Source organism: Uloborus diversus, chromosome 6, assembly GCF_026930045.1.
Source record: "Uloborus diversus isolate 005 chromosome 6, Udiv.v.3.1, whole genome shotgun sequence".
Taxonomy (NCBI): Eukaryota; Metazoa; Arthropoda; class Arachnida; order Araneae; family Uloboridae; genus Uloborus; species Uloborus diversus.
Genome location: NC_072736.1, coordinates 73,103,744 through 73,175,832, shown reverse-complemented (window position 1 = coordinate 73,175,832; position 72,089 = coordinate 73,103,744). Strand labels below are relative to the sequence as shown.

The 72,089-nt window shown below is 32.4% G+C and overlaps 1 protein-coding gene across 1 annotated transcript; it reads right to left on the bottom strand.

The window, feature by feature from the left end:
• Positions 1-20,135: 20,135 nt before the first annotated feature.
• Positions 20,136-71,730, bottom strand: LOC129225250 (protein flightless-1-like). The gene is made up of 32 exons (XM_054859826.1): positions 71,668-71,730; positions 71,086-71,196; positions 69,193-69,345; positions 69,033-69,118; positions 66,125-66,201; positions 65,094-65,178; positions 64,882-64,985; positions 62,906-63,025; positions 61,466-61,524; positions 60,515-60,672; positions 58,441-58,682; positions 55,827-55,983; positions 46,437-46,519; positions 45,757-45,807; positions 45,533-45,645; positions 45,002-45,187; positions 43,009-43,068; positions 42,807-42,922; positions 41,838-42,058; positions 40,582-40,669; positions 39,231-39,344; positions 36,751-36,859; positions 36,582-36,665; positions 33,177-33,273; positions 32,756-32,933; positions 31,915-31,975; positions 31,676-31,822; positions 30,146-30,183; positions 29,467-29,593; positions 27,449-27,538; positions 22,245-22,451; positions 20,136-20,539 (listed from the first exon to the last, which is right to left on the bottom strand). The coding sequence occupies exons 1-32, from the start codon at positions 71,728-71,730 to the stop codon at positions 20,405-20,407; spliced, it is 3,720 nt and encodes a 1,239-aa protein (XP_054715801.1). The 3' UTR covers positions 20,136-20,404.
• Between the last annotated feature and the right edge of the window lie 359 nt (positions 71,731-72,089).

The window sequence follows — 72,089 nt, the reverse complement described above, 5'->3', positions numbered from 1 at the left end:
TTACATTTTTTTCAAAATAAATTAAATACCAAACGTATTTTTTTCTACGTCATATTGGTCTACAAAACGTCAATCCAGCTGTTAACTATATTTTCGCCGAATGCCACTGCATAAAGGCGCTCAAAAGACATTTGCACAACGGCGCTGATCAGGCTTGGCGCGGGCTTGAGTAGAGCTCTTTGATCTTGGTTATACGCAAATGATTAAGACAAAAGTTCAAGCAATGACAATTCTTGAAATATGTATATGAATCTTCGAACGAGAAGACTCACATTTTTTCCCATTATAAGATGCAGTAATTTACACAGATTCTTTAAACAAAATAACTTCTACATTCAAACGGTGTACTTCTATTAAAACAGCATTGAAAAATATATCACCTAAATAATTTCAAAAACTTGTCGAAGAACTCGAATACAGAAAAAAAAAAGTGTTTTCTTTTTAGAACGGATGTCGAGTCACATAGATACAAAACCAACACACAAAACGACAAAGAATGAATGGTTATCAGCAGGGATCCAGTTTATTGCCTGCCGAGAGGCAGAGGGGAAAAGCGGAGAAGCAGCCAAAGACCCTGGGGGAAAAGAGAAAGTGGTCCCTCAAAGTGGGGTGTGGGGGGAAATGGGTGTGGTCTGGTGGAAGGCGTGTTTTTCGCAGTTTTTCAGAATTTTTCGAAAATAAGGCTTTACTCCGTGGAGAATATCAATCGAACAAATTGTCTCAGAAACAAACTCAAAATATGTTTTTAAAGAGAAATGTTCAATCTCTTGCGCTCCTTTTTCCGTTTTTCCATATCATTTTTCAAACGTGTGAAAATAGTCGTTTAAAGTTTTAAAATGTTATTAAAAAAATTTCAAAATAACTACAGAAAAAATAATGAAGCGCATCTCTAGTTCTGTGCCATAGCCATCGTTTAAAACAAACCGCATGAAAATATTCCAGTAATTTCTCGTGTTATGCTTTGAATAGGTAGCAGATTTTCCCGTAGAGAAAGCATTAGCGTCGAAAACCAAGATGGACGGTATAGAAGAGCCTTAAGGCTCTTCTAAACCTCTCCGTAAAATCTGACACGGCGAAATCACGAAATCTGTGGCAACACAGAGGGTGTGTCTGGGAGGGTCTAACTCGATTTTTTTTGCACTGCTAATTGGTCAAATTTCATGATGGACAGCGTCAATCACTGAGTACGTGAATGGACAGCCATAAATCTAAGCTGTGCCCGAAGGTACTGTCTTTGCGATCGGACGAGGGCAGAGAGAGCTGCGAAAGATTCGAAGGATCCTGTTCCAAAACATGTTTCCCACCCGGCCTGTTTCCCCTCCGTAAGTCAGTAAACATGTGTTTTCGTTTCAAAGTGTTTCTAGAGCTGACGGCTTACGATTTCCGAGAATTTGGTATTCAGCGAAAGGAATAGCAGGGAAAGCTGTCTGAGTTGTCCACTCAAGTTCTCCCGCCAAAGGGTGACAGAAGAAAAGAAGAAAGAAGACCATGTGCCAGGAAATTAACTTATTCTGCAAACTAGAAAATTTGCAGAATGCGTAGAAAATAGAATTGAGAAATGAAGGCAGAAAAAAAAGAGAGAAAAGAAAAGTTATAACATAAATTCAAGTGCTTTATTAATCATCTAAATTTCAATATTGAACATGGTGCGCACAAATGATGAACAAAATTTTTAAAAATCGAATTTCCGAAACTACTGCACATATCACAATAAGTGATACTTGAGAATAAATAGGAACATTCTAAGTTTTTTTTTCCCTTTTCAGTTACAAACAGGGGCGGAGGGCAGGAACAGAAATTAATGTTGCGAGGGGGGAGGGGGATGTATAATAGTCATTGAGATAAAAGGCGCAATTTCAAGAACTATCACTAACAAAAACAAAAACATATTCCACTATAAATATGGATGTTATTCTCAGACATTAGTCATTCGCCCTGAATAAAATTTTATCAGTTCCACAATGCTACAAGTTAGAAATAAATTCCCGTTCCTTGAATCTATTTTTTCATATCAACTGATGTATTTGACTGCACTCGGGTTTTCAACGCAACATTTCAATCCGAAGAAAGGAGTGAGTAATAAAAACTACCTAATAACATAACATAAAATCAAGTTACATGATATAAAGTGGAAACAATAGATCGCTGTCCGACGGAAAAGGTATTTCTACTTCTTTCATTCGATTTAAAACTGCTCAGGGTTTGAATTTTTTAATGCAGTAATGAAAATAATTGAGATCAATATCATTAAGTACAATAATGACACCTTGAGAACAAAAATTAACATTACACAAAAACGGTGAACTGTGCACTGGAAAATTGTTAAAAGCCATTTTATAACTGCCGAGTAGCACTTTGGTCGAGTATCGAGTTCCAAGTTCCAATTATGTTTTAAGAAGAACCACCGACACACACGTGACGAATTTTGAACTCAGTGGTCAGTGGAAGAGTAGTATATACCTCCATGTTCACACACACACACACAAATAATAGTTTTAAAAACAAAATTCCAGCCGAAATTTAATTGCGCATTATTGAAAAGATTTGTTTCTGTCAATAATTTTGACAAATAAGTTATTTTTTAAATTAAAAATAAACAAATACATAAAAGGTAGTGTTAATCAAGTTGGAATTAAAACAAATTATATCAATCCATACTTCTAGTCCGCCAAACGTAAATAATGTTTAAAAGCAAGTGGAACAACGTTAAAAGCACAAATGTGCAGGAGCACTGCAGACACGTGTTTCTGCATCAGAAGGAACATCTTTTTCAGTGCATAAAATGTGAGCTAATGAATGTTTAATAATACGACTTTTGTCGGATGTCTTCAAATCCATAAGCTCACGTTTTGTGCATTGAAAAAAAGCATTTCCTGTAATGCCAGAACACGTGTCTGCAGTATTCCTGCACATTTGTGCTATTAACGTTGTTTTATTTTTTAAGAAAAGGTACTTTTATGCTGCAAAAATCCATTTAATAACATAAAAATTTCATATTTTCTGTACTTACCTTTTTTGCTCCATTTTTAATAAATAAGTTTCATTAACTTTGGGTATTAAAATATAAGATTTAGTCCATTGAAGCATAAAAAATTCATTATTCTCAAAATTTGAATTTGACTTTTAAATTTGAATTGTAAATGATTGCAGTATATTATATGCTTGCACTTTTTTATTAATTGCAAAATCTGCTTTGAACAATATTCAATTTTTTACAACTACGCGGTATTGGCCGAGTTCATGATCAAAATATGGCCGAGTACCGAGTACTCGATGCGTCTCTAGCATGCATGTTGCAACAGGGAAACTGACAAAAAAATTTTTTAAAGTTAATGACAATGTCTGAAAAATATCTACTTCACACTCTTGCAAAACTCTACCTCGCAATAATCTATTCTGTTGTGCTAGTAATTAAACTTTCCATAGCTGTAATTCTGTGATCAAAATATAAATATGCTACAATCCTACAAAGCTTTTTTAAAAAGGTTTCTTTTGGTATTTCTGATTTATTTTCGTTCACGTGGAATAGGAATGAGGCTCTTTTCCGTTACGATTAAAATTTGTAATTAACGTATGAATGCTTGGTGTTTTTTCAAGTTTTCTTGAAGATGTAAAATATGAGCACCTAACATATTTGATTAAAAATTTATTTTAAAATGAGGGAGAAGAAGAAGGAGAAAGCTATAAAGACATATTTTTTAAAGTTTAAAACATCTTCAGGGGTGCCAGTGCCAAATCTTTCTGCGATGCTCGAGTATACTGTTAAAACTACAGATTGCATTCGGCACCTTTCAGGTGTTGAACACGTGACCACTAGCGGCATCCAATACGGAGCCGAAATGGTACCTCTAACTAGAGTGAAAAACAGGCACTTTTTAAAAAATAGGCAGCTGGGTTGAAAAATAATCATTCTCAAAGAAAGAAAATGGCAAATTAAAAGTCCCGAAAAAATTAAACGCAACCCTCCATAAATACAATTAAAATCCCCCCCCCCCCAAAAAAAAAGAGAAGATAAATCGCCAAAATATAATTAAAAGAGGAATTTTTTACCTCAAAACAAAAACAAAATTTTATTTTGGCACAACCGAGAAAAAAATACCTAGCAACCAACTGAACGCTAATTTAAAATGAGATCGTGCAAACGATAGTTTTTTCCCGGTGATTTAACGGCCTTTTTTTTTTTTCAATTCGAAAGAAATGAATGAACTGTATGGGAGTTTTACGAGCGTTTTCGAATGGCGCCAAAATCGAACTGAACGGGTAGTTATTTCGGGTAGAAAGAGTCATTTAATGTCATTTTCGGACCCTAAAATTAAAATTCGAATGGTTCGGTTCTTTTTTGGCGTTTGAACCTCCCCCCCCCCCCCCCCTACGTTCCTTCTCTGGTGCCCAAGTACCTCCCTGCTAAATTTGGTCCAGATTCGAAGAAAACTGTGGATTGGTATAGGGAACATATACACACATATACATATATATATATATATATATATATATATATATACACACACATATATTTGTTTTATTTATATACGAGCTGCGTTGCCCTATTTTGCACGGACTACCTCGAAAATAAAAGTTAGGTCAAGTGACGCATGCTCAACAATCAGGATTTAATTACAGAAAATAAATACTACAAAATTTCCCGTCAAAATAATCATTCTCAAAGAAAGAAAACGGCAAACCAAAAGTTCCCGAAAAAATTAAACGCAACCCTCCATAAATACAACTAAAATCCTGAAAAAAAAAGAAAGATAAATCGCCAAATAATAATCAAAAGGGGAAATTTTTACCTCAAAACGAAAATGAAATTTCATTTAGTCACAACCGAGAAAAAAAAACTGGCAACCTTCTAAACGCTACTTTAAAATGAGATCGCGCAAACGATAATTTTCCGATTTAAAATTTCTGTTCCATTAGGCCCAGCAGTGATTTTTAATTTTTTCCTGGTGATTTTAAAGCCTTTTTACTTACAAAAAAGGAAGTATTGTATTCACGAAAAAAAATTATCTAAAAATTCGGACTTAATTTCCATTTTGCTCACCCTCGAATGAATATTGAGTTTTTTTTTCCAACCCGACCACACGCGGATAAGTGCCTAAGAACGTATAAACACCCGAAATATCCATTTTGACATTCCCCGAGTTAATTACAACGACTTTTCTCCTCACGTCCGTATATACGTATGTGCGTATGTATGTCGCATAACTCAAGAACGGTATGTCCTAGAAAGTTGAAATGTGGTACGTAGACTCCTAGTGGAGTCTAGTTGTGCACCTCCCATTTTGGTTTCATTCGGATGTTCCAAAGGGGGTCTTTTACACTTTTGGGGGGGGGGGGAATCAATGTTAATTCAATGCCAACTCAAGTAGTGTTATCATTTATGCAAACACTTGGCAATTTTTCGCCAAGCTTTTGGTCACCAAGTTTTGTCGCCAACTTTGCAACAAATTTGGCGTTTTTTGAGCTATTACGATTGCTAATTGGTTTCATTTGACCGTCCTTGATGTCTGGTTCCATTTTCAACCCCATCGCCCTCTGCAGGCGCGGCTCCAGCACGACTCCTCTGGTCCTGAGCACTGGCCCCAAGTAGCCGATGCTCGTGGTCAGTAGTGTCCATGTCCTAGACACAGGCACGCTCTCACACACACAGGAACAGGAAGTTTCTACAAACAAGTGAGTGGGGTAGTAACCAATGAGTAGCGTCCTGTCGCAACTCGTGATTGCGAAAAACATAATTTAAATTCAAAATTTCAAAATTCGAATTAATTTTGAAAAAAAATTTTTTTTTTTGTTTTGTTTTTTTAAATCTGGTTTCAATCTGGCCATTGTTGGTGATATTTAGAGAGTTAACTATTGAATCAAATTAAAATTGCCAATAATGGGGAATAACTTTAAATTGGTGTAAAAGGAAGTCATGTGATGTACACATCAGCTCGTTTCCTTTAGTGAAACTCGAAGGAAATGAATGAGCTCTATCGGTGTTTTTCGCGGGCTTTTGAATGGCACCAAAATCGAACTGATAGACTTAATTATTTCGGTTAGAGAGAGCCATTTAATGCCATTTTCAGGCTTTAAAATTAAAATTCGAAAGGTTTGGAACTTTTTGCATTCAAAAACCCTCCTACGTTCCTTCTCGGGTGCCCAAGTACCTCCCTGCCAAATTTGGTCGAGATCCGACGTAAACTGTGGATTTGTACAGGTAACATACTCACACACACACATATAAATATATTCTCTGTTTTATTTATATAGACTAGCTGCATTTCCAGGCTTTGCACGGTATACCTCGAAAATATAAGTTTTGTCAAATGACGCATGTTCAACAATCAGGCTTCAATTAGAGAAAAAAAAAAATACTACAAAATTTTCCATCAAAACAATCATTCTCAAAGATTGAAAAAAGAAAACGGGAAATCAACAGTTCCCGAAAAAATTAAACGCAACCCTCCAGAAATACAACTAAAATCCTAAAAAAAAGAAAGAAAAAAAAGAAGACTAATCGCCTAATAATAATCAAAAGGGGAAATTTTTACCTCAAAACAAAAACAGAAAACAAAATTTTATTCAGTCACAACCGAGAAAAAAAGAGGGGTAACCTTCTGAACGCTAATTTAAAATGAGATCGCGCAAACGATAATTTTCCGATTTAAAATTTATGTACCATATATCTTAGCAGTGCTTTTTAATGTTTTCCCGGGGATTTTACAGATTTTTTTTTTTTTTTTTTCAAAATTCGAAGGAAATGAAGGAACTCTTTGGGTGTTTTTCGCGGACTTTCGAATGGGACTTGAATTAAAGAAATCGGTTAACTATTTCGGGTAGAAAGAGCCATTTAATGCCATTTTCAGGTCCTAAAATTAAAATTGGAACGGTTTGGTTCTTTTTTTGGCGTTCCAAAGACCACCTACGTTCCTACTCGGGTGCCCAAGTACCTCCCTGCCGTGTGTGTGTGTGTAACGGAAACAAACTGTTGATTATATATAACTAGCGACGATTATTCATAATTTTCAATAGACTTGGTAAATATGATACATTATGTAATGTTTATCAAATTTACTAGTTTATTCACATAATTTCCTATTCTTCGTGGATAATGCTATTAATTAGGATTATTTGTGGAGTAATGAGATCTTAATTGCAAAAACTGAACATTTTCAAGCACACTGTTAAAAAAAAAACTGAAAATTCAGGTAGTTTTCTGACTGATTTTAACAGAATATTTCCGTAATGCTTCAAAATGTAATTTTTCCTTACAAAAACGTAAACATCCCGACGAAAACGGAATTTTTCCATTTCTAGGGTTGCCGCTGTGCTGTACTTTGCTCCGATTAGTCTTCAAGTCATGATAAACATCACTTATTGATAGTGCTTATTAATCGCACTGTTACATTTTGCTAATTAAAAGCATATTTAGAATAACAACTCAGATGCTGTAGACGAAATAGATAGCTTGCTATTTCATGTCTAGAGAGTAATATACTCGTATGTCGAAATTGTTTATACGCCTTTGAGCTTTGTAGGTTTGGAAAAATGTTCGCGCCATTTTTAGACTGGCAGATGTGTTTTGATCGCCCTGGTGATTTGATGTGGGTTTTACTGAGTCAGTATTAGAATATTTTTGTGGTTTTAATATTTTGCTCAATACGTTGAATAATTCTATTCGTTAGTCATATTGTGTGCTCTAGCAGTGAGAATAGTTTAAGGATCTCATGTCATCAATTTAAAATAAAGCCTACTGGATTAGCTGTATCCAGATGCATTTAGCACCGCTGGTCATATGTAAGTGTTGTTGAATATCTTTGTACATGTTAATATACAAATGTATTTTCCTTGTTAATATGCATTTGATAGAATTCCGATGATAGTTTATTTAGAATTTATATAACTATTATAGAGTTATTTTTTATTGCTCTTACGCATTCTTGAAAGTCATTAATACGCTAAATGCCATTTCGTATCTATACCGAAGATGATCGTGGTGTGCGAGCAAGATAGGAAAAATTACTCAGTTTTTTTTTTTTTTTTTTTGGGGGGGGGGGGGGTATTCGCTTCACAGTTTGAATACTGAAAGTAACTATTTTAAATCTCTAAATAAAGTTGTATTGTTGATCTATGATATATACAATGAAAGTTTTGGCAACAATAAGTACTTAATTTAATTTATTAAGATCTTATCCAACAACTTATTTGAGATTATTGCAAGTTTCTTGGGAAAACAGTTCGGGTAAAACGAACTGATTGATATTGATATATGCTTAAGTAATAATGATTACGTACTAAAAATCTATGTTGCGATTCCAATGAGTGAAAAATTTGGATATCATGGGGGGGGGGGGGGGGTAGCATCTGAACCAAAAATCTTTCACGTGCATGTCAATGATTCTGTTTTTAAACACAATAGATATGCGGTACTCTCTGTCAGGTATATTATTATATGATAACGTCAACCTGTTTTTAATAGCATTTTATTTGACATATTCTGCAAATAAAAATATCATATTTTTCATGTATGTTTTTCCATGCCACCCCAGACAATGTACGACGAAGGGAATATCGAACAGTATCAGCAGTTATAATTGGTGTCCTATTCAATTCCATCAATTTTTCTGCTAGTACTATTTGATTAATTTGACTCATCTGAAGTTGATATAAAAAGTTTAGGTCAGCAAATGGATGCTTGGTATGTTAGGTAAGTTCTCTCTCCAGATGTTAATTTAAAAAATCTTTGAGTAACAAAATGCAAATAAAAAAAAGGAATAATTTTAGAACAGTTAACTATATCTGTATTATATATCATTTTAAAGAACTAAATTTTTAATGAAACGAAAAGTCAATACTTGACATAACTTTTTAAATATTTTTTGAAAATAAAATCTTTTTACTTAAATACGGGAAAGTGAGAAATGGAAAAAATATCGCAATGAAAAAATAAGGAACGTAAATTCTGTTAAAACACAGAAAGATCGTAAATGAACGGAAAAATAAGAAATGGAATTTCCGTTCAGTCACGAGAAATTTATAAACGGAAACTTACAACTACGGAGAAATAAGAAATGGAACTTCTGTTAAATCACGGAAAGTCATTGAACGGAAACGTAATATTTACGGCAACTTTGCTGCCGGTACTTTCTCCGTTATTTTCAGGAAATTTTTTTAACAGTGCAACACAAGAAAACTCAATCGTCTAAAAAAAGAAAAATGTCTCGGTTGCAATTAAAATTTCTAATAATATTTCAATTAAAAAACTGAAATGTGCCTTTTTTTGTACATTGCTTTCATTTCTTGCCTTGGAAAATGTATATTAGATAATAGTATTAATTCTATAAAAAAAGTTTATATTATTAACTATTTAATGTTTACCTAAACAAAACGGAACTTCAAATTTAATTACATATTTAGAATTCTGTATAATGTCAAAGTCTTGAAAATTAAAGATCTGAAAGTAAATGCATAACACACAAAGCCTCCATATCAAAAAGCAAACCAAGGCAATATTCTAAAGAAAAACATTTTCTTGTAAGATAACCTATTCAGACTCATTCTGCTGTGACTTTCCGAATTATTACCAACTTTTTACTAAACTTCATTTTCAAAGGCATCGTTGTGTGTGATATATCTGATCCTTCCAGAAAGAGACGATTATTTTTAATTAATATTGCTAGTTCAGGAACATTGTCAAGCAAAATATTTTTTCTATACAAATTGACCTGATTTTTAGTAAAGCTATGGACTTTTATTGTATTCACCACTACGAGTCAAGAAATATATTTGATAAATATTAAATAGTAGTCGTACCCACACGGCTTTGCTTGTAGTAGAAAATTAAAAGGTCTTATGGTTCGCCTGTATAATTACAAAAAATGTATGGTGAATTTTTCGCCTATTGGCTTACCATATTACGTTCCACGTTATGATAACTTGGTAATTTACTCGTCCGTCGTATGATAATTTTGCTCGATAAAGTGTTCTTAAAATTGGAGTAGAAAAAGAACAAAATCGAATTTTCGAAAAATTGCTTCGAGGTGCACACCCCACGCTACAAACTAACTTTGTGCCAAATTTCCTGAAAATCGGCCGAACGGTCTAGGCACTATGCGCGTCACAGAGATCCAGACAACCAGACATCCTCCAGACATCCAGACAGACAGACTTTCAGCTTTATTATAACAAAGACTATTTCCCAACTTTAGTGGCAATGGGGTTGTTTCCAAAATTAAAAGTTTTTTTTTTTTTTTCTGAAAGAGCATGCTTAAAAACATTTGCAACTCCAATAAACTATAGGGGGCGCTGCAATCACTGTCTAATGGTGGATGAAAAAGGTAGAACAAACAGATGCCGTAACTTATAACCTGCTTTGACGGTGAATGACAGTAATTTTTGATCTATGCTCTGGTTTCCCTTCAAACCTCGTGCTAATCTTTCGCTTTTTACTAAAGTAATTTTTGATCGTGTTTGTGGGAAGCTTTCTTTTCTATTCTTCTGAAATTACATTACACAACAAACTGTCTGAAGCCTGTAATTTGTCCCAAAGAAAACACGTGGAATGGAATGTTTTACCTTTTTCTTTAGTATTGTTAATCACCGCAAGGTAGCGTATTCGAGCTCTGGAGTTGCAAATAGAATCTGACCGTTCTTTAAATAATTTGACTAAGTTTAATAATTTTAAAAATTTATTTTAATCGGTACGCTTTTATTATATACGCTTCTGCCGATGACATCACAAATGATGAAATACCATTCACTGTTGCCATTCGTAGAGCGTAATATTTAATTCGCATCTTTACTCAAGTGTAATGGCAACGATATGGTTGATAGCAAGCGTAGAGCGCAATATTTAATTCGCTTCTTGATTACAATAACGTGAAAACGCAATACACAGATGCGCCTAAGTACATCATTTGTGACGTCATAAAGACCACGTCTTATTTTCAAATCGGACATGTTAAAAAATAAGCATCTGGAAATGAAAGTTTTTTTCTCGCTTCATGTTTTTTTTTTTTTTTTTTTTGCTTATTCTATCAATTTCAACGACTAAAAATAGTACTTTTCACTGAAGGGAACAACCCCATTTTGAATAATCTCTGCGGAATATGTATAATCGCCAGATTAATCTCATTCTACTGCACATACACTCAGGAGTGGGAAATTTCATGATTTACTCGCCACTTTTCCCCCTAATGTGGCTAGTGTATTTTAAGTGAATTCGTTTATATTTTTGCAAATTTCACATCGAGATATAAATCGCAATCACTGTACTTGGCTATATATTTTTTAAATTAATAATTTAATAAAGAAATACATAAATAAAAATGGCATTTCGAATTTTTTTTTCCCATTATAAGATGCGGTAATTTTCACTGATTTTTCAAGCAAAATAAGTTCTACATTTAAACGGGGTACTTATATTAAAACAGCATTGAAAAATATATCACCTAAATAATTTCAAAAACTTATCGAATAGAACTCGAAAGAAGAAAAAAACTGTTCTTTTTAGAACGAGTTTCGTCGATGTCACAGAAATACAAGACCAACACACAAAACGACAAAGAATGAATGGTCATTAGTAGGGATTCAGTAATTTATTGCCTGCCATTGAGGCAAAGCGGAGGAGCGGAGAAGCAGAAGACAAGACCCTGAAGACCCTGGGGGAGAAGAGAAAGTGGTCCCTCAAAGTGGGAGGAAATGGGTGTGGTCTGGTGAAAGGCGTGTTTTTCGCAGTTTTTCACAATTTTTCGAAAACAAGGCTTTACTCCGTGGAGAATATCAATAGAACAAATTGTCTCAGAAACAAACTCAAAATATGTTTTTAAAGAGAAATGTTCAATCTTTTGCGCTCCTTTTTCAGTTTTTCCATATCATTTTTCAAACGTGTTAAAATAGTCGTTTAAAGTTTTAAAATGCTATTAAAAAAATTTCAAAATAACTACAGAAAAAATAAAAAAGCGCATATCTAGTTCTGTGTCATAGCCATCGTTTAAAACAAACCGCATGAAAATATTCCAGTAATTTCTCGTGTTATGCTTTGCATAGGTAGCAGATTTTCCCGTAGAGAAAGCATTAGAGTCGAAAACCAAGATGGACGGTATAGAAGAGCCTTAAGGCTAGTTGCTCTCTCTCTCTCTCCCCCACCCCCCATCTCCGTGGAAATTCTTTTTCTTAACTTTTTGGCTACCGGAAGGAAGAGTGCTTTTTCACGAAATGGCTGTCCATGAGCTAATTGTTGTTCGTGATTATCAAAACATTTGCTTTTTATTTTCTTAGGACTAAATAAATCTATATACATTAATGGCTACTTCTGTATGTAAGGATGTCCGGGGTAATCTTAGAAACTACTAGACCGATTTTAACCATTTTTTCACCATAGATAGCTACACTATCGGGAAACAACATAGGCTATAATTTATTTCTAAAAAATTTAATTAAAAAAAGTTATGATGGAAAACAGTAAATTTCATCTATTTTTTCCATTAAATGATTAAATATAAAACCCATTGTTGCAAAAATTCGTTGTCTTACAACCAGGGGCGGGTGCAGGATTTCATTTTAGGGGGGGGGGGGTCATGCTCAAGAACATAGTCTTGAACGTAGTACAAAAATTTTCTTCTACGAATAACAACCCCCCCCCCCCCCCCCCCCTCCCCCCCCCACCGTCAAAACTCTTCAAATATACTAACAAAAATCATTGAAATCATAAAAGCTCTTCAAATATGCTTACAAAAATCATCGAAATCATTTAAAAAGTTTTCTTTAAAATATTTTTTCAGTTTTAGAATGTGAGCCGAAAATTTTCGAAAACGACAACTCAAAGTGTTTGGAAGCTTCGAATCACAAAACCCCTGGTTGATTCAATATTTGCATAATACTTGACACATATCCATCTTAGATTATAAATTTGCGTGAGACTCGACACATCCATCTTGTATGCAGAAAAATAACATCGCTTAAAATAATAGTAAAAAATGCGTCGAAAATCTAATTAACAATTAAATATTCCATAAATATTATGCATATTTGATAAATTACTCACCGACTGATTAATTCTAATTGTAGAAAATTGGTGGTTGACAAAGACGTCACAGTCTCTGAGTCTGATACAGGAACTCCAGATATGTTTCCATCGGTTTTGGGTTCATCAGTTTTTTCAACAGTTCAAAAAAAGAGACCACCTTGCTTTGTCACCCGAACGCTTCACTGTCTTTGTTGTAGGTCAGGGGTTCCCAAAGTGGGTGCCGCTGAACCCTGGGTTGCCACAAGGAAGGGCGAGGAGTGCCGCGAGCTGTCCATATTTTCAATATGCGTGTATAATTGAAATAGATTAGGGTGACGTGAAAAAATTGTAATTCGTCAAAGGGTGCCGTTAGTTGGAAAAAATTGGGAGCCCCTGTTATATGTAGTTTTTTTTTCCTAACGCGCTTTTTTGAACAGGGTTTCCGTCTGATACGGTGGGCGAGAACCTTTGTATATAAGATTTTGCGCTAACACGACACTCAAATTTTACATTTGTTGCACAATACAAAATCCAAAACACTGATTTAAAGTAATAAAATATTTACAGCACATTGTACATTTAAAAATAAACTCAGCACGACTAAAAACGAATCTATCTAAAAATTACACAGAAAGAATTATAATCTACACAACCTTTGCATTAAAAAAAACATTTACACACTCAAATGTTTTATCGATTGAAGCGATACTTGTAGCTTTGGATATGGTTTTATAATAGCTATCGTTGATTAAATTTCTTGCATAGAATGCGATCGGGCGTCAGACACTTTGTTACTTTACTGGCTCCTGAACCCAGCGCCGCAGACTAACTGTCTCAAGAAAAGCTATTTCACTGTCTGCATAGACATATGTTATAAATAGAAAAGGGACGGTTAATAACACCCCTCCCCCCCCCCCCCAAAAAAAATTGAGAACTATTTACTATTTCTTATTATGGTTTCGGTCCAGGTTTTCTTCCTTTTAAGCAGTTATAAGCCTTTCCCAAGCAGTTATTTTCACTACTCAAATGCAATGAACCTTAAACAGATTACAAAGTATTGTCACAGATTTTGATGGGGGAGTGGTGTCAGGACCCCATGATCCCCCCCCCCCCCCTTATATCCACTTCCGACGGTTTCTATCAAGTTTTTTTAATTTTTTCGAGCAAGCATTCAAATACTGTTGCAGGTTTTGAGGCCCCCCCCCCCTTGTATCCGCCACTGCTTACAACAGCAATATTAATAGTAATCATAATGAAAATTTTGTATCAAGGCTTCTCTTTAGCAAGCATGAAATTTATTGCTTTCTTAGGATTTTTATCCTCATCTATGCCAATAATCAATACAGGGACTAAGGGAAAAAAACAATTGATTTTGGCAACAGTTATAAAATAGAAAGTGTTTATTGTTTAAAATTACACAGACCTGCAAAATTCGGGTCATGAAAAAATGATTCTACGGTAATGGGTGACTTTTATTCCATTGGGTGTGCTGATTTCAAATATGACCTCCATTTTTCTAAATCACATAAGAGATTTTCACCAACTGGGCTTTAACATATGGGCAGAAAAGCCTATTTTTTCCTATTCTGGGAAAAAGAGTTTTCAAAATTTCTGTAAGTTTATTACTTACAAACGAGTTTTTGCATCAAACATACAATTGGAAATAAGTTACTAAATATATATATATATATATATATATATATATATATTAATTTCATAGAAATAAGAACATAGTAATAATTAATTATAACGATTCAATTACAAAGTAAGGCAATTTTTTCAACTGGCGCTGTTTTTTGCAGTCAAAGATACGTAACAATATTTCTCGGTTTCACCATGTAACCAAAATATCACCATTAAAAGAATCTTTAAAACATTTGTTAAATTGTAAAAAATTCCACTAACTAAATTAGTGAAATCAAATCGGGGACACTTCGATAATTGGGAATCTGGAGTTCTTTCTTCATTGCCGTCAATTTTTGGCTCCAGAGCCTGTGAGAGAGATGTTTTTCTTTGCAAATCATTAAAACAAAGAGTTTTGAAACATTTATTTACATAGGGTTACTATAAATCAGCAGGGGGAAGGGATTACTATAAATCCAAAATAAAATTATTTACGTAAAAAATGAGATGACCGTGCCAGATTCCTAATTATCGAAATATCCCTGGCAAATCTATTAACAGCACAAAAACTTCCACTAATATGTCTTTGTGCACAATTTCAAACACTCGCCAAGTTTTACTATTTATTTCTGAAACATTTTGGATAATATTTAGCATCATTTTATGGTCAGCGAAAATATCTCAGTATTTGGCGGCAATATCTCATTAACTAAAATTAGTAACAGATAGTTTTACAAAGTAGGGAGGGGGAGCATTATCCAAGGTGTAACAAAACGATTACCCCACAAATTTGGTAACATTTTAATTCGCACCAAGAACCCACAATAATAGAAATTTCAAAATAACTGAGGCATGTACAGGGGGATTATGGGTCGCTAGATTTTTTAAAACCGTTTGTATTTCAAAAGCCATATAGAAAAAGTTTTAGAACTATGTTTAAAAAAAAAAGTGATAAATCTTTTCAAACAAGTGAAATTTCATATTTTGGAAATTCTTCAAATTTTTATATGCTTAAAAGCTTTCGTTTCTAACTAAATACTATTTCGTTTTTTATACCTATTGCTGTTTTACTTTTATGGGTAAGGAAGAAGCTCGATTTTGAATCACATCAAAGCGGAGTGTTTTGAGTTCTTTATGATAAAACGAATGAAAGTAGCATGGCCCAGGCAACGTCGGGTGTTTTTGCTAGTAAAGAAATAAATAAAAGAAATTCTCGAAACAAGTAAAAGGGGCGGTAATAAGCAATTATTTTTAAAATTTGCTCTTTTTATGCATTTATCTAACGTCAAACGAGCAAAAATATGTAACTGCATATGCAAACATGCATTTGCATATAATCAGGGCTCTATTATTATTATTTTTAATTTCTATGAATTATTATTTTCCCGATTGAAGGCCGAAAAACGAAATCGTAGGTCACTTTTAAAGACATTATTGGAAAGGATAGGGCTATGTACTCTCCTTAGAAATTCCAAAGATGCAATTTTGTGCCATCTTCGATGATGTTAGGGTTGAGGGTTCAGGGATTCTCCCTCTGCAGTTTTTCCAAATTGAAGTCCAACATACGCAAATGTAGTCACCTTTGATGACATTAGGGGAGGGGATGAGGTTTGAGATTCTCTTTACGAAATTCTTTGAAATAAAAATAAAAATAATTTTATGGAACCATTGGTGAAGTAAAACGAGAGGATTCGCTTGAAGAACTCATTCCATTCTCTCCTTCTCTATTTTCTTTTATAAAATAAAATGCAGTGGAAAACCAGGGTTTGCACCCCCCCCCCCCTCCCCACACACAAATGTGAAAACTACCTCTCAAAACAACCCTTCCTAAAAATTTCAATGGCACAGTCTGCGCCATGACCCCCCCCCCCCCCCCCGTGGGCACTCCTGGGAAAACCCTCCCTCAGCTTTTCTTTTCCAAAACCATCTCACAGCTTTGGGCAGTCAAAATTTCGATTTATGAAATAATATATTAGTTTGTTTGAAATTTAAATGTCAGTGCTGCCGTGCTAAGCGCAAAAGTGGTATATGCAGCCGAGTTCAAAACGAGATATTGCTATTGAAAGTTTTGTGCTTCCATGTATTTGATGCTGAGGCAACTTTTAAAGAATTTTTAAAAAATTATTTCTCATTGAGAAAAAACTATAAAACGTTGTAGTTAGAATAAATATGTGGGGAAAAAAACCACCCGGTGACCGACTTTTGTGCTTAGCACGGCAGGGTAGCCCAGTTAAAAACTTTCATTGTTTTGCACTGACTTGATTTTTTTTTTGCAATGCACCTTACCTTACCTTAATCACTTCATTTCATTTTAAAACGTCTTTTGACTGTCCATTTGTTTTTTATCCCAATATTGTGCTTTTCGTGATTCTTTGAAATTAAAGTAAAAATAATTTTATGATATCAATGGTAAAGTAAAACGAAAGGATTCGTTTCGAGAACTCTTTCTCTTCCCTCCTTCCATATTTTCCTTCATTTATGTCAAATAAAATGCTATGGAAAACCTTTCCTCAGCTTTTTTTCTCCAAAACTGTCACAGCTTTGGGCAGTCAACAATCTTAAACTGTATTTAAATTCATTATGTATCAGTAAATGTTACATTATTTCACAATTGCTTTGGGAGTTCAGCAAATTTCCAACTGATTTTTCCCCTAATTTCTACATTTGTGTTGTGCAAAAGTTCATTTCCTATTCTGTCCTGTTCCTACAAGCCTTTATTCCAGTCAAAATTCCTTCGAAAAAAAAAATTAATATTAATTTGAATTTTTGGAATCTTGAATTCAAATTATGTTTTTCGCAATCACGAGCGTGTGTGTGTGTATGAATGCCCGTGTGTGTTTGTGTAGGTGCATGCGTGTGGGTGCGTGTGTGTGTGTATGTACGCATGTGTGTGCATGTTGTGTATGTAGTGCTGTGTGTGTACGTGTGTGTGTGTATGTAGGCATATGTGTTTGTGTCTGTGTGCAGGCACAACTGTGTGTATGTGTGTGTGTCTGTGCACAGGCATGAGTGTGTGTATGCGTGTGTGTAGGATATTGATGCAAATTTGGAGACAGTTTTCGCAAGAGGAGCAGCATCGCGACGCCGGTCGATGTGACAGTGGTGCTGGCGGGAAAATAAAATGATAGGAATTCAAAACAGTCAAATGAGAATAAAAAGCAATCGTGATTGCTCAAAAAATCACTTAGTAACTTTTAGCAAGCATAGCAAGATAATAAGTTCTTCAGGACTAGTCTAGCATGATCCTCAGGTCCCTAGTATACACCAGTGAGTGACCGCCATAGCTCTCACTCTCATATATACACACACAGATAAACCTTTTCGAAAAATGGACACCCTTTTAAATTTTTTAATCTATCAAAATTTTTAATAATTTCATGGATGCAAAACTTTCTTCAGTGGTGAAACGCACCTTGGTTTCAAAACGATGGGGAGGGGGAGGGGGAATACACCTATGCTTAGTAATAAAAAGTGCTTGTATCAAATTTAATCTTCAAGAATTTGAACGCCCATTAATAAAATATGGCAAATAATTCAAAAGCTTTACTTACCAAAATTTGGAATTTCGTCAATAGAAAAAAATCTCTTAATTTGGAGATTCATTAGTTAAAAAATGCATCTAAAAAAGTTTTAATCATTTCTTTTAGATATTTTGGATAGAAAGGAAAGAAAAGTAAAGATGGGAGGGGCTTTAGGATTGTATGAATTGAATTTTGATGTTGCATGTTTTAAGACGATGTGGCCAATCAAGGAAAAAAATACATCTTCAAAGCCATTGGAAAAGGTTTGCAATGAAAATTTTTGTGATCTATTCGAAATTTTTAGACTTTTGCAGGATTTCACGACCTGTGGGCACAATTTCTGTCTAAACAGAAGCACATCTACAGCATTCAACTGTGAAGGGGCCCTAAATATTGAATTATGATACTCTTTTAAATAATGTTTCATTAGATTAAGGAGTTAATTTGATTGCATATAAAAAATAATAATATTAATAATACAATAATAATGATAGTTAATAGTATTATTTGTTTCATTTTTGTTCTATAATTGATCAGGCCAGAGTTCAAATTTTTTAAATCAGCTGTCTCAGACTCAAACCAGTAATTGGAACTAGCATGCTACAAGTAGGGACTCTACTGTAGTAGCTGCTTTTTCAGTAGTTTGTAATGCAATGCGCTCCTTAAAAAAAAAAAAAAAAAAAAAAAAGTAGCATAGTGAGTAGTGTCTTATAAAAAAGTGGTAGCTTGTTACAATTCCTTACAGATACTTTTAACATCAATTTTGTTTTTTAAAAAAGAAAAAGGTTCAAACATAAATAAATTTTCAAAGGCAGGATTAGGCATGTTTTGACAGTAAATGTTTAATAATTTGTCAAAAGCACATGGGGTAAAGTGCATCGTAAAAAGTGAAACAGTTCATTTTATTTTCTTATTCATTCACTTATTAAATTGCTTAGGTATTTATTCATCAATTCATTTATATTGTTTCATTGATTAATTTATTCATCCCTAAATGAAAAATATTTTTGATGATTAAATAGAAAATATTTCATTAAAAAAAATTTCCTTTTTCTAATTGGAAATTTACAGCCAAAAATGAAAAATAATGTATTGATGTAAGTTTTATTTTGAAATGCATTTCTTTCTTTGTGTATGTACTGTAATTTTAAAAACAAATTTCTAACTTGTTTATTTTGAAAAAGGTAAAATATCAAGTTTTAATTTAAACTCAAGCACTTTAGCCCACATAGCCCTACTTTATTTCATAGAGAAAACTTAAAAACTTTAAACACTTCACAAAATAACGAAAAGGTTCAAGCATTTCTTGAATTGAAAATTCTCTGTTGAGAAAAGCATAAAAAGGTGGAGGTTGAAAGAAAAAGTTCCTTATTAATGGTTTAGAATAATAAATTGGCTCATATAAACATCGATATATATTTTTTAATAAATTCTTCATGCTTAATTAAGTCAATTTATAATTCTAAAACATTTTTAATGACATTTTTCTTTTTCAATCACTCTTTTTTTTTTTTTTGAATTTTGAAAAATGAGTAAACTTGGCCATCATTAATCAAAATTTGTCACCTAAAAGTATTTAAGTAGTAACTACATTAAGTTTGCAATCGTTGCATCATAAGAAATGTAGTACAGTCGAACCAGCCTAATGGAATAGCTAATTAGCCCCAAAAAATTATTTTAATAGGCGGGATACCCCATTATCCGTGATCAATATAACAAATCACATTGGTTTGGTACAATGAAAATTTATTACATTAAGCAGGATATTCTTTTAACCGATATTCCAATAAGTGGGCTCAACTGTAGTAATTCACTACATTTGAAATACACGAGTAGTTGTTGCAGTTAACTACAAAAAAAAAAGAGTAACTTTTCTAACCACCAATTCAAACACATGAAAAAAATGGAAATAAAGCAGCACGATGTATAATAAATAGTTTATTTATTTTTTTTTTAATTATATGTACATTTAAATGATTCAATATACAAAATTAATCATCATTGGCAAAAACCAGATGCATCTGAAAAATATTTATCCTTATTTCATATTGAAAATATAATTTGCAAAAATATTAATATTTATGGAGCTATTTTCAAAAAAAATTTCTTAATCAGCTATAAAAAGAATTTTTTAAGATAACAATCAGGAAAAATATCAGCTTCATTAAAAAAGTCTAAAAATCTTGAACATAAAACTAAGTAATAAATAACAACAAAACTTGAACAAATACAAAAATTAATAAGTTAAAATAAAATTAAAACCATAAAAAAATTATTCAACAACAGTTTTATGTTTTCCCCAACCATGAAAGCATTTTGTGAATCGTTTTGATTCCTTTCCTTTTAAAGTGAGCATTAATTTCCTAGGCTGTTCATTTTGCTTTGCTCTTAAACTTTGTACATATACCTGGGGGAAAGAAGAGTATTATAAAGAATTAGTTCGGATGATAAACATGACACAAAATGTAATTATTTCAACTGAGGGTTTTAAAAGATTTAAACTCTGAATTAGACAAATAAGTACAATTATTAATAGCTACAAAATCAATTCCCTCGATTGAAGACACATAAGGAAAGAATAAAAGTGTTGCTCTTTCCATTAAGGCCTCTTTCACAGGCCGCAACTTAGCTGAATCAATTTTCCAACAGGCCTTTATCAGGATGAGCAACCAGGTGTCGCTAGCAATCCCATCCTGATAAGTTAAAAAGGTTCCGAGTTTCAGGGTTAAAAGTTTCAACTTTTTAGTTGATTCAACTAAACACTGCCAAGCATTCCCTCTGAAAACAAGTCAACTAGTTGAGTCAATTGGGTTCAGTTTTAACACTATTGTGGAGCAGCTGCTCGAATGAATTTGGCACATTGGAAGAAATTTTGGTTCAACTAAGTTGCATTGTGTGAAGACAATAAAAAACACCAGCCAACTATAGTTGGGGAAAACCTAACCTGGCAGCATTGCTAAGGCAGATCCTAAGTACAGCATTATGATGATGTTAGGTTAGATCTGCCACAAGTATAGTTGACAGGCTATTTTTTTGAAAAGTTGATTCAATTAACTACTTCGTGACAAGGAGGCCGAAGATTTCTGGGCATAAATTCTGATTTAAAGTTACAATATTATACAAAAATGGCACAAGAGAAAAAAGTTACCCTATTTTATATATCTACTTAAAACATTTTTCCACAAATGTACAGCATATTACTGTTTTCAACTTTCGTTTTTACAGGAACCTTAGCTTCATTCAATGAGAGGACATCTGCTTCCTGTTTCGTTATAACTATTCTAGATTACTGAGCCCGTAAGAAGGACAAAACTGCAGTCTCTGGATGTTGTAACCAGGCTGTCCGTATATGCCTATATGTCTGTTTTAGCTTTGGTTTGAGGGCGGTAACTAATAACTTATTATACTGTGTTACTTGCAAAACATTTTTGTTTGATTTTTTGATTTTTACAACACAATACAAAGTTCAAAGTAGGATACTGTACAACAATATACATGTACTACTTTTCTTTAAAATATGCTAACAAGTATATTGTATTAGAGAAATATTGTATTAGACCAGGCCCAGATCTATAAATTTTGAGCCCCCTTGCAAAAAAACTTCAAGGTCCCTAACCAGTCACTGGATAACCCCCCCCCCCTTCTTCCCCCATAACTATTTTTTTAAAAGAGCAATTGTTGTTTATTTTTAACTGCTTTAATATTTGTACCTTAATTATGAGTTCATTTGTTTAAGCGTTTTTATACTATTATTATTTTCTGATTTTGAGCAGTTATGTGGGACTTTTAATCCTGATTTTGATAGTAACGTTGAAAATATTTTCAACTTTTGAAGTTTGAGTATAATTTTTTTTTGTTTATTTTTAAAAAGATTCTTTGGTTCCTTGGACCATTTGGGCCCTCAGCTGCGTGGGCCACCTTGCATTGTAGGGTCTGCGGGTACGTAGATCCGGGACTGTATTAGAGGAATAAAAAATATGCGCTAAAAATGATAAGTAAATCAACAAAATACATCCTATGTTTTCCTCGGACAAGAAAAAACTCGAAATTTTACAGTTATGTGTGGAATCAAGATCAAGCATCATTCTGCGTTGGCAAAGTACAACACTTACCTGAGCACTTTTGTATGCAAGTTTGATTTCAACTTCACTGCATTTTGCTCCGACCCAAATGAAAACCTGAGTTCCATTGTCTAATATCATAATGTCATCATCAGCCAGGTCATCTTGACAAAAGTCAGAACACTTCTCCGATATTGAAAAGTAACCTTTCTCATTCGAGCAACGAAATAGTCGTGTATGATTCATAAACTCGGCATCCTGATCAAAGTAGAATACATTCCTTAATGTCTTTAAATCAGTTGTTAAAAGATGGTGTAAAAATGTAATGCAAATAAAAGGAAATTAAAAATAAACGAACATATGTGGCAGTAAGAAGCAAAGGGATGTAAGTGGACTTTTTTAAGTGTTGAGAAAAACACATTTGAAGTTCAGATTCTAGGTAGGCTTGTATTGAATTTTTTTCTAAGTCATGCTGTAGAGCAGAACCTACCAAGGCTACTAGTACTATCTCTTGCACCAGCGCAGAGGAGAGGTTCTCCTACCATTAGCAGAGGTTATCTCAAAATCTTGAATTTTGCCACTTACATCTCTTTGCTTTTCACTGTCTCATATATATTTACATATACGTACATATATAATACAGTTAGAGACCAGAATTGGAGAATGCTGATTTTCAGTGGTAATGGACCAGAAGTACAGTCAAACCCCATTATAGCCAACCTTCAGCCTACTCGCTTAAGAGATTGCTATGACCGAGGATTCACTACATCAGATTTTTCCAAAATAAGTCCACGCTAAGATACTTCTATAATGAATGTCTTTACTACACGATATTTTTATAAGTAAAAAGGGTGACATTAAGGAAAATATTAGTATTGACTTTTCATTTATCTATAATATGGGTAGGAAAATGTTATTTTTGGTTACAAGTTACAAGCTTTTATGTACGTTTTGTTCATTTTTCTGTCAACTATTGTAAACAAATCTAAAACTCATTAATCTAGTTTCTGTAGTAAAATTTTTTCTCAGAGCACTGATAGCTTCCTTAGAATTATAATTCTGCCAGATAGTACAGCCAACAGCAAATTCAGAAAGGAAAAATTCTTTGCAAATTGAGAATAGATCTTCGCTGTTTTCCAATTTCAGAATAAATTCAACTTAATCCCTTTCATATTTTTTTTTTTGCTTCCCTAATTTAGCTATGGACATGAAGTTCCCATCACAATATTATCAAAGGAACTATAGCTGAGGAGTGTGGTTTGGATCATGGTATTCTGATGAAAAAAAGAGGCAACTATAGCAGAAGATAGTTCCCTTATAAAAAAAAAATTGGTAAGGAACGTAATTGGGCCCAATCAGAGAAAACGTTTATTCAGGAATTAAAAAATATATACAATGTAGAAAGGCACATGTACATATTAATTTTCTACATAGTCACCATGCTTATCGAAGCATTTGTTCCATCGGTACACAAACCATCGAAACCGGCATGGAAGAAATCAGCATCAAGGTTGTGCAACCACATCAAGATGGCTTGCTGAACCTCAGCATCAGTTCTGAAATGCAGACCTCCCAAGTGTTTCTTTAACAGTCTGAAGCGAAGGAATTCACTTGGTGCAAGGTCGGGACTGTAAGAAGGGTGGTCCAAGATCTGCCACCAAAAACGCTCTAACAAATTGCACGTAGTTGTGGACGTATGCGGTCGGACAACAACAGGACGTCTGGCGTGAGCAGTCCCGGTCGTTTATGGCGAATTGAGTCTTGCAATCGACCCAGCGTGGTACAGTAACTGGCAGCATTTACGGTTGACCCATGAGTGAGGAAATCAAGCAGCAGCACTCCTTGGTGGTCCCAAAAAACTGTGGCCATAACTTTCTTTGCAGATGGCGTTGTTTTGAATTTTTTACGAGGGGGTGATGAGGGATGTTTCCACATCATTGAGGCTTGCTTCGACGTTGGTGTCACGTGATGCATGCATGTTTCATCACCGGTAACGATACGGTGTATGAATCAGGGTGGCGACAGGAACTGTGGAAAAAAGTTCCCTGACTTTTCCCTGATTTTCCTGATTACGTTCATCAAATTTCCCTGATTTACGTTGCCAATGATAATGGTTTTCTTTCTCTGCTCTACTTGAAATCCATTGTATGTTTGTATAAAATGTAGTATTTTTAATGTTTTAAGTTGTGTAAAGTTGTTGAACTACAGATATATTTTAAAAAGATGCTACTTTTTTAATAAAATAGTTTTAAAAAAATACATAAAAAGTAAATTTTTTTTGGGGGGGGGGAACTACAAAACAGTATATTAAATTTTTCTACAATGGAAAGATTATAGAAAATTTAAAAAAAAAATACTTTACTTCCAGAAACCATTTAGCATAAGAATTTTAAGAAACTATTAAAATTACTCTTAAAAACATATGTGTATTTATGATAGAACTAAAAAGTAATTGAAATTATTTTGAACTAAGTTTTCAAACAGTATAATAATTGTTGCACGAATAACAAGTAATAGTGAAAGAATAGAAGTAATGTAGTTATTCTTATGTAACTAATTGACATATTTATGCAAAACAGATGAAATTATTTGATATCCATTCATAGGGAGCTTTTCTCTAATCAAGAACATAGGTTTTAATGAATGAATACAGCATTTTAACAATAAAAAAATAAAGATATTTACTTAAGTACACAAGTTAACTCTATTTCAAATGATTTCAGTATGCAACGAAAAAAATCTTAGATTGCTTTTGTAACAAACAACTTTGAAATGCAAGGGAAAAAAAGCAATTAGTTAATTTCAAAATATATAAAAGAAGAATACAACTTGGTTATAACATTAAAGAATCACTTAAGTCTGAAGAAAAGAAAACCTTTATAATCTGCAACAAATAGTATAGCGGCATTATATCAACAAATAGTATAACGGCAAAAAACAAAGTTTTTTTTATTGAAAGTTCAACTATAGCAATTAAATTAAAAACGCGAAGAAGTAATAACATTTAAGCTTTTATAGTATTAATTCAAAAACCAAAGATTTCTTCCTGAAATCGTGATTACAGTACGCTAATTACTTCGAGACAATGGAATAAAGGCAAAGGAGCTAAGGCATTAATGAAGGCTTCCTCTTTGCCTGAATGATTGTTTATTTTACATAGCATTGAAAGCGTAAAAGGAAATTTCAAGCAAGGTAAAATGAACAACCTAACAGACACAGAAGCAATCTTAGGAAGTTCATCCTGTGGTTAATAAGTAAGATTCAATACTTTGACGTTGAGGAAAAAAGTCGCACAAATATGCGGCAGTGTACAATCGCACTTCATTAATTTCACTTTTTTTTTGAACAGATAATTGGCGGAAAATGCATAGGGAATTAGACTACTTATTTTTGTAAAGTAAAAAAAAATTTTTTCTTCATAAAATCAATTTTCCCTGATTTTTTGTTATTTTTTCAAAGTTCCCTGATATTTCCCTGACTTTTCCCTGATTAATAAAGTTCCCTGACTTTTCCCTGATCTCCCTGATTTCCCTGATCTGTCGCCACCCTGATGAATGTCATGCCCTCCCGATGAAAATGCATTAAGTGCTAGAGACACAATCCCATTCGAGTGATCATCTGTGAGTTGTCTCGGTACTCAATGAGCGCATGTCTTCCTGAAAAACAAATGTTCATGCACAATATTCTGTGCACTGCCAAAGGAGATATTGAGTTCTTTTGCAATTTTATGCAGATGAATGCACCGATCACCTTGAATCAAAGCTTCAGCAAGGCAAACATTGTCTCCTGAGGTGGACGTGCTTGGTCGACCTGATCTTTCCTCATCTCGCACATCTGTTCTGCCTTTGTCAAATTCTGTGCACCAAAACCACACCTGTTTTTGTGACATAACACTGGTACTGTACATTTCCACCAATTGGCGATGAATTTCAGCTGGAGAATTTTTCTTTAAACGCAAAAACGGTATCACACTTCTTATTTCAATTGCGGACCATGCTTCCGTCAATGCAGCCATCTTCTAACTCAAATTTCGTCATGTTACCGGCCTACCAGCTCCATCTACCAACACCGTTCGAATGCTGTGATTGTTTCCGTTACCTTCAGAGGAATTTTTATTCATACAGATAATTTGCACACCCGTCAGAGCTCTTGTTACCTTACTTTTTGATACCCCTACGTATATACCAGGGGCGTATTTAAGGGGAGAACTGAAGGAGCCCGGGCCTCTTCCAAAATGAGTTTTATTCCACTTATTGTGAATAACGATTTGAATATTTTCAAATTCCAATTTGGAAATTTTCCACAATATTTGACTTGGTCTCTCCCAAAATACATTCCTAATTTCGCTCCTGATATATACTCAGTATAACCAGTGGTGTAGTCAAGGGGGAGGTGGGAGGAAAACTTCCACCAGCTTTTATATTGACACAAGTCTTGCCCTACTTTTTAAATCAAAGTTTTTAAAATTTCAATAAACCTTACATTAGAATCTGTAAGCATCCCTCTATACTTTTTCCAGAGCCCCATAGCTAACTGTAAGCATTAATTGTTACCTTTATGGAAAGATTTTTAAGAAGCATGTTCATGTCAAAGCGACTTGGAAACAATGGGGTGTTTTAGTGGTAAATTTGAATGGAGCTTGGGCATTGATTCTTGGAACAAACTTTTGTTATTTTTTTTAATATTTTACTTATTCTTGTGATGGTTCCTCAATACCCATGCATTTTATTAGCTGAACTTAATGCATTTCCTAATACTTCACCTGAAATATATTTATAATAAACAATTTATTGGCAGTTATTCCATTTATTTTTATTTTGAAATTAACTTTTACATTTAAGTGTTGGAGTTCAAATACCCTTCTTTTCAATGAAACTTGCACCACTAACAATAAATCCAGTCACATTTACAGTTCATTGATTTATTTGATTTAATTATACATACGATATTTTCACAACAGAATCAACTGTCCAGAATGTTCAAGACCATCACTATCCCAGATATCTAAATTTCCCAGTTTTCTAGGTTGCTGAAAAAACTTTTTGGCAATTTGGGGAATACAAGGAACCACTTTTTAAATGCAAAAGACTTGAGTTTACAGATGAAAAGATATCCAACAAAAACAAGCTCAATTCTTTTGCATTGAAAAAGTAGTACTTGTAACCACCAAATACATGCATGCAGTTCTCAGCAAATTTACAATTGAAAGCTAAAGTATTTTGTTTTACTTCAAAATATACATGTTTAAAACTTACCTTATCATATGGTTTTCTTCCACCAAGAGCAACCCAAAAGAAATTTTCAGGTTCTTCACCTTCATTTAACACTTGAATACTATGTGTTTCCTTAAAAATATAAATAAAAGTCTTGAGATAAGGGGAAAAGTCAAATTTTTGAATAATAAAGTAAATTCTTGCTTTGACACAGTTCACTTATATTCTGACAGTTCATATTTTTTCTCCTCAGTCCTCAATGGTAATAGTAACTCCTCATTATGTACTGTCAAATGTATGCACTTTGAGCCCTGTTATGTTGCTCATTTGGATATATCGCGATTGTTTTAAATGTTGCTTGGGTTTATCAATAGATCTATTTCAAACAAATCTAAGAAAGTTCTTCTGCCTTTATATAGGAGTTTAGTAAGACCTCATTTGGAGTATGCTATTCAGTTTTGGTCGCCTTATCTGAAGAAAGATATTTTTGTATTGGAAAGGGTTCAAAGAAGGGTAACTAAATTAGTAAGGGGACTCTCAGAGTTAGATTATGATACCAGACTTAATAGGCTTAACATGTATAGCCTGGAGCAAAGGAGAGTCAGAGGGGACATGATTCAGTTATTTAAATTTATCAAAATGAAAGATGTAAATGGGTTAAATTTTTGCGGGGAAAGCAGGACAAGGGGTCATTGTTTTAAGCTATTTAAATCTCAGGCTAACTTGGAAATCAGGAGAAACTACTACTTTAGCAGGGTCGTGGGCACTTGGAATAGCTTACCGGAAGAGGCGGTAATGAGCAAGGGAGTGGATAGCTTTAAGAGGGCCATTGATTTTTATTGGGGACTAATTAATTGACTAGGACCAGCCTAGCAGGGCCCAGAGCCTGTTGCTGGTCGTCACATTTGTATTTGTATTTGTTGCTTTACATTTGACATCACAGAAATTATTTTTATATTTCTCAGAAAAAGTATTTTCTTTGATAAACAAAATTGGCATATTTTCCATACACTTAATTTGTTGCAGCTTAAGCTGCAACTTTAGATTTGTATTCCATCATTAAATAATAAAAATATTTTGAATTACAATATTTTTTTTTAGTTTAAAAAAAATGGTACACTATTTTTTTTATATAAAAGAAATTGCCTTGATATGATGCTAAACTAATATTATTTTAGAAGCTAGTGTCATTAATTTTTATGTTAATTAAATCTTTATTTTTTATGACCTTGGTTATATGCATTTTTGGACACTTCATGCTTTTTTAATGGTCTCTTGACAAGCGTGATATACAGAAATAACATTAATGAATCAATTACAGTAGTTTGTATGGTTCCAAACAGTAGCGTAACTAGGGGTTGGCAGGAGTGGCTCTCGCCAGGGGCGCAGCAGCCGGGGGGGGGGGGGGGGGGTGCAGCATTTTGACTCATTAAACAAAAAAAATTTTTAAGAGTTTTTTTTTTTTTTGGATCATAGAATTTGAATAATGCTTTAAAAATTGTAAAGAAAAAAACTCTTAAGAAAAAGAGCTAGAGGGGGTATATATATTTATACACATACATAACATCTACTGAGAAGGAACATTGAGCATCATTGAAAACAATTCTAAAAAAGAAAATAAGAAAAAAAATTACAATGCTACGTCCAATTTGTTGAATCAATTAATCAAAATGTTACACAAAAAAAAAAATTTTGGAGGTCACAATGAGTTTCCATGTGGACGACCCTAGAGTAGGGGAGGGCGCAATTTCTTTAGTTTGCCAAGGGGGCTTTGATCCCATAGTTAGGCTACTGGTTCCAAAAAAAAAAAAAAAATTCCAGAAATGTCTAATTTATTACTAAAATAATTTGCAGGAACGAGAATTCTTATTTCCTATTTTAGTGATTTTGATGAATTTGCACTAAATTAAACTGAACACCAAAGATACAAATCATCTATTTCAAAAAAAAAAAGTTGTTCTTTTTAACTTTAGCACTTAGAATTTTAAAATACTAATAATTACACATGATTTAAAGCAATTAACTAATACTTAGGTACTCAGAAATCAAGTAAAACTTACTGTATCATATAAACTATTTGCAATATCCTCAGCAAGTTTTGCTTCATCTTCATCACTCTTAGAACCAATCCAGACATAAACAATTCCTGAGTTGTTTTGTTTGTCAAAAGGAACTTTCAAAATGTAGCTGAGAAAGGAAAAAAAAATTATCAAGAAAAAATTATCAAGAAAAAAGATATTTGAGGGGGTGTCCCCCCTCAAATATGTTTTTTGAACAAACACACTATTTTGTAACCCAGTGATACATGAATGCAATGTATTTTACTCATTTTGTATCACAATATTATTTTAGCACAACATTACTTGAGTCACATACATTAATTCACAGTACATAGAAAAGAACAAACATATTTAACAATTCTGTACCAGGACTTTGCTTTCTTTCTGCACAAACAAAACCTAATGCAATAAAATAGTTCAAAAATGACTAATAGCCCATGATAAAAAAATAAAAAAATATATTTTTTTCAAAAAAAGCATGAGAAGACATCATTGGCATCAAGTACATGGAAAATGTTTGTCGTCATTTTTAAGAACCTGTCTGTACCAAAATCAAAAACAGATTTTAATTGAATTTTTCCCAGAAAAATGATAAATTCTCAGAATTGGATGATTGAATTAAAATAATTATGAATAACAGTTCATACATTTTATAAATAGGAGGGACAAAAATGCTTACCAAAAGGCAGAGTTAAGTATACCGGCATCAGGTGTCACCTAAACAAAATATTGAATTTGTCTTTCAAAAATATCTGAATAAGTTTAATTTTTTTTAGCAATAAGTCATTATTATTATTGTTATTTCACTAAACACACTCAAATCATCAATATCTAAACTAAATGTACATAAAAGTATTCTCTATTTTTCATATGAAAATATTAATTCAAAGCTTATCCCCTTAATTTTCTAAAGCTAAAAATATTAATTTTAAGATTTAGGAAAACTAAAATTGAGATGTTTGAGGTAAACAAGATCTGATAAGAAAGTAACCTAAAGAAATTAAAAAGTCAACATCTAGATATTGCTTTTTTATTTTAATGTACCATTTTTCAATCGGTCTGAATTATTATAGAAAAAAAATCAGGTTTTAAAATTTTCTACAAAGGATTATCTATGAATTTTTCATTTGGCCTGAATTGTTTGAAAGTTCTTATTAATAATATTATACATGGTTTCATGTTTGCAAAGTTAATCTTTGAATTCAGACCGAAGAAAAAAATTAGACTTGAAAGTGAATTTTCAGAATATTAAACTTTGACTTAATAACAGAAAATTTAAATGCCTATAATATCTCTGGAATTTATTGCTTTCACCTGATGGCTTATCAAAATCAAAACAATATTTCTTTAAAGCAAGTCATACAATTTAAAACTATTTTCCGGTTATATATTTTTCAATGTACACCCACTACAATTGGGATGCCACCCTGACATAGCCATAACTTGAGTTCACGTAAAGAAACATAGAAGTAAGTTTTCATGAATAGATGTAATTTTAGCACATAAACCAGGATCAAACTACACTTATTCATGAAAACTTGCTATCTTCTTCGACAATTCTATAATTTTCAGAAGAACATTCTTCATGTTCCATATAGAACCTTACATTTGTAATAAATTTAAATTTCTCCATGTAATTTCTCAAACACACTAATCCATTTCTGCAGTAAGTTACCGCACTAAGCCAGGGCTAAGGCAGAAATACATAAAATACACCGCCAGCTCAGTCATTCCATCCGAGGACTGCTGTTTCGTGCTTTTTAGCACTCATCAGCCCAGAATAGGAAGTAATTGAGCTGATGGCGGAAAACCTCTTAAAGGATCCAAGAGAGCCATACAAACTCGTAACTTGCCTTCAACCTTTGAGTTGACCTGCACCATTGCTGCGGTCACTCGTCTGGTGTGCTAATTCTACATTAGTTACCAGTTTGTTTGGCTCTCTTGGCTCCTTTAAGAGGTTTTCCGCCTCCAGCTCAATTACTTCCTAGTTCTGGCTGATGAGTGCTAAAAAGGATGAAACTGCAGTCCTTGGATGGAATGACTGAACTGGCTGTGTATGTTACGTACACTAATCCTTTGTTGTCACATCTCGTTATCATAAAACACTGTTTCAGGGTTCTTACTTCAGAGACGAGAAAAAAGCTAATAATTATTATTATTAGTAGTAGTAGTTTTTTTTTTTTAAATTCAGGGGAGATATATCACTTACCTGAATACTCCTTGTGCATATAGGACTACCATTAGATCGAATGTGAAACATTTCAACTGCTGTACTATTCTTTGAATCTTTCCTTCTCCCATGATGAATAACAAAGTGTCTTTTAAAATGGGACAAAAATTTCAAGTTTTCTTGTTGCTGATAAATAAATAATCAATAAATAAACAACACATTTAACACAATACAAAAACCAATATTCAATAAACATGCAAAACATGATCATTTCTTACTTGATATGTTCTTACTACTTCCAATTTGTCACCAAATAAGGATTCAAATTTCTTTTGCAAGCTGGAATCACAAAAGTTTAATAAAAATAACTATAAAAATATCCATAAAATTAAAATCTTTGCAGAAGAAATGTTTACTACAAATCATTCACCAGTTTTAATAATTTTGTCAAAGATTCAGTAAAAAAATTTAGCTAGTTAATACTTATGGGCAGGGGCGTGCACAGAGGGGGGGGGAGAGAGAGAAGAGACACCTGTTGGCCCGGGTCCAAGCCTGAAGGGACCCGATATTTTTAAAACTAGGAGTGAAATATAGAAGTAAACAATATGGAGGGGTAATGGAAAAGTGATTTGTGATGGGCCCCAAAATTTCTGAGCACGCCTCTGCTTATCGGCCACTCCACGAAAAAATAAACAATTTGTTCCACGCCTGACAGTTTATAAAAAAAAATAATTTAAATGAAAAATGAACAACGTTTAGTTGCACAAGAAATTCCAAATGTCCAAACGTATGTATGATTTCTTACGCAAAATATTTTGCTCATTAAATTTAAAATGTTTACTTTTTAATGAAATGTATGAGCTGTCAAGTGCTAAACAAAATGGCTGCTTTTCTCAGGAATGGACCTGATATTTCATAGCTTTTTTTTTTCTTTCTCAAGTTATGGCAACTATTAAACAACCAAGATCATTGGTAAATGCTATTTGGAGAAGTAGAAACAAAGTTTTGAGAAGCACAGATAGTGAAATGAACTGAATTTAACAACATTTTATGATGACTTTCAAAAGTTAGCAAATGAAAATGATAATTTGAATTCCTGATTAAAACAATTAAAAGTACCTGAAGGTAAAAGTGAGCCATCCCATATTACTTGCTTCCCGTCCTTGCCAGAAGTATACAACACACTGGTAGCCATCTTCTTGAACTTCTTCCTCTGCACCTTCTTCATTTTCTGGAACTTCCAATGGAACCCAATATCGACACAGGAACACATAACAGTCTTCACTATAAAAGTGACCTGAAAAAAGAGAAAAAGCACACAGTAAGAAAACGTAGAATAAGACAAAGCACACAAATGGGAAACTGCAAATCTATTCAGTTATGAAGTTCAAAAAATTTGATATGAAGCTACATGAACAAATGATTAGGTCACAAAAAGGCTATTTTAATTAAGGTGACCTGAAAGAACTGTAACTAAAACTTTTACCAGTTTAACTAAAGCACAAATAATTAACTAATGATTTTTTAAAACGAAAGTTACCAATTTCTTCTTCTGGAAGTCTAACAAATTTTTTTCCTTCAAGTACAAATGATTCCATTGCTTCAAGATCTTCATTCCATTCTTCCATCAATGTTTTCTATTCAGTTTTAGAAATCAAAACAAATAAAATTAACAACAAAAACGAAACTAAAACATGCATTTTAATTGTGAAATTACTTTTTTGCTTGTATCAAAAATGATTTAAAAAAAAAGCATTGTAATTGTAGCATATGCAATTTTTATAGTAAAATTGTGATCATAGTTATTACTAGAGAACTTACACTGCATTAGCATTATAATAAAACTAATATAGATATTGTAAGCAGAGCGTATGAAGATAGGCTAAATATAATTTTTTTTGACTAAAATAGTTTTGGAACTAAACTGATTTTTTTTTTTTTTTTTTTTGTATCATGCAAAGGCAGGGAAATGATTTTATTTAGAGGGAAGCAGACACGTTGCACTTATGTGGAAACTTTCGATCTCAGAAGGATTTTTTTTATAAACGGAATATTCTTTTATATATTACCAGATTAAGCACAATCAAAAGTATTCTCTTATGATGGTTTTTCTTTTCTTTTTTTTCTTTTTGTAGAGAAATGAAATTTTGAATTGAATCCATAAGCACTATTTTCAACCACTCAAATGAGGCCTAAAGCAGGGGCCGCATTTCAGCATTTCGTTTGGGGGGTCGAGTTTCTTGAACATAAATTTCCTCAGAACGGTATAAAATACATATTGTTTAACAAGAACTGATAAGTAAATGGTTTTAATGTTAAGAATAATTAGGTTTGTAAAGAACAATTAAAAATTTTTCGACCGAAGCTTTAAATTTATTTTGTTATAAGTTATCTCACAAAATATCTCGGTACTAGTTTTATTTTTTAGTAAAGTTTTAATCTGCAATTTTTGGAGTCAGGAAGAACAGAAAATTTTGTAATCAAAGTTAATCAATATCCAATGACTTAATTTATTGCCAGTATAGCTAAAGAGGAAGGTCTTGCTTTGCCTCATTGCGCTTCGAAGGCAATTCTCTAACCTCCTGAGACACGAAAGTCAAAATTGGTTGACGTTCAGTTCTTCTACAACTTTCTGGTTGTGTGCGTAGTTTTTTACACTGATGAAGAGGCTCCATTATTGTAGCCTTGAAATAGCTATATGCTGTATTTTCGTGTAAATTTGTGCTTTATTTACATCGGTTTTTCAATTTAATCATGGAAGTCATCTTTCAAATGACTGACCTGATTGAAACAGTCAAAAAACAATGGAAGCAAGAAAGTTATGTCAAAAAAGCACATTTCCTTTAGATTTCTCTCTTTAAAATAACCAAGAAAGCTTTTTAAATAGGCTAGTATTTATTTTGTGTCATTAAAAAGTATAATCACAATTCACAAAACAATTCCTCTTCCCTCATGCTATTACTTATTTTATATTTTCTTTTTCGCTTTCTATAACCAACCTACATAATATTGAAGTTAAGACCAATAATAAATATATCTCATTAAATCCTGTCTCAATTTCTTGAGAAACTGAATTGATCAGTTTATTCAAAATATTGATTTAATATTTTGACTAAAACTTCATCTGGGGTTTTGTCACCTCTTCCACATTGGCATACGTTAAAAACTGTTACGAAAAGTTCTGTCACAAAGTTCCACACCTGGTTCAAGTATGCATTAATGTGAAAATTACTAAGAGTTTCAATTGTCAATCCAAGAATTAAGATTAGCGAATTAAAATTTTTATGATAGAGTGTAGCATTTATCAAAAAAAAAAAAAAAAAACGCTCCACAGTATAAATAAAGTAAACAAAAAATTCAGACAAAGGCATACATATTAAAATGACATCAAATTTTTTATCAATGAAAAGGTCGCTTTCCAGTAATTCTTCCAGGAAGCTTTTATAACTCTTGAAGACCATCTTGTGTCACTCAGAGATTGTCAAGTAAAGAGCCTCAAGATACATTTGTTGATGTGAAAGTATTTTTTGATGTGAGATGTTTTTCAAAAATAGCATATCTTTACAAAAAGTTCCCATGAAAGCATATGATACACCGAGTTGCTAAAATGTGTTTCTAGTACATGGCGTCAATGAACACTTACTAGCTGAACATTAAGTTATAATATGAGCATAAAAATTTATGTAAAATGACATGGAATTTATGCGTAAAAATTGCAGACTCTACACTGTATGGGTATCTCATACAAGATGCTCCGTCATAACATAGATTACTCAATTTTGAAATATTTAACCCATATGAAGAGATTACTTCTTTAGTTAAGGCAAACACTTATCCTCCATCAGTTTTTTCTGTTCTGAAAATTCAGGCAAATGATTTTCTAAGTTATCTAAATTGAATTTTACCATTTTATATTATTCTTAGTGAAACATTTGGGGGTGCAACCGCCCCCTCTCGCACCCCCTATTTGCCGCCCCTGGCCTAAAGTATATTCGTTGTTGAAAACGCATTCACACAAGTATTCTACATAAAGAGCTCTGATATATTTAGTATGAATCAAAGCCACACATCTGGGGGAGGGGGGGGGCTCTGCTGCATGCTCGCGAACAGCCTCTTGCCACCTACGGTGGTTCAGCATTGCCTGCAGCAGGCGAGAATTGATGATTTTAGTGGGGTTTTTTCCCGGATGTCCTGTGGACTTTTTATTAATTCATATCTCCAGCCCTTTAAGGTTTAGAGGGGTGAGACATAATGCAATGGTTTTCTCTGGAAGTCTTGTATTCAATGGTACAACATTGACCTGGTAGACTAGGGGAGATTGAGTTACAGAGCAACAGGAGTTTTGATAATATAGACTAAATGTACCTCACAGAGCTTAATGCTAATTTTTTTAGTTGTTCAACATTGAACAACCTTTTGCAAAAAATTGAAATTAAAATGAAGAATTGGTGTGTCCTAATGATATTTTGTTTAAAAGTTTTTCAGAACTGTCTCTCTTAGAAGGAACAGGAATGTATTTTTCTTGTTTAAAAAGACAACTTACAAAACTTCTATTTTTCAACCTGAAAGTAACTACTTAAATCTACTTAAAAGTGTATTAATATTTTCCACGACATTTAACTCATTTTCATGTTCCCGTTTTAATATTGTCTTATTATTGCTTTTTCGATATTTTCTCTCTCTCTCTCTCTCTCTCTTTTTTTTTTTTTTTTTTTGCCTTCACATTTTTTGCCCCACCATGATGAGAAAATAGGCTCAAAGGTATTGTGACACTTAAAATGACCCTATTTAATTTTTGCAAAAATAGCAATATAAAGGCTCCTTTATAAATTACTGATAAAAAATGGATATTTCTTATGTATTTTTCACAGTAAAATTAGGAAAGATAGCGCTGAAATCGATGATTCAAACACTTAGTAATGAAACAAAATGAAACAAAACTAACAGCTTCTTCTTTGCTCATTGCAGGTTGTCTCTTCATAAACAAAGCAGAGAGATCAGCTTTCATTTCTTGCTTACTCATCCATTTCTAAAAAAAAAACAGAAATAAGTTGTAATTAAAAAGTTTGTATTCCAACATGAAAATCCACTTGCAAAATAAAACACAAAATTACTTTTAAATCTGCCCCTGTTCTAGCCACAGATTGTGCTGTTCTGGTAAAATCAACAGCTATTACATCATCCCATCCATAAAACTTTGACTTGAATATTTGAGGTTCCGTTCTGAAATGCAATGGGAATCCAAACAATGTTAAAAGAAAAAATATCAATACAGAAAAAAAAAAACATAGCACATATTGATCAAGGGACGCAGGAGCATCTTGTTTGCCAAGGATATTTAAAACGGTAAGAAGTTAATTTATTCAGCATAGATTTCAAATAGAAATTAATAGTCATGAGATTTCATAGGATGACATGTTTTGACCTTTCACACCTTCAAATTAATAAAAATGGGCAAGCAATGAAAAAATACTTGAAGGGGCTAGAGTATTGAAATTAAGTACTCAGGCAAAGGAGAAAAAAGGTTAATTCACCAAAGCCTAATATTTAATGGTATATATTTTTATCTAACCTCTTCTAATGTAGAGCTTCTCATGCCATTTCTGTAATGAACCATTATGTATATTTTTATTTTTCAACCTTGTTTAATTTGTAGTGCATAAGGAATTACATGGATAAAATTTCTGAAAATGAGAGCAAAATATTCATTACTTGTCAAACAAAACATTAGGTAGTCAAGTCGAAGGATTACTAACAATTTGAAGTATCCATCATATCAATTGAAAATACTAAACAATGGCAGAACATAGTGCTCAAGTAACTGTCTTACCTAAAGTACAATCGCTCAAAGAACTAGAGACAATTTTAAGTTGAGCCCCAACGATCAAGTTTTCCTTACATGCTCAAGACAATGACATAATGTTTATCTGACTGCCAGATGCAACACATATGCTAGGCTAAAGTCATTGGCATAAATACAGTCGGACCTCCATATATCAAAGTAGCAAATTGTCGGGAAAAAATTCGATATATAGAAATTTTGATATATAGAAACAACCTTTGTTTATCATAAAAAATCTCTTAAAACAATAAAATTAAAGCTGATTTTTGCCAATTGCAATACAGTTTCATGTTTTTGAGTGAGTTTTCTGTAAGTTTCAGTACTTTGATTACGGTTTTCCAATTTCTCATAATGGCAGGAACTCTGCTAGTGGAAATACTAAATTTACCAGAAATAACATTTTTGCGCCTTCATACAACTTAAATCTTCGGCAATTCAACTTGATCCGTAACATTAGGGGATTTTTGTTTCAACAATGTAATCAAGAGAAAAGTAAAAAATCAATCTACTTAACTACTTGAATGATATTTCACTGAAGCTAAAAAGACTAGGAATGATCATCAACAGACAATAGCAATAACTTGAAACTGATTTTACTGTATTACTGGAACAGTGACCTATCTACACACCCCTCAAGCCCAGAATCTTAGTGAGTTTCATAGCAACCTTTAGTGAACATAATTTTCTCCCCTAACCTTCATTTTTCATGAGACAGTATAAAATTTTAAAAAAATCTATAAATGTCTCGAATTTTTTTTCGATATATAGAAACAATTTTTCTTTATAATGGACATGGAAATTTGCAGGGACTTCGATATATAGAAAATTTTGATATGTGGAAGTTTGATATATGGAGGTTCGATTGTAACTATCTCCTTTAATAATCAGCAACGGTTATCCTGCACAGAAAATATTTTATACCCTATTATTTAGACCTTCTTTTTATAATATTTCAAAACGTACTTTATTAAAATAATTGCAAGTTTCTAGATCTACTATTTCTACTGTTTATTTTCATATTTCTCACACACTTCACAAGTTAGCTGAGCAGGGGCGTGCACAGGGGGGAGGGGGAGAAGGGACACCTGTTGGCCCGCGTCCAAGCCTGATGGAGGCTCAAGATTTTTAAAATGAGGGTGAAATATATGTAAGAACGTAGAGGTAACCAATATGGAGGGCGACCTGTAAAAGTCAATTGTGACGGGCCCCAAAATTTCTGTACATGCCCCTGCAGCTGAGTGCCCCTATCAAAAAGGATGCATATCTGTTTGCAAGAGATGTTATTCTTTTCCCAGCTATCAACTAAATAACACAAAAATAAGAGATCATGGTAAAAATTCTTGAAAAAATTATTCATGAATTACACAAATCCCTAAAAATAAAAGTAGTTTAAAAAAAAAAAATTTTTTTTTTGACTTACGCTTACATGAATCATGTTTGTTCAAAACATTTTTGATTTGATAAAGCAGCTGATTTAATAAAGCGTCAAGTTCAATCAAGTTGGATTTTGTTTTGTTTTTTGCAATTTGATTCAATAAAGCAGTTGATTCAATTACCCAGCGTCCCAAGGACTAAAAATAGGGAACAGTATATTCAATCCTAGCACTTTTCTGCTTGTAACATACGGCAAAGTCCACATTTTAGAATCCAATCATTCACACATCTGTACTACTTGAAAGCTTTGTATTAATCAATTATTCCATTAAAAAATGCATGATGTGAGAACAAAAGAAATAAAGAAAACAGATTTACCCTTCTAAGACTCTGTGCACAATGGCATGTTTTGGCCTTTTAATCATGCTGCAAAGTTCTTGGGACAGTTTCAGAGCAGCAGCCCTAACTAGACGAGTGGACTTTTGACCAAGCCTAAATAAAGGAAAGAGAATAGGAGAAACACAATATAATTATCCATTGCTGTTTTCAAAATTGAGTTACAATTTATAATTTTCATGTTTAATATTTTTTAAAAGAAATGAAGCTGTCACCAAACATTGCAGTTGTCAAAGGTCATACATGATATACTTTTATTATGTCTTTTCTCACTTAAAGAAATTTGCTTTTGCAACTAGGAATATATACATGTGAATTTATTGTCCAACAAGTATGATTAAACTCATCAAATCGCTACATTTATGACCAAAAAATGTTTACAATAGAAAATAATAAATAATAACGCAAGATAAGAAAAAAAAATGTAACTATCACTTAAAGGAGTCATCTCACTTAAAATTCTACTACGGGACATCATGAACTGTTTCACAGAACTTTCAGAAGAGAAATGCTTGAGAACCACAAAAAATTTCTCAAAAAACTTTTTGGAGCACAAAAAAAGAAAAGAAAAAATCATTTAAATTTTGTCGTCTTGAACTCAAATTATGTTTTTTACAATCATGGATTGTGATACGACCCTATTCTTTAAGTTTCTTGTTTCTACAAGTGGATTGGAATGGGAATGGAGAAGGAATTTGCACCTGTCACATTATGACTGGTCATTTGATAGATTAAGTAATACGAGACATATCCATAAAAAAAGAACTGTTTATTAGAATGCGGTGATAAAGATCTGGTTATTATATCAATATTAAATGATAGGGATTAGTAATTTGGAAATTTTGTATCTAGATGAAGTTTTGCTTTTTAAGTTCATCTATGTTAATGTTTTTCTTCAGGGGTGCCCCCCCCCCAAGTTCAATGGCACAAATTCTCCCCTCCTTTTTCTCAACCCTCTTTTTCTTTTTTATATTTTACCTCTCTTTTTTCTTTTATTGATTTCTTTTCAACTTTTTTATTTAATTTATCTTTTAAAAACTTTTATTTAACTTATATTTTTTAAATATTTTAAATTATTTATTTATTTATTTTTAATTATTATTATTTTATTTGAAAAGTTGTGTGCTATGCCAATGACATACACACACATACACAAACTAAATAAATAAATGAAAAACATATAAATGGAATAAAATAAATAATTTAAAATAAAAATAAACCAATAAAGAAATTTAAATAAATAAAATTTTAGAAAATCCCCCCTGGTTAAAAAAATTTGATGGTGCCAACTTGCACCCTAATGTAGTTGATGCAAATAGGAAATGTAACTTACCAGACAAAAACATCAGTTGAACAATCCAAAATGTACACATTCTTTGTATCCAATAGACTTTTCTCAAGCTTTTTTTGCTTAATTTCAACTAGTTGGAATATAAGAGAAAAAGGATTATATAGTGCAATCTGCAAAAGCATCCTATGCAATTTAATGACAATATTGAATCAGTTTTCTTTACAAGGGATTTTAACATAGACTTAAAAAAAAAAGTTCTCAAACAGTAAAAGAAGTAAAGCTCAGAATTCAAATTTATTTAGTAAAACAATCAGAATGAAACATTTCAGTAGTAAAAAACAAACTAATGTATTACTTATTACACACATGAAATAGAGTTTTCTCTTAACTTGCCAATGTTTAAGAGTCATTCACCAGAGATGATTGTCTTTTCCTTTTTGCTTGCTCTCTCCACTTACTGGATAATTTTTATCCATGTTTCAGCAAAGAAGGTGTATAACAGGGTGCAGCATATCAATCTCATGTATTCCGAGAGTGCATTGTGTTTGTTGTGGTGGGGATACAGAGCTGGAAGTGACGTCTACAGGTATAAATATGTGCAAAGTAGTAACCAAGGCATAGCCCAGTGAACATTGTAATGTGCTGTGGTGGAGTAATGGTGGTTTTTGACAACTGCTCAGCAAGAACTTTGAGTTTGGTTCCAATTTGGCTGACATTATCTTGTTCCATAGAAAAAATTTCATGTTTGGGTATCAAACTTAAGAACCACCACAGGTAGGAGTGCCCACCCCCTCTAAGGGTAAGGGAGGAACACTCTCCCCACAATATCACAAAAACCCCTCAAAAGCAAGAGTCCCCTAAAAATGACAAAAATATCCCTCAAAACACCCCCCCCCCTAAAAACTTCAATACCACAGTCTGCGCCCTAACTCCCCCTCCCCTTACCTAGGTGGGCACCCCTGCCACAGGTAATAAACCACTACACCTGCCACAGGAAAGCAAAAGCAGCAGGTGGACCTTAGACTGTTACAACGTTCAAAAATGTAGTGCATGTAAGAGCATCTATGCGAGAATCTAACAAGCGCCAACTTTGCCCAATTTCTCTGGGCAAGTTCAACATGGTTTGCCCAAAATTGTAACAAAAATTGCAATTTAAATATGTATTGCTATGGACATACATACATGCAATTTTTCTGCAGTTATCAAGGCAAATTTGGTAAAAATATGTTATGATTTGAAAAGGGAATTTTGTAGGTGTTGAGATAGTTATTTCATTAGATTCATTGTTCAAAACATACCTTGGGGTAGTTCCAAATATCCCATACCAAGTCCAACTTGATACAAGATAGGACGTACTAAAACAAATGTATCAATGGAATCTTCAGACGGTGGTTCAATAGCTGATGTATCATCAATGCCAAGCAGTTTTAGGTAATCAGACTGTTCTTGTCCCTGGATCATAGTAATTATTTCAGAGAGATTTTTCCGTTCATTTTTATTCATCTTTTCTGCAAGTAATCTAAAAATAAAACAGCCATTATAGGTTGTTAATGTTGTTAATGGCTTTATTTGCTTTTTCCATCTAACGCTTCAACTTGACTTACTTTTTGTCTTAGTAAAATATAAAATATCAGGCAAATTCACTGCCGAAGGTGTCTCCATTTTAAATTTTGATATACAGGACTCGATTTAATAGAATACAGCTAAGGATTGAAGAATAAATCCAAAAAGACTTTTTATCTTTTATGGCTTTTTCATTAAGAAATTTTTCTTCAGTAGCTTAACATACATTTGACATTAAGGTTGCTAAATAATATTAAGCAAGTCTCTTAGCTCACTATGATGTTTCTTAAAAATATATCATTTAATTGACATTATATACTGTATTTTACTTGAAGAAGTAAGGAAAAATTCCTCTTTTGTATGGGGGCATTTTTTGCATGCAGTCCCCCCCCCCCCCAAGGGGGGCGGAGACAGGTATTTAAAGAAGGAACAGAAAGTTGCTGCTCTAATGATTGATACTTATTTTTGATTTGTTCTTGAATTCCTAATAGTTTTATCAACAATGACATATAGCATGAAATTTGCAAATAAAAAGTTGAGAATAATAGTAAAATAAAAAAAGGCAAACAGAACAGCAATTAATACTTCTGAAATAATGCTTTTCGTCAAACAAGAAAAAAGAAGCATCTATTAATTATTCAATATATCTAAAATAAACTATTGATTATACTTAAATTAAAATACCGAAGAAAAAAAAATTTTACCTTGCTTTTGATTGGACAGTATTTTTTGATTTTTTTCCATTCCAAATAAATATTTTCTTTCCAGCATCTAAAACAAAAACATATCTTGGGTCCAAAGAATTGTACTCCACAGGAAACTAAAAAACATAGAATTGCATGAGTAAATCACCCTTACAAGCAAACATACAAAACACTTTTCCAACTAAAAAATTATAATTCTTACCGATTCAATATGTAAAATTCTGTTATTTGTTTCTAATCTGTATAGTCTTGATACATATTCCTGAAAGAAAAATAAACTCAACGGGTGAAAAAATGAAGACTAATTGAAAAAATATTTTTAAATATTTCATTATTTATTCAATACAGATTTTTATTACAAGTAACAATATTAGCACTAAAACAAAAGCTGATTTTTAAGTTTTCAATTTACTTTGACGTTACATTATCTCAGTAATATAATTATACATTTGGGATATAAAAAACACAGCGGAATAACCTACTCATATAAAAATATTTTTTGATCTGAGTTAAAGGGCAAAACTAAAAAAAATCTGTAGCCCTCGGTGGCCAGTGGTCACAAGTTGATTAGTAACCACTTTTTTGAAATAGTATTCACTTTTTTCTAATTCTAAGTGCAAAAGAAGATCCTAAATATATTAATTAATGTAAGTAATATATTTTTAATAAATTTTCATACAGACTGCATCTTGATCACGGTGGATAAGATTTTGTTAATTACTTAATGCCTTAGTACACTGTAAGGTCCTTAATTTTTGAGGTAGCAATTGGGTGACAACTGACCTATGAAGACAATTTTACAACATTTGCAGCAGCATGGTATGCTAGCTTGACAACTATTGCTTCGGATAACTTTGACGCTGCATCAAAGACAGAAGCGTCATCAAGGGCAAAGTGGTAAACAGGAATGGCGTGATGTCATGTCTTCAGATGAATCCAGGCTCTGTATACGACATGGCGATGGTTTCTTCCGTGTTTGGTCCCATAGTCGAGAGCCAAAGGTAGTCGAAGCCACAGCTCTCAAGCTGATACACCATGATGCTGCAAATGTTGCAAAAATGTTTGTACAGACTCTTGCTATCTTGCAAATGACCCCAACACTCACAACGCTTCTGTACAATCCATTAAGGTCCCACGGACAAGATGTTTTTCATCTCCTTTATTAGTAACAGCGGACCTCTGAAAGTACAGAACAGCATTTCTTATGATCCACCTGAACCCGGTGATTCAGTCACAGGATCAGCATGCAGTCATAAGATCTCGACTGACCACAGCAACAATACCGCAATAAAATAAACTGCAATTGCAGTGGACTATGATTCAACCTCTATCAAAGTCAAACAAATATTAGTAAGCAGAAGTATTTCATACATAAGGTATTGCAACAACATTTCCCCAAAAAGACATTGCTCAAACAGTTTGTGCGTGAGAAACCAGCTATAAATTTCTTAAATTAAACGCATTGTAGCTGGTGCCACTGATGTCTATTTCAAGTGACTGCACCGAAAATCTAATCATTTGCATATCAGAGCATCTTCTTTCTGTCGAGTAAATTTCAAACTTGCAGCACGTCGCCTTCTTGGTGTAAAAAGTTTAATGGCCAGTAGTGTAGTTAGGTTTCAAAATTGTTGATTTCATATACATGAAGGATACAAATGTACAAATGCAAAAGAAAAAAAGATTTTAAATTAAAAACATATTTTTTTAATTTCCATGACAAACTATATATTGAGGTAAAAATATTGATTTAAAGCTGAAATATGAGAATGATGAAAATAATCTGCAAACATCAGCAAACGTACAGATTACAAAAAGAATGAATATATATATACACATATGCTATGCAATATAGAACATCAAAATCTGAATGCATAGCTACAAAATTTTAATAAGTTTTCCATTATATTCAGTAAACAATAAGAGTTAGTTTTTGTTAAATTTTGTTTAAAAATGAAATTAGATAATGTAGTCCTATGTAATATATTGTATGTTGTCTACATACATAAAATCTTTATTCTGTTAAACGGCTTACTATTTTCCCGAAACATATTTTCTTGGTTATTTTCGAAAATCCAAACTAAATATGGCCCTAATTAGTACAGATTTTTAATGTTCTCCTGTACATATATGTGAGTGCATGTTTGTGTATATCTTTAAAACACTTAAATGACCAAAATCAACTATTAAAAACTTACAACTTCTTCAATGGTGAAAAATCCACTAGAGGTACGCCCACCTTCAATATAAACAATTTCTGTCTCAAATAGATCCAGGAACTCATCACTTTCATCACCCTGCTCTTCCCTAATAGTTCGGCATTGTGCTCCCAAGAAATTTCTTAAATTTACAGCATGAATAGCAGCACAAGCCTTTTTATCCAACTAAAAAGAACAAACAAATACATCTGTATATAAACACACACACACACACACACACACACATAATATATAAATATATATCAAAATAAAATGCTAGTTAAATCATAAATTCAACCTTGTGATTTTGGGAAAGCAAGATACAATAAGGATAGAATTTTAAAAATATATATATTCTCAGAGGGATTGAAATAGCTGCACTTAGTTAAAAAGCAAATTCATCTCTTTAATATCTTGCATTATACAATAAATAAATAAATAAATAAACTGATTAATATTTAAAAAACAAAAAGTAGAAGGAATCCATACAAATATTTTAGTATGGTTAATCTAACAAAAAATGTAACTTACAGTAGTTTGAGAACCGATCCAATAAAATATTTGCCAATCTAAGCTTTGATTTTCATCTAAGGAAGTTTTAAGAATAATATAGCAGTCACCTTCATAAAACTTTCCAATTAGAGCTGTAAAAATGAAGTAAAATAAATTTTTATTAAAGACATTTATCCAAGCACAATGGTTAATTTTAAATTTAATAACAGAAATGTAAAGACTAAAAGAACCATTGTTTATACCTTCATCAACTTGATTTGGTAAGAAATTTTCAATTTCCCAACAAGATAAACCTGAAAAAAAACACACACATTAGAAAATAATATGTATTTCAGCATAAACTGCAAAGCACTGAAACTATTGAAAGTTATTTCAATCGGAACACTTTGTAGAACTTATCACTATACTTATAATAAGTAATATTTAAATCAAAATTAATAAACTTCAAAATATACATTTTATGCACAAAATAAAGACTAAATTACAGAAAAACAAGCTGCCATATTATAACACTAATTTATTTTATAATGAGACAAAATTCCTTCCCACACATAAACAACGTCTTTTATTCAAATCCGAAAGCTTTTTCAGTAATTTACAAACAAAAAAGGGAAAGCTTTTAATTTATGACATGACAAAAAAAGATAAGAAAAAACTTAAGATATCAATACTGGGTGTCACTGGAAAGACATGGCTGTTCTTGGAAGGGGGGGGGGACGCTTAAATGGAATGCCATAGCAATGATATTTTGCTGATTCTTACTTACTAACATTGATATTCTTTTTTTTTTATGTGTGTAGCCAAAAATTATATTTTGGTGACAGCTACTCTTACACTAATTCAATCCTTAGGGAGGTCCACCCGACACATTGGAAATCTCTCATTTACGAATTTTATTGAAAGGGACAGTTTTAAAAATTACCTGGTATTTGTCCCACTTCATCATCAAAAAAGTCACTATAATCCAATGGCGGCTTCTCTAGAGCTTCATCCCACCTTTTAGGTCTGTAAAAGAAAATATGTAACTTAGCTTGAGTGCACTTTACTCATTACTGCACAGTGTCATATTTTTAGGAGTTTTACTACACCTTTGGAAGAAAACTAAATGCTTTCCAATATTAGTAACTTGCACATTCTGTCAAGAGTATTTTTTCTATATTTCTACTCCATAACTGGAATGGAATATTCATTCACAGTTAGCTTAGCTTCCAGTTGTCTTTGTGTAATTTAAAACAATTTTAAAAACATTTTGCTTTAAACTAAATTGGGTATTGTGGATTAATGCAGTAGCTCATGAATTGCTTAGAGAAATAATACATTTTTATACATTTGAAAACATAATCTTGCAAGAAGATATGTATTTGAGGGGAAGAAAGTAAAGTTTTTCAGTTTCAAACATGTGTAGCAATTAATTTTTAAGCCAGTGGTTTCAAACCTTTCTTACTCAAGCTTTGCACTTCAAAGTAAGATGCACTTTGTGGGCTAAAATGCTTTAATATATTTAAACACTTTCCAGATAACATAAATAAACACAGACAAGAAAAGAAAATTACAAAGCAATAATTGTTAATTTTACTATTACTACATGCTTATTATATACTAATTTATATACTAATATGAAGTTTCTATCTGCTTTTTAGAAACCAATATCTGACTATCTGGCAGGGGCGGCAAATAGGGGGGTCAAGAGGGGGCGGTCACACCCCAAATTTTATAAGCATAATGATAGAAAATGGGTGAATTCAATTTATGCAAATCGGAAATCAATGTTCATTTTAAAAAATCTCGCTAGTTCCCAGTAACTATTTGATGAAACTCGATGCATTCTCAGACTAGAAAAAGTGTTTTTCGTTATTTGGATGATGACTTAAATTCATGAAGAATTTTCCGGCCTTTTCAGAACATAGAAAAGTGATAGAGAACCATGGTTGATTTTAAATAAAGAAGACATTTCCTCATTTTGGCTAAATATTTCATACTTGTGTGCCCAGTGTAACGATGGTATGTCCAATATGAGAGGCTCGTGCAAAGTGGTGTGGCTGCATGTTCTTCACAAGAAAAATCCTTGATATCATACAATAAATTTTACGCTCATTTTTAAGTGTATATTTATTTGATGAGTGTTTATCGCTTTCTTCTGCTAGAAACACGTTTCAGCTGCTCAATGCATTATATGCTTTCATAGAAACTTCTTAAAAATGTATATGATTATTGAATTAAAAAGAAACATATCAACAAATACTTTTTATGGCGCTCTATAATTATGCAATCTCGGCGTGACAGAAGATGGTCTTCACGAGTTAAAACCATAAAATTAATTCCCTATAACTTCAAAGCAGTGATTTGACAACTGAAAGAATTATTACAAAACGATTCTTTCAATGGTGAAAAAGCTCATGCCCTTTACCATGTATGACTTTGTTTGAATTTTTATTCAATTTGGTTGTACTGAGGAAAGTTTTTGAAAAATGCTTTACTCTATCAAAACATCTTCAATCCGCTACCCTTAATTTTCAGACTATTCAAACCACAGTTCAATCTACGATTGCTCTGTGCAGCATACTACCATAGTTCAATCTACAATTGAAACTGAAACTAGATTTTATATAGATGCATATTTCAATCAATCGTGAAACCTTTCAAAAAATTCTTCCTCCGAGCCAATTTTAAAAAGGTGCAAAAAAAAAAAAAAAAAAGTGACGAAAACCCACACACACGATGTGAAGTCAAACATTGTTTTCTTAATATTTTGTATGAAGTAATCGATTCAGTTTCGAATGAAATTAATACAAGATTTGATGATAATTATTTTTCTGTATAGTTGGCTCTATATTATATGGATTGGATGTTGAAAACAAAAAATAAAATGTTTTAATTTTGAGTAAAATTTTTAGCATGAGGCAAGAAAAATTACAAGCAATATACCGACAAACCGGTTATCACATCCAGAGACTGCAGTTTCATCCTTGGAATCCCTCTCATCAGTCTGGAATAGTGAATAACAGAGCTGGATGCAGATGATATCTCATTGAAGCTGAGAGTGCCTACGAGACTAGATCAGACCCCGAAGTGGTTTTTTGAGGGGAAAAAGTAGGAAATAAGGAATTAAAAATTAAAAAAGTAGGAAAAGTAGGAAAAAAATCACTTAAAAAAGTAGGAAAAAATAGGAAGAGATAGGACTACACATACGTTAAGATGACTGACAATCATTAGGATGAAAAAAAAACTGGTGGAAACAAAGATATTAATTACAAAAATATGAAAATAAAATCTAAACAAAGAAACACCTTTCACCAATAGAGTAATTTGAATTTTGACTCCTTGAATTCAAATTATACTTTTCGCAATCACGAGTGTGTTTGTGTGTGGGGGTATGTGTGTTTGTGTGTGGGGGTATGTGTGCTTGTGTGTAGGGGGTATGTGTATGTGTGTAGGCATGTGTGTTTGTGTGTAGGGGTATGTGTATGTGTGTGTAGGCATATGTTTGTGTCTGTGTGCAGGCATGAATGTGTGGGTAGTTGTGTGTATGTGTATGTGTGTGTATGTGTTTGTGTGTGTATGTGTGTGTATGTGTTTGTGTGTGTATGTGTTTGTGTGTGTATGTGTGTGTAGTTGTGTATGTATGCGCGTGTGTGTAGGACATGGATGCAACCTGGAGACGGTTTTCGCTGAGGTAAAAAAATAGGCTTTGTCGCAACTAATTTAGGGAAAGCTGAATTTTTGCAGGATGTTAGCAAATAAAGTATACACTAAAAAAGTACAAAGTCCCGACCCCCACCCCTCTTGCTTTCTCCCCCTACCCCCTCCGAAACATTGCAAGAGCAGTACTATGATTATACGTTTTTCGTGTCGCAACTAATTAGGGGAAAGCTGAATTCTGGCAGGATGTTAGTACATAAAGAATACACTAAAAAGTCACAAAGTCCCGACCCCCACCCCTCTTGCTTTCCTCCCACCCCCTCCGAAACACTGAAACATTGCAATAGCAGTACTATGATTATACGCTTTTTGTGTCGCAACTAATTAGGGGAAAGCTGAATTTTGGCAGGACGTTAGTAAATAAAGAAAACACTAAAAAACCGCAAAGTCCCGACCCCTACTCCTCCTGTCCCCCCCCCTCTCTGAAACACTTAGACCATCAAGAGCAGTACTATGATTATTCGCTTTTCTTTTCGCAGCTAATTAAGAGAAAGCTGGATTTTTGTACGATGTTAGTACATAAAGTGTACACTAAAACCTAGACAGTCTCGATCCCAACCCCTCTTGCTGCTCCCCCCCCTCCTTCCGAAACATTGCTCACTCATCAGTTCAGTACTATGATTATACGCGTACAGCTTGAAAATTTATGATGTTACCAAGGTATTCCTTTTTTTATTTCACTCCTAACAATATTATAAACCAGTGGTGCCAAACCTAAGGCCCAGGTGCCGTATCCGGCCCGCGAAGCTGATCCGTGTTGCCCGTTGTTTTGTGAAATGTTACAACTCAAAGAGCACAATTAATGACAAATTTACAAATTGTTAGCCAAATATTTAGAAATTGGTTTCTGAAAACATTGTTGGGGACCACTGTTATACACAAATTATGAAACATACAATTTTTATGTAGATAGCTCAGTTTCACCATTTTACCAACTTAATCATATGCGGAAATCTCACAACAAAAACCAAAAAGTAACTTCAACAAATTAATAGCTTTTTATCATTACGTCTTGGAAAGAAATGTTTGAACAAAATTTATAGATAATAATATGATAATAGTCATTTTCTTGAAATGGATCAACAACGTAATAAGGGGCCATCTTCTAATATTTCGTTGGTTTGGTCCGAAATATTGTTACAGTGCATTCCACTACAGTGTCCACACATAGATGTGCAATCGAACCTAGCTTTACGACAGATGCAGTTTGGAACACATAATCTTTTCAATTGCAAGATACTAATTGGAGAAGTTCACTTGAAGCAGAGGTAATCTTCATGAACTTAGGAATCAGTTTGTTGCATGAAGTATAATGCCATCCCCACTCTTCTGGGGGAAGTTTAAAATCTAACCGAGTTTGAATCTGGTGTTGACCCTAAAGACTCTGGTGGAAACCTTAAAAAGATATTGACGGGTGACGTCTGAAGTTGGTGGAAGTTTTGATAAATCAAAAGTGGACTTAAGGCACATTTTTGTGATTAATTGCTTTTCACAAACTTTTATTCAAACTTGGTTAGGTTTTAAACTTCCAGCAGAAGAATGGGTTTGGAAATATATTTCAAGCAACAGACCTTTTCAAGCAACAGATTCCTAAGATCATGACAATTACCTCTCTGCTCAAAGTGAAAATCTCCTACTAATATCTTGCAACTGTAAGACATTGTGTTGCAAACTGCAGCTGTCGTAAAACTGGGTTCAATTGTACGTCTATGTGTGGACACTGTAGTGGAATGCATTATAACAATATTTCAGACCAAGCCAACAAACTGTTAAATGACCCCTCATAAAAGAAAAATTGTAGTTATAATAACTTGATGCCTTTTTTTTTTTTGAATGCAACCTGTTTTTCAGAAACCAGTTGCTACATAGTCCTTGAGTTGTAACATTTCGCAAAGCAACGGTTCACACTGATCAGTTTCATGGGTTGGATGTGACCCGTGGGACGTAGGTTAGGCACCACTGGTTTATAATATTGTAAGAAGTGAAATAAAAAAAGGAATACTCCGGTATCATCATTAGTTTTTGAGCTGTAAGCGTATAATCATAATATTGCTATTGCAATGTTTCGGACGGAGCGGGGGGGGGATGAAGCAATAGGGGTAAGGACTTTGTGTTTTTTTAGTGTATACTTAGTATATCAACATCTTGAAAAAAAATCGGCTTTCCCCTATTTAGTTGGGACACGAAAAGCGTATAATCATTGTACTGCTCTTGCAATGTTTCGGAGGGGGTGGGGGAGAAAGGGGGGTGCGGGTCGGGACTTTGTCTTATTTTAGTGTATACTTTTTGCTCTAACATCTTGAAAAACATCCGCTTTCCCAAATTAGTAGCGACACGAAAAGCGCATAATCATAGTACTGCTCTTGCAATGTTTTGGAGGGGTTGGGGAAGAAAGCAAGAGGGGTGGGGATTGGGGCGTTGTACTTTTTTAAAGAATACATTACGTACTAACATCCTGCCAAAATTCAGCTTTCTCTTAGTTGCGACAAGAAAAGCGTACAATCATAGTACTGTTCTTGCAGTGTTTCGTAGGGGGTGAGGGAGTGGGGGGGAGAAAGAGTGGTGGGGGCGGGACTTTGTATTTTTTTAAAGTGTACTTTATGTACTAACATCCTGCCAAAATTCAGCTTTCCCCTAATTAGTTGCGACACGAAAAGCATATAATCATAGTACTGCTCTTGCAATGTTTCGGAGGGGGTGGGGGCGAAAGCAAGAGGGGTGGGGGTCGGGACTTTGTGGCTTTTTAGTGTGTACTTTCTGTACTAACATCCTGCCAAAATTCAGCTTTCACCTAATTAGTTGCGACACGAAAAGCGTATAATCATAGTACTGCTCTTGCAATGTTTCGGAGGAGGTGGGGGCGAAAGCAAGAGGGGTGGGGGTCGGGACTTTGTACTTTTTTAGTGTATACTTTATGTACTAACAATCTGCAAAAATTTAGCTTTCCCTAAATTAGTTGCGACACGAAACCTTTATTGACTGGGCTAATAGGAGCAGCATCGTGAGGAGCCGGTCGACGGTGATGGAGCGGAGGGTGGTGGTGGGAAAATAAAATGATAGGACGCCAAAAACAGTCAAGTGAAAGCAATAAGCAATCGTGATTGCTCAAAAAAAAAAGGAAAACGACTGAAAATGCAGAACTAAAATAAAATGTGTTCTTAAATATGGGACATAAAATTTATAATAAAATAATTAAACTAAATAAATAACGAAATAAGTCAACTAAATAGTTTGTACTATGTTATGTATTTTTAGCATTCAACATACATTTGTTTCAGGCACGCCATTTATGGGGGTCAATTTCTCCCCTCCTTGGCTTTGGAAAATTAATGCTTGTGCGGCTTTTGTTGTTTGCAGATAAAATTTGCATTCATTATACACCCTTCGCTAGCCACCTCCGGATGGGGGGGGGGGGGATCAAAGTGATGAGTCAGTTATAATTTTAATCAAGCAATAAAAACGAATATTGTTTTAATGGTTTGATGATTTTTACCTTCTTCTTGTTCCAAAATTTTTGTCACGAAAATAAAAGGAAACATCCATGCATGGTAAACATAACATTTCTATCAAAGACAAAGATCAGTTACTAACGTTTCTTTGTGCAAAAAAGGGAAGGCATGTAGTTTATCTCAATCCTCACCATACAACAAAACTATTCATTCGGAAATTGTTCTCGAAATTGAGAGTGAGGGGGGAGCACCTGACATCAAATGCCTGTATATATATCTCTTTCTCCCCCCTCCCTTTGATCAGGCGCACTAAGTAAAATAACTTACAGTAGATACGCCGCATCGGTATAATTGCCGCACCCGAAAAGAGTAAGAGTCTGCCAAAAAAATTTCAAATGCTCAGAAATGTCGCATTGCCATAAACACAGCACATAAAAATGATGTGCAACTCCTCGATATTGATGATATATCAAAGTAGAAAATACCCATTAAAAAGAAAAAAAATACATATTAGTTAGTAGCTCTATCCCCCAACTTTTAAAAATATGAAGAAATAAAAACAAAATATTGCATTTAAATTGATTTCCGATTTTTCTCCAAAAATCGGGAACGTTTTGCCCATCCAGGTTTTGCTATGTTTTTTTTTTTTTTGCAAATACACTCTTTGCAAGGAAAGAAAATGAAATTTTATAAATTTTATAATCATGTTTACGATTTAGAATGAACAATAATCATACTTATGTACGAAAAAAGTTTCCGCGATTATTTTTCAAGTAGTCAGTTTTTGCGAATTTTTGTTATCTGTCGCTTTTATGTTGTATAAAATATGTATAGTGTACAAGTTTTTCATTTTTTGCTTCCTTATGTTCCTTTTAAGGTTTTACATTATCTTTTTGTTTAAATTGAGATCCATTTCACTTGTAATCATACAAAAAATTGGCGAATAGGAAATTCGGTTTTTCCCGCATTTTTTGAACAGTCGGCCGTTTACTTTACTTAAAGCTTCTAATTGATGGGTAAATAATATATGATTGCATCAGAATGTGCCAGTATCTATTTTTTTTTAGTTTCGTTAATACAGTAGGACTGAAGTCAGGGCGATAAAAAGAAAAGTCGATCATAAACGCCGCAACGGCAAAAAAAGTCACTTACGAAAATTTAACTTTTAAACACACAAACGTTCCTTCCAGAAATTACTGTAGTCGTTCAATGAAAAGCTAAGGATCCGTTTGTTCCTTTTACTTTTCAAAACCAAAACATGCAGAAAATTATCGGTGCGGCATTGTAAAAATTAAGAATCAATGCACAATTAGAAGTGCTATACTAAAGAAAGAAAAAGTAGGAAAAAAAAGGAAAAAGTAGGAAAATAAGGAGAGAGCTCTAAAAAGTAGGAAAAACTAGGAAAAATAGGAACTCTTCGGGGTCTGCTAGATTATTCAATGATGAAAACTTAAGCCGCTCACAATTTTTGAAGTTGCTGGGAAGTTGGGTGATTTTGAAGAGCAAGATATAAAAAGTGTTTTCATACATAACTTTGTTACTTCAATTATTTTTTTAACTTTTCCATTTAGCTCAGTTAGTAGAGAAATATTTCTTTGTCTCAGGAGGTTAGAGAATTATTTTCGAAAGACAATGGCCAAAAAAAAATTTCTATTTAGTTGTACTGGTAAAACAGCACGACACTGGGCACTGTCAGATTAGTAACACGATTTCCTGCTCTTCCGAATTCCAAAAATCATCCATTAAAACTTTTCCAAGAGGTATAAAAACTTTAGTATCGAGATTTTTTGTGTGATAATGTATTAGAAAATGAATCAAAATTTTAATTGTATCCAAACACAAATTTTTATTCATAGTAAACCGATTTTATGACCACTCCCTGTTAGCTAATGTGTATTTTGTACCACTCTGTAGCAATACATATTTATGAAACTCGACCCCCCCCCCCCCAAATGAAATGCTGAAATGCCGCCCCTGCTATCTGGCTCAAAATTCACAACAAGTATTCTAATACCTTTTTCAAATCCCTGCAAATAAATTATAATCCCTCCTACCTCTCCTGATCTAAGGTACAGTAAAGGTTCAGGAAAGTTGGATAGAAATATGGTGGGTGGATGGAAAATACGTTATGGAAGAGTCAGTCAAGGTTAATTTCATGAGCCTTAAGACTGTTATACGAGATAAAAAACCATTTCTCAAATTCTAACTTTGACCATCTAGTTTTTTAGTCTGCTTCTTAAAAGGAATTGCCTCAAAAATGAAAGGCAAAATTGAAATTTTAGGATTTGATAAGTCTATAGGACTACTAAGAGTAGAATTGGTATGAAAGTTTGGTATTCTAATTTCAAGTCTGACAGAACAAAAATAGAAGAGGGTGCAAGAGCTTAAAAAAATTCTCCAGAAAACTTATGGATTGTTATAAACTAGAGCAATTTATATAATCTTCAGTAATACATTGTATTAGTAGGATTGGATTTGTAATAATCAAAACTGTTTAATAAAATTTAGATTATGTGGTTGTTTGTTCACATTTTATTTTTCACTGATCCCTTAAAAAAATGAACTGAACTTTACTTATATATAATGACAGTTATGAAATCCCCCCTCCCCCTCCCAGAAAAAAACTGTTGGTGCCAATGAATGCAACAATATTATTCAAGATGTAAAATTGAACTTTTTATTCACTATATATGGTTTGTCCCGAAAATAAGCTATGTTTTAATACATCAAAGGAACAAATGCTAGTAGAAATTTACTTATTATATTTTCTCTACAAAAGTGCTCTTTACTTTCCTTTATTTTTGTTATAAATATTGTATTTAAAAAAAAAAAAAAAAAAGGTTCAGTTTTTTTTCAGTATGGAACTGCAAAAATTAAATACCTTATATTGAAAGATTTTAAATGATAAAAGTGCCTAAGTAAATTTAACAACATTTGCATTTTACTCAAACAATTGTTTTACATTTATTTCTTACACATTTTTTTTTCTTTAAAAAAATATGAGCAATTATACATTTATTCAAAAATTTAAGAACATTAATTTTTTAATTAAATTTTTAATGCTTAAAAGTCAGGTTTTCCATTAGAAAAATAATAAATAAATTATCTTAAAAAATAAAAAGTGGAAACAAAAAATTTAAATAACTAGTCAAAAATTAACTTACTTTAAAGAAACATTCTTGTCATCCAGTGCAACATCCTTATTTTTGTCTTTAGCTAAATCACTCATTCCTTTCAAAACTTTTGCCTGTTCACTGTCAACTTCATCTTCTTTTTTTCTTCTCAGACGTTGTTTACGAGCAATAGGATCTTTACTATGTGCTATCATAAATATGAACAATGTATTACTAAAACAAATAGCGCTTATCAGTGCTGCAGTTGAACTGCTTGAGAATAAATTTTTGCTCTTAGATTGATTTCCTTGCTTAACAGATAATAAAATATGTAAAAGAGTTATGAAGAAAAATAACAAAGTTAAAAATTTTGCAAACAAAATTTTACCAAAAACATGAAATGAATCAAAAGCAAATTTATATAAAGATTTTGTTTGTATTAAATATTGGAAAATGTAATTTTAAACCTAATACTTTTGTGACTAAATAATGAAAAAATAGAACCCCCCCCCCCCATTTAATGGTACATATTTTTTTTTCTTTCATGAGCCTCATATGAGGACCAATATGTAAGGCAAAACACCAGTAATTGCCAGTGCATGCGGTGGCCACTTTAAGGTTTAAAACACACTAGTAGTGGCCATAGTGAAGTATATTTTTAAACTGTAGGTCTACAATATTAATTGCTCTTCTTGAAACTCAATGAGTATTTTATAGCACAATGCTTTTGAAATCTTCCCAATTTCTAAAAATGCCAGAATTTCAATTTGTTCAATTTTTTCTTAAACCTCAAATTTGATCCAGCAGTGGCTACTCCAAAATCTGAAAATTTCAGTAGTGGCCATCTGACATTCTCCCGTCTGAAGTACTTATATTACTTACTTGAAATTCAAATAACTGATGAATAAAATTGATTCAATATGATAGTTACATTAAATACCAACAAAAAATCAAATCACATTATCATTGTTCATTTCTTTCTTCTAAGTACAAAAGTAAACTTGAAGTGGCCACTACTGAAGCTTGGCACACTACTGGTGTGCCAAGCTTCACTACCTGGTGTGCCAAGCAGGGTTGGCAAAGTGGACCCAGCCCAGAAAAACCCGCCCGGGTTTTTCTGGGCGGGTCCACCAACAAAAACCCACCCGGGTTTTTGTGAAAAGTGGGTTTTTGTTAAAGATAATTTCTGAGTTAGTAAAACATATACATTTCAAAAATTATATATTTTATCCAAATTATCTATAAATCACTAGTAAATGAAAATATGAAATCAGGTGTATTTGAAATAATTTATCTCCTGAATATTTATTTATTTATTGAATCAGTTTCATTATTAAAAATTTCTTGTCAATATAATAACCAATGCTTTTTGTCAAATGCAGAGTCTTGACCCTTCTCAATAACCATTTTTTTCCACTTTGAAGGAATCACAAATGTTATTAACTAATTTTAATTACTTGTATTACTTAATAATTCTTTGAATGTAGAATTGTATAATTACATACAATTAGTACTTTCACATTTAAAAATTCAGGAGAAAAAAAATCTTAAATTTTCAATTTTGAAATCATTATTCAGAAAAATTAGGAAGGGGGCAATGTTACAAATTCTGTAAATAGTAATTATTGTAGGAACGTAACCTGTAAATAGTTTCCCGTAATGAATATACAACCCCTTTTTCATATGGCTAAAGTATACGACCCCTATGTCCTTTTTGTTCATTGATAAAATTTGATAACGGTCTACTACTTTACAGAAGCGTGTGGAATATTTGAGAAATTTCTTTTCGGTTTCTATATAAGCCGTTAGCGATGGATAAACAGTTAGTTTCGATTGATATTTCGAACTGAGAGCATTTTGCTCTGTTTATAGCGAGGCATTTCGCTGTGTTGTTTTCGTATTTGGAAGTAAATACGTGTGTAAACGTTGAGTTTACGGTGTTGTGTGATAATTGCTTTATTGCTGATGAATAATTTAGCAGTTGTTGACGATCTTTCCTGTACATAGTGTAAATAAATTTCCTGTGCTTTTATCAAGAACTGTGTCTTCATTTCAAGAAAGTGGAAGTCGCACCGAATCCGTTACAGTATGTAATAATTAAAATTATTGATAATATTAATAAGTAATACATTGATACTAATCAAATGTGATTCAGAAATTTAACTAGATGAATATATTTTTTCAGTAATGAATACAAATACCATATAACAGTACCTGTATAGAGAAATAAAACTTAAAACCACAAAAGCCCAGAAAAACCCACAAAAACCCGGGTGGGTTGGGTTTTTGTAGAAAAACCCGGGTTTTTGCCAACCCTGGTGCCAAGCTACACTACCTTACTTCTTTATTTTTCTAAAAAAAAAAAACATATTTGTTCATAATTAATTTAAAAACATGCACATAATATGAAAAGGTGAAATAACAGGAAAGCTTGCAGGCTTTATATCAAAATAATGATCCTAATGTCCTTGAAAAATATCAAGAGCATAAGTAACGCAACAGTCGTATATGCCGCTTTCCATTTTCTTGATAACACTAAAGTCCTCCATTGCATTTTCTATTTTAAGTACATTAAATGTGCAATAAAGAGCAGCAAAAGAAGAAAAAGATGAATAAAATAAATCCCAGATTAAAATATATAACATTCTTGAAAGACAGTAGTTACCTGGTGCTGCCACTGGATTATTTGCAGTTGCACCAGCAAGTCTCAGCTGAGTATTGAGGGAGAAATCAATGTTATAATATTCAGAGCCACTACCCAGCTGTAATTCAGAAGGTTTAGGAGGCATGATTAAATCAGGATTTCCATGCAAATCAAGAACTTCCAAATCAGTTAAAAGGTGAATGGCTTCCGGAAGAGTGATTAGACGATTATTGGCCAGAACTAATTTCTTAAGTCTACCACATCTATTAAAAGCAAAATATAATTATGTCAAAAAAGCGGCATAAAAATAAGAAATAATGCACAAGGAAATTTACAATGCATTCATTTCAAATGTTTTGATTTAAATTCTACAAAATTATAGATCTATAAAAGTATGTTAAAAAGTGAGCAACTAAATTTTTACTTAGTTTGAAATGTAACATGCATTTTTTAGCACCATTAACACAGTTGTATTCAACTGTAACCATTTTGTTGTTTTACTGTACTTGGGGGATACATGGCTGGAGTCCCCAAGTTTTTCAACTCGTGAAAAATGCTCCTCAGAACTGAACTGAATTGAATAGTTAATTTTCTATAAATTACCCAAACTTGTGTACCACCTCGCAGTCCTTATCAGTTCATCGCAGTTTGAATATTTCGCACGAGTTCATTTGTAGTAATGAAATCTTATACATGTTGTGTTTGCTATCTAACAAGTTTTTTGCTATCGAACCTTGTAGTTGACGCATTAATTAAATAGTTGTCAGTTAAATGTTCCTGTGTTTGTCAAAGTATGCTTGTGTAACAATTTCTACAAGAAAGAATATCCGAAAATCAGTTCAAATGGTTTTGTTGCCCCTGACTTTTGGAGAGTGTTAAATAAGTTAAATGTGTGGTAAGAATTTTTGAATTTAGAAACTTACTTTGACGCAAAACACAACACAAGCAGCTTGTCACTTTTCATTTCAATAACTCTTATGTTTGCCCAGCATTTTTTTCTAAAGTACTAAATCATGGATTAAGCACAACTTAAAATCTCTGACCAAACATTAAAAAAAAAAATTCAGTTGTATGAAAAACCTAATAATTTTCATTTTTTGGAAGATTTTAATATTATTTTCAGGTTTTTCAAATTGTAGATATTTTAAATGTAAAAACTTTGTAACTCCTTTCCCCAGACAGGGAATTTTGAATATTATCAGACAGTCACCATAAAACATTTTGGACAGATTAAATACAGCATAAAAGACTATCCCGGTTTCAAAAATTTATATTTCATAAACTATTACACTTAGCACTATAAATGATACATAAAAATAAAGATAAACTGTAAAAGTTTTTGTCACTCACAAATGTTCGATGTGGGCGATTTTCGTAATGTGACACACATCTATAACATGCATTTTGGAGTGTTTCACTGGCTACACAAGAGCGATCTTTTGCAGTTCTTGCAATGATTGTTGGTTTGATTAGGTTTTTTTGTTACAAGGTTAGGTTTTTGGCTTGCAATGTTGTATGCAATGGTGCTGCAAAAAGTCTTTGATGAAACCTCATAAAAAAATCACATGGGGTTAGGTTTGGGGATCTATCTGGCTGGCAAACCAATAAAGGGTAAATCATCATCACCTGCAAGGTCAATCCAGTGCTGTAAAATGTCAGGAGCACAGGGAAGTGGGAGGGGAGGAGGGGAAGAAACCCCCCAGAGTTCTTGGTTTTAACATTGTTGTCAATCCTTATACAGTAAATACACGTGTAAAGACTGTTGTGAACAAAAAACCGCCTCCAGTAGGAATTCTTGGTGGTGCTAGTGCGGAACGTGCATGTTTACGTAGTTACATACATTAACAAAACTTTCAGTTTATCTTTATTTTTCTGTATCATTTATAGAGCTAGGTGTAATAGTTTATAAAATATAAATTTTTAAAACTGGGATATTCTTTTATGCTAACTTTGTATTTTAATACACTTGTTATAACTATTTGAACTTTACAGTTTGTTCACAGCTGAAAGGAAGAGTTAAGTTTTTCATTTAAGCATGAAACTTGATTACAGTTGTGACAGCTTTTCTATTTAACACATGCAAACAACAAATTACCTTACAACTCCTTCAGGTATCATTTCTAAATTATTATTTGATGCCATAAAAACTTCTAAACTATACAATTTTCCAATTCCTGAAGGAATGCCATCAAAATCAAATTGGTTGTCATTTACATACAGTCTTCTTAGCTTTGAGAGTTTACAAATGGTAGCCTGTAACAAAAATATGTAAGAAAATTAATAAGGAGATAAATGACGATAATATTTTTTTCAATACCAAATATGGTTTGAAATCTTTTTTTTTTTTTGCAAGTGTAATGAAAGAATATTTATAAACATGCAAAACAAGTGGTCCTGAAATTCATGTAGTATTTTATTTAAAAATTTAGAAATAAAATAAAAGCGGTTCAGTAAAAGTTATAAAGAAAGTTATACATTAGTCCTTAAAATACACACAAATGATTTTTTCTATGACCCAATCCAGAAACTAACCAGCAAGACTAGGGTCACCGAGGCCAAGACAAGCCCCTTGTCAGGTTACTCAGTGGACCCTTTTCACCATAAAACTCATTAAATTTATATTACTTCCACTCCCTAGTTTCCGACTAGGTTGACATGGCCTCTCATCAGCCCTGAGCAACACACATCTCTTAAAAAACTAATGTGTCAAATATCACACAAATTTCTCTACTTTTTTGTAGTATAGCTCGGTGTGGACTCAAGATTGAGATAACTTTTGCAAAAAATGGCTTGAGAATCATCATGATTCTGCGAAGATGTTCCCTAATTAAAAACACTTGTTATTTTCTCTTCTTAGAAGTTTTGAACACATTTCATCTCATCTGGAAAAAATAATGCTTTGGATTGATACAAAGAGTTACGATTTGCAAGGACTTCTTCAGAGAGACAGTTTTATGCATGTGTATATACAAGATAAAAACTGCAACATGCTTTTAAAAAACTAAAATCTAGGAAATATTTCAAACATTTATAGAAAAATGCTTACTGGTAATGCTTTTAGCTTATTTCTGGACAAATTTAGAGTCTCAAGATTTTTCCAGAGATCTGCAAAAAAAAAAGGACATACATTACAAATATCTAAAACCTAGAACAATTGATTCTCTAATTTTTATACACACATGTTGCAACTAAACTTCCTACACAAATTTGGCAGTAAAATAGAGAAGAGAAGCAATAACAGCATAAGAAAATATATCTAGAAATAATTTTAGCAGACTTTCAATTAGTAGACAATTTAAAGTGTTGCTAACAATTAATGCAACATGAAACTTCAACTGTTGATTTCAAAGAAATGAAAATGAATGTTAGCACTCTCAGTGAAAATCTGAAATACATGACAGCTAGTAAGTATCAGCAGTTTTCAAATAAGAGAAAAAAAAATCATGAAATAGGAAACCGTTAGCTGTAAGCAAAAGGGGGAGGAGGGCCATTTTCTGACCATTCATGAATAAAAGGCTAATTTAGGTATTTCGTGGCATTTCAGTAGCTAAAGGGAAAAAAATCGGATGAGAGCACTACATTATCTTGGTGTTTGCCTATTAATAATCGATGGTTTCAAGAATGAATGCATGTGTACTGATATATGTGTATAGAAATAAAACTTTTTAAATGCATAATTTTTAATTTCTCGCACATGTAAACGATGGTAAATATTAAGAGAAGTATTCAATTGATATATGTCCCTCAGAACAATTAGAAATAAAAATTAGTCACTAACAGATTCAATGAAAACCATTTGTATACTGATGTTTGGTAGGAGTTTTTGGTAACTTCTTCAACTTTAGCAATCAGACTCAACAGCAATAAAAAAAAATTGTTATCTTCCAAAGAGCAATTAGCGACAATTGTAAAGCAAAGGAGAAAAATATTCAATGGTGTCTCCACAATTAGAGCAAAAGCTTAATCAGCACCAGACCTTTTTGGGGTACATATTTATATCAATTTTTCTTCAGTTACTTTTTAAGATATAACAGTCACTTGAAATGGGAAATTTTAATGAGCACAAATTCACTTGGAGTTATATATGTTTACCAAATTCAGTTCAACTTGATTCATAACATTTTTTATTAGAGCAGCAACAAATAATGACAAATGACTGAAAAGTGCTAAAAATAGTCAAAATTTCTGTATCCTTTAAGGATGTACATTGGAAAGATAAAAAAGTGGAAATAAATTCATGAATCAATACATTTTCCATACATTTTGGGGAAAAGAAAGAAATAAAAAGCAAACTTCTAATGCAACAAAAAACATTTCTTAGGTGAAAAGGGAAAAAAAAGCGACAAAATAGATTAATGCACGGTTGTTTCTTTCCAGAGGTACTTTTTTTTAGCTGTGCCAGGTTAAAGATAAAAAAGCCAAACTCATTAAAGAAATCATTTTTCATCTGGATATTTTTTTTTTTAATGTAACTGCAACGACTCACCTCCAACATCTGATGATATATCAATGATACAATTCTCACTAAGATTTAAACGTTTCAAATTTGGAAGAGTATACAAAGCATCTGGAACACGTGGTAAACTATTATGAGATAAATCAACATCTGGAAAGATAAAAGTTGAAAAGAAAAAATATTAATCAATGAGCAAATACGTTGAAATAAATTATTAGATATTTAAAAGGTTTTTTTTTCTTTTTGTGATACAAATGTTATACTAATATATTTGCACAAAAATATTGAAAAAGTCATCAAAATCTGCTGTAATCTGTGGCAGCTGTTGTAAATACTTGAGGCACTACAGTTTTTAAATGGCAGGTAAAATAATTAAAAGAAAGGAAAAAACCTGTAAATGACACTGGAATAAATGTAATATTAGATAAAAGTTACTACATATTTACTAATAATAAAGCTCAAAGTCTCTCTGTCAGGATGTCTGGATCTCTGTGAAGTGCATAGCGCCTAGACCGTTTGGCCGAATTTCATGAAATTTGGCACAAAGTTAGCTTGTAGCATGGGTGTGTGCACCTCGAAGCGATGTTACGAAAATTATCATAACGTGGAACCGTAACATAGGCACAAGCCAATTGGTGAGAAAATTCACCATACAGTATTTGTAAATATACATGCGAACCAAAAGACCTTTTAATTTTTCTATTACGGGCAAAGACGTACGGGTACCCCTAGTTATATATAAAGAAAGAAAAGCAACAATTAATGTGAGGAAAGGCTACTATTAACGATACAAACGTGATGATGATGGTTAAAAAAATTGTAATAATGATTTTAATTGATTTATAAATGCTTTTGCATGGCAAAAAGGAAACCCCAACTGACAATTTGATGTCAAGGGATTTAGCTACACTTGAATTAATACATTATTAAAAATTTATTTCTTACCTTACTTCAAAGTGTTCTCATGTAATACATAAATAACCAGATTAAATTACGAGTAAATTAAAAATAATTAATTTTGTTAGCTGATTTCTATTTCAATTATTTTGTATGCTTTATCATAAAATCTAAATACCAAACAAATAAAATTAATTCAACAAATCACTTAAGAAAATATTAAAAAAGTTACATGTTTATAAGAGAGCCTAAGAACTGTTACAAAACTTCTTAATAGGTAAATGGTCAGAGAAATAAGTATTAAAAGGTGCTTTTATACAATTTGAGTTAGGTGGCTAGATGCTAAGTTCACTTTTTATGCCATTCACCATTTTACGACAAAAAAAGTTCTAAATCAGCTGAGATTTAATTTCAGAAGCATAAAATGGCATATAAAGCAGCTCCTTTGTATTCAAATGCACTTTCATATCATTTTGAATATTTTATAGCTTTAAAGCTTGTAAAAAATAATTGCACCAGACAATGCAATGAAAATATTGTGTGCACGAGAATGAAAAAATAATCAACTTAAAAGATAAACACCAAGTAAAATACTTTAATCAGTTGTATTTCCAAGTTGGTTCTTAAAAATTGTAAATGAACCTTGATTCAAGAAAGAGATCAATTGCAAAATATGTAAAAATAAGCTGTCTTTTATATTTTATAGAATTAAAACTACAACTGGAAAGTACTTTTAATGTATCAATAACATTTTCCATAAATTAAATAAATCAAATAGTAACTTTGTGCATAGAAAGTAAAACATAAGAAATAACTACGTCAAATAGCACAAATTGCAGTTTACTTCAGAACAAAGAATGCATCCGGTATGTTTTTGCATCCAAAAGCACATTATTTTGCATTGAAAAAGGCATTCCTTCTAATGCCAAAAAATGTGTCAGCAGTAAATTGCAATTTGTGCTATTTGACGTTTCTATTTCATATTTTTTAACACTTTCCATATTTAACCAAAAGTTGTTTAGTTGAAAAACAGTTTGAAGATCTGACAGAAATGAACCATTAGAATGCTTACAAAACGCAATGTAGGAAAATAGGAATAGAAAAGTTACCCTGTAGGTTTGTCAAACCATCTAATGATGAAGGCATGTTTGATAAACTTCTTTGCGTGTTAGACATGTACAAAGATTGAAGTGCAGTGAGAGCTGGTAATTGCCTGAAAAATTTTAATGCAATCTGAAGCAATTTTTGAAAGTAATTTTAAAGAAAAAGGCACTGAAATGATTTTTTTTTTTTTTTTGATGGCTCAATGAATAATTCTTACCTTAATTGATTATGACCTAAGGGATTATCATTTAAATTTAGAGTTTGCAAATTAGTTAATCTTCGCATTTGTGGAGGCAAGGATTCTGAAAATGAATAAAAGTAAGCAATTATTTCTTCTAGATTAATAAAACATAATCGACAGTTCTTGTGCAGAAAGTGAAGAAAAAAATTTTCTAGTTAATTTCTTAAGATGTATAGCCTTAAAGCAAGCACATCTCAAAGACAAATGCTGCACTCTAAAAGAAATTATGCAACTAAGTGCAACAACTATTGTAAGAAGGGGAAAAAATGAGAAAAAAGGGCAAAACATTTTTTTTTTTTTTGGAAATGAATCAACATTAGCACAAAATTAACAACTTCAACATTTCAAGTTGGAATAATATAATAATAATTATAAAGCAAAACAATAATGATCATACTACAATTTTTTTTCTGCGCTCATTTTGACTCAAAGTAGTTACTTATTGACGGATTGCAAACTGTTCAAAAACTCAAGCAATTCCTTGTGCAGTGTTTTTTTCTTTTTCTTTTTTTTTTTTTTTAATAAATAAAAAATTTATCATAAAAAATATCATTTGAATTATGTTTCTAAAAGATTAATTACAAAAACAACACATTATTTGTTTAAATTCAACTAATTGTTTATATTATGATTCAATTCAAAAGGACTATAGAGTTAAATATGATAAAACTCTAATTTGATCCTCAAATTATTATTCATGAAATAAAAGCCAATTTCATGAGGTATACATGAAATAAAAGCCAAATTTGAATATTACTGTATAGTTCACATTTATACATGTAACTGTATTTTATCCTCAGCTGTAAACACTTTATCGGAAACTAAACACTTTAAAAAAATTCTTTCATTAAAAAAAAAAAAAAAACATTTTGAAAACCATTGGTGCACAAGAGCCTGTATGGCAATTTCATTGAATTAAAAAAAAAAAAAAAATCATAAAAAAAAAAGGGGAAAAATATCAACTTCTTTACAAATGAACAATTTTGAATGACATGATATATTCTTACCTAATTTGTTGTTACTTAAATCTAGATGCAATATGTCTGTGAGATTTACAAATAGATGATTAGGAATACTTTCAATTCTGAAAGGCAAAACAACGTATCAAATAGCAAAGCTAAAATATGATATGTTAAGAACAATAAACTGCAAAGCAAAACACCAGAAAAGGGTTAAATCCAATTTTTATGTAACCATGAGTATCTTATTTAAGCAACTGGTAGCTTAACCTCACTTAATGCAGAGTCAGTTTCAGATTTGATGAAGATCTAAGCCAGAGGTCAGCCACCTGCTGATTGAGTTTGACCTCCAGTCCAACTTCAATCGATCACGGTAACATTTTAGCAGACATTACTTTTTGTCAGAGTACTGTTATTAAACATTATTGTCTGGGGAGAAAAAATAGTTTAATTTAGGTATCAAAAGTTATTTGAAAAATTCTCAAGACTTTAACTTTCTAAGATTGCTCTGTGAGCTGCAATTTTTAATATTGAAGAACAAAAATTTTCTGGTTTTGATTCCTGAAAAAAATTAAGTCAACAAAATGGAACCAAATTAATGCATCCAATTCCACTATTTTATAATGGTTTTATTTGTTATTTTCTTCACCAGAGATAAGTCATTGATGACGTCATCAAATGTTATTCTGTGTAATTTGTCACTTTCGATGGACATAAGACAAAAAGAATTTAGTTTATATTGAGTCATTGGTATTCTGCTGTTCAAAAAGAATTTTAATTCATTTGTTTCAACTGAATATTTTACAAATATTTATATATTTATTCAAAAAAAAAAATGTCCCCTTTTCTAATCAGCCTAAGGCAACTTAGCAAAACATAAAGATCTTTTTAAAACATGATTAGAATATCACAATTAAGTAGTATGTAATATCATATTTTTGTTACAAAAAAAATCTTTTGAATCCTTAATATTTTTAATCACAAGACATAAAATTATTACTGAAAAGCTAATTTATTTGTAGATACTCGTTACCTTATAATTTTTTCGCAACTACTTTCAGTTTTAGAGCTGTTATCAATGACCTGTCAACTTTTTAAAGAGATGAGTTTGCAAATTACTCTGCGATCAAATATATTTTTCAACATCTTCACACACAGAAAAACTAAAATAGATGCTTTTTCATTTGAAATCTTCTCAAAATACAATAAAATATTTTTAACATGAAAATGCTTAACATGAAAAATCAGCATGAAATGGGATAGCGAGTTGAACAATATACTGTGCAATTTAAAGTTAATCTTATAGCATGAAATTATTTTATACAAAAAAATATTTCAATTAGTGATGTGCCAGATCGTTAAAAAAGCAGATCCGCGGATATGGATCGTTAGTGTCAAGATCCGCAGATACGGATACGGATCTCAAAATTTTTTTGTCCAGTTGAACTATTCAAGATGTAAAATTTATTACGGAGGGTATTCCCATCATGATAATAACACTGTTTCTTCAAAAAATTTTATCTACGGCGAAAATATAATCAAAACTATGATATACTCGTTAAAGAAATCTCCGTTAAAATTGAGGGACAGTTGGAAGGAACGGGTCAGCGCTGCATTAATGCTTAAACAGAATGTGAAAAATTATTTCTAGCTTGCTCGGTAGATGTAGGATACAGGATACAAGAGTGTAAAGTTGCTACTGGATAGGCTAGAAATAATTTTTTGCACTTTATTTCAGCATAAATGCAGCGCTGACTCATTCCACCCAAATTACTCCGATCCACGGAATAACAAAACCGGGAACACTTTTACAAACAATAAATAGAGAATTTTGTCTCACTTTTTTTTTTGAAGGATGCCAAGAAAAACCAAAATGAAGAATAACAGAATCCCCAAAGCAAAAACAAAAACTAATATTAAACTAAAAATTAAAAGAAAAAAAAACATTCTTCACAGGGCCTTGGCTTCTGAAATGATACCTTATAATTTAAATAGGGAATAAAACCTAACTTAAACGGAACTTAAGAGTTTTATTCAAATATTTAAGATTTTTTAGAATAGAAAAGATCCGTTTAAGATCCATCAAAAAAGTTACGGATACGGATGCGGATACAGACCTTTATTTTTCCTTGGATATCCGCAGATCCGGATATGCATATCTGGAACATCACTAATTTCAATTCCCTCAGTTTTGTGTTAAACGTTTTTTAATATACCACAATGTTTTGTAAGAAATGCAACTGATGCTTTTTTGCTCATTTCTTTAGCACTAGATTCTTCAAAGCTGAGGCACTGAGGTAAGTTATGCATGTTTTCAAATTAAAATGTGTCAAAGAAATTTGTCTGAACGAAAAAATGTAAAAACGGAAAAACAAATCATTGTAAGGGCTGTTACTATTCCTAACCAGCTGGTTTTATTTTCCCCCTCTAAAGTGAAATACAGCACTGAGTTATATATTAAATAATCAATAATAAAATGCATAAATTTTTTAATATGTTCAGATGACAAGTTTTAGAAAATAGGCAATGAGAAAGTCCCGTCTTGGCCATTAGGACAATTTATGGTTCATACTTTAGATGAGAAATGAAATTAAAGCACTTTGAGGATTTTCAAAGATTTATTTACTTATTTTCAATTTTATGACATTGATGAAACATAAAAGAAGCTGTAAATACTGTTTTCAACAAGTAATCACCAATTTTTAACAATCTTTAAAATTTAAAAAATAAAAACAAATGGGGAAACATTTTTGAGAATTTATTTTAAAGGAAAAAAGTTTCATATTTCATGTTTGCTGGAATTAGGGATTCTGAAATTGTGATCCCATACTGTATACCTACCATACAGCACAAAAAAAAGAGAAACATTTAGACACTTACAATACATTCACATGAACAAAAACCTTTGTTTAAAAATACAAAGCAAGAAAATAAATTAATTTCAAATAATACTAACAAGTTAAAACTTAAATTCAACACAAGAAGACTTTTGGCATGTTCTAAATCACGAGGCACTTCTGTTAATGAATTATGACTGAAATCCTAGAACAAAAAGAAAAAATTATCAATGAGAAAATAAGGAGTTTGATGAGACAAATGTGTAAAACAATGCTTACCACAACTGCTAAATCCTCAAGCTCAAACAGGTCTGATGGTATTCCAGAATTCTTCAATTTGTTGTAACGACAATTTACATATCTAAGGCAAGGCAAAGCAGGAACTTCTCCATGGATAGTGACCAAATTGTTGCGAACTAGTGACAATGCTTCCTACACATAAAGGAAGTTAAAATTTAAAATAATTACATTAATTTTCTAACATAAACAGTGTTAGTAAGCAGAAACATTGGTAAGGTTTTAGAGACATTATTTAGAGGGTTTAGATAATACTTCACTTGCTAGAGGGGTCTGGCCATCTCACGTTATTTTATAACCGCCCTGTGCACTAGTAATATGCATATACAGTGAAATCCCATTACAACGAACTTCAAGGGATCGCAAATTTTGTTCGTTATGATGAGGGGGATTTGTCATACAAATAATGCAATTATATAGGGATTGAAAATGTATTTTGTTGAAACGGATATTGTGTTGCACTGGTATTTGTTGCAACGGAATTTCACTGTACATTGCGAAAAAAAATTTACAAAAAAAAAAAACAGCTGGGGAAAATAAATGTTTCTAAACTTGTGGCATTTTCAAAACTATGGCAAATGTTAAACTGTCATTGAGCGTGAGCACTCTCTTAAAATTTGTGTAAGAAGCTAAAACTTTTCCAGCATAATACTATTAGTAAGCCTAAAAAAACTAAGGGGTTGCCTGGACTTCAGTTCGAAAAAAAAATTTTGAATCACTCTAATGTACATTCAATAAATCAGGTCAATATATATATATATATACCAAGTTGTATCAAAACTGTTTCTTTTATATCAAAACTGTTTTACACGAGACTCTGAAATAATATGAATCAAGGCAATATATACCAGAACCAAGTCTTAAGGCATAAAATTCATGTATAATTAATCCAAAACAAAATGCATACACCAGAAAGAAAATCTGAGTTCTCTGTAGCAATTGAGTTTGCATGAGCAACAACAACAAAACAAAATGCAAAATAAAATAAATAGAATTACTCTATTTAATTATTATTTTGGCTACATTTTTTTTAAAAATTATCATTTGCCCCATTTAGTTTATTTTTAATCTTAATGTTATTTTCTTGCAATGTACTGGAAACAAAATAAGTTTTATCTTTTGTTTTCAGAACACTAATGAGAAAACTAAAATATTTAAAAGTTCAAAATTAGCATATTTAGGGGAGACCAAACTTTCGAGCAAATGATACACACAATGTTTTGTGTCAGTTCAAAAAAACAAAGCAAATACAATTTTAGAAATAATATACATTTTCATAAACACTGCATTCAGCATAAATGATCCTACTACCTTTCAAAATTCATGTAATATTAAAATCTTGCAATAAATTCAACTTTTAATGTGTAATATTGAATTCTTTTTATAATAATCGCAAATTAAGTACTGTGCAATACCAAAACCGTGTTGCACAAGTACAGTGTGATATACTGCCGTGTGCAGGTAAACAGCACTATATGCAGAAATGAGTTTTTGAGATGTTTGAAGAAATGTGTTGTGGACTCAATACTAACAACAGGAAAATATTGAAATTAGATGGGTTTTTTCGCGCCTTTTTTTTCAGCGGAAACCAAACAAGCAAGTTTGTAAATAAAGACAACATACAATGGATGCCAAAAATGCAAAAAAAAAAAAAGATAAAAACTTTGTAGTTACTGCCATTTACCTGCATATAGCAGTATACAAGGGATGCATGCATATGACTGAGAATTTTAAAATGTATTTCAAATCTATCTGGAAAAATGGATACTTGATACATTTTAAAACAATAGTAAAAGTTGTTTAATAAGGAGTACGATGTCAATAAATACAGAATAAAGATGCAAATTAATAAAAAAAATACTTATGAAAACTTACAAGTTTTTGTAAATTGCCCAACTCATCTGGAATCCAGTCAATGTTTGTTTTATTTAATTTCAGCCATCTTAGTCCAGTCATTTCAGACACAGCTTTTGGAAAATAATCTTCCTGCATAAAAGAATAAAAAGTTAAACAATGAATATTTTCGAGAGAGTATAGGTTTTCTGTTTATCTGAGAGGGTCGGTTTTATGAAACATTTAAATCAATTATCTGGATAAAGAATGTATTAAACATGCGGTACAATACACATCTGGCATCATTTATTTACCTACATGTTCGATGCACAATGAAAGTTATTATGGTTGATCAAAATTTAAATTGTTAAATTATAATTCTGAAAATTCTGATGCATTTATATTTAATTCTTTTTCAAACAGTGAAACAAAAATCAATTGCAATAGCTTTCATCAATAAATACTTTAACAGTTATAAACATAATATCCCAACAGCACCAACTAAGGTAGACATCACTTTTTAAAAATAGCTGTTTTACATTTAATGACAAAGTTCATGCTAGATTATTTTCAGTATGGAGTAAAGAAATAAAAATTGAAATTATTTGAGCATAATAATGAAACCTGGAAATCATTATCGGAAAAGTCGATGCCTCGAACGAAAGGCAAAACACCAGTGACAGCCATATTAGAAATTACACTACATTATAGTTCATTTAACCCCAAGCGGAATAAAGAATGAGAAACATATGCTCTCGGCACCTCCTTTTCATGCACAGAAATATATAGCACAACAATATGCAAGTTCGAAAATTTTTCTATTTTCCGTTTATTAGTGCATTGCATGTTGAAGATTATTCCGCATCGAGCCATGTGAGGGTAATTTTTTAAAGCAAAATCCTTTCCAATTTTTTTTACCAGTGTTCAAAGAGCGCGCATCCCATCCTTTGCATAAGCCAGAAAAAAAGTGTTTCCTCTCTCCTGTACAATTACCAAAATGTTACTAACGTCCTTCTGGTTCTGAGGTACAAATATGTCTCATTGAA

Coding starts and splice junctions, on each gene's coding strand:
- LOC129225250 (XM_054859826.1), bottom strand. CDS start 71,730: ATGGCTGTCACTGGTGTTTTGCCTTTCGTTCGAGGCATCGACTTTTCC. Junction 71,197..71,667: donor TTTCCGATAATGATTTCCAG/GTTTCATTATTA, acceptor TCTTTTATGCAG/GAAGATTATTTTCCAAAAGC. Junction 69,119..69,192: donor TTGAGGATTTAGCAGTTGTG/GTAAGCATTGTT, acceptor TTTTTGTTCTAG/GATTTCAGTCATAATTCATT.